Raw genomic sequence first — 72089 nt, 5'->3', positions numbered from 1 at the left:
TACACACAGGAATAACAATCACTGGGGTGAATTTTTTGCTTGCTAACACATTTTTAGCTATTGGCAGGCAACCAAGATTTACTTGATTGTTTAATTTTACACATGATGGGTGGGCAAGTTCTCCCAACAGCTAAAAAGTCAATGTTCTCTAGTATCTTCTTATTAAAGCTGATGTCCGGCCAGGGAAATCAAACTCGAATAAACACTTCTGAGATTCTCTCATCTTTGTTATTACGAATTTGTTCCTTTTGTTCTTGACAGTAATTAGAGGTGTTTCCCATTCAGAATTAAAATGTTTAAAGCTGTAACTGTTGATTACTGTACCAGCAATAGTCTTGCAGCAGTTGCATTTGCTGCCAGCCTCCAGTGGCCCTTTGTCTAAGTGATAATGGAGTACTGAGTTATGTGCTGCCCGAATGAGCGCTAGCAGGAGACATTCAGCAGTGATCACATCTTCCACCACTCTTCTCTCCCTGAGCTGCATCTGCTGCAGTAGAATCCCTCCGGCTATCCGGTTACGGGGTTTCTTGGCTGCGTAGGAGCGCCGTGAACAGGGAGTATCACAATACTGTAATATGGAAATTCATCTGTAAGGCAGATGCCGAGGGATTTTTCAATTACTCAATTCATTTAATAAATGTTGCTGTTTTACCTAAATTCTACAAGGGGAATAGATGAGAGGTAGGCGTGTTCTTTTGTAAGTGTGTAAAGAACATAATAATTCAGATGACTAAGACATAGGTGCGTATGTTGGTCTGACGCAGACTCCTTGTCAGCTCTTTTTCTTGAGGTCAGCTGATTCTTGTTTTGTTTTTTTCCTATGACAGGGGTGGCGTTAACCTGGTACCGGTTGTTAATCAGTACATAGTTGAGGTGAGCTACTGGATATGTTTGCTATTTGTCTTGCTATTTAGACTTATAAGTTGTAGCAAGAAACCCCTTCCCCCGCACTACATGTTAAGTTTTTCAATGCACTTTTCAGTGAGATGCAAGTCAAAATTTGGTATGTGGTCAGCACTTAAACTGCCTCAGAACTTGAAGAAAAACGGTGAAGGAGAGTGTATGTTATGATTGCATGACGATACATACAGTGGGGTAAATAAGTATTTAGTCAACCACTAATTGTGCAAGTTCTCCCTCTTGAAAATATTAGAGAGGCCTGTAATTGTCAACATGGGTAAACCTCAACCATGAGAGACAGAATGTGGGGGGGGGGGAAAAATCCCATTGTTTGATTTTCAAATAATTTATTTGCAAATCATGGTGGAAAATAAGTATTTGGTCAATACCAAAAGTTCATCTCAATACTTTGTTATGTACCCTTTGTTGGCAATAAAAGAGGCCAAACGTTTTCTATAACTCTTCACAAACTTTTCACACACTGTTGCTGGTATTTTGACCCATTCCTCCATGCAGATCTCCTCTAGAGCAGTGATGTTTTGGGGCTGTCGTTGGGCAACACGGACTTTCAACGCAAGGGGGCCGAATAATATTGCACGCCCCACTTTTCAGTTTTTTATTTGTTAAAAAAGTTTCAATTATCCAATAAATTTTGTTCCACTTCACGATTGTGTCCCACTTGATTCTTGACAAAAAATTAAAATTTTATATCTTTATGTTTGAAGCCTGAAATGTGGCGAAAGGTTGCAAGGTTCAAGGGGGCCGAATACTTTTGCAAGGCACTGTATATTATGGAGGTAAATACAGACAAGGCTGAAAAAGCCGTTTCTGTAAATAGATTACGGATATCTACCTCATAACTATTGCTTAATTGTATCCCCCTGATAATTTAGATGATAAATAATCGATCCAAACAAGGAACAATTGGGGGTGGGGGGGAATGTTTTAAAGGGTAAATAGTTGAAAAAGAAAATCTCGATTACTCCTTGATGTCTCTGTTTTCTGCATTGCGACCCTTGTTATATTACCGTGTTTCGCCCATAAAATCACCAAAAAGTCCGGCTGTGGCCATTCACTGCTGTGTCTTGACACTTGGTGAGACTTGCTACACTGAGTTTTTGGATCGAAACAAGATAAGTACGTTAATATCTCATTAAAATCATGGTGTTTTTAATCACGCTCTCTCATGCTCTCACCTCGAGCTAGGGTTTAGGGGTTTCAAAAAAATCTTTAAATGCCCTCCTGTTCACAGAAAATTGAGAGTTTAAGCTTTACAATGATGTACAGTAGCACACATGCATATAGGACAATTATATATATATATATATATATATATATATATATATATATATATATATATATATATATATATATATATGGCAGAAAAAGCAGACAAGGCTGAAAAAGCCGTTTCTGCTCTTGCACCCCTTTTTAAAATAAACTGCTGTATCTCAAGCTAAAATAACTGTTATGTTTGATAGAACAATATGTCAATATGCTGCCATAGCAGATTCATGGTGCAATAAGTGCCCCCGAACTATTTTAAATTTGTCTGTTTTAACCTGGAAACGCCCGTTTACAGACATCATGCAACCGCTTTTGTTTCAACCCAGCCATAAAAAGAAGGTAAGTAATTCTCTTTATTATTATAAATTAGGGGTGTCAAACGATTAAATTCAAACCATCTATAAAATATGCCATATTTTTCTTTAAATTATTGTTGGAATGGAAAGATGAGACACAAGATGGATATATACATTCAACATACTGTACATAAGTGCTTTGTTTATTATAACAATAAATCAACAAGATGGTATTACCATTATTAACATTCTGTTAAAGCAATCCATGGATAGAAAGACTTGTAGTTCTTAAAAGATAAATGTTAGTACACGTTATAGAAATTTTATATTAAAACCCCTCTTAATGTTTTTGTTTGAATAAAATTTGTAAAATTTTCAATCAAAAAATAGACTAGTAGCCTTCCATTGTTGATGCCAATAATTACTTACACAATGCTCATGGGTGCTGAAGCCTATAAAATCAGTCGCACCGAAAAGCACAACAAGTACACATTACACGGTGCAGTCATTTTAATGTTTGAGCGGGGCATGTGCATTAATTGCGTCAAATATTTTAACGTGATAAATTTTAAAAATTAATTACCGCCCGTTAAAGCGATAATTTTGACAGCCCTATTATAAATGTCTGTCATTTTTAGCTTTGAATCATTATTTGATGTCTAATATTTTGTTTTAAAAAAAAAAAAACGACTTTAAAAAATTATTCACTCAGATATTTTAAACTTTTAAAAAAATTACGTCACAATGAAAAAAATGGTGTCCGTAAAAAAGCCACGGATATCTACCTCATAACTATCGGTTAAGTTTTTTTTTTTTTTTTGTTACTGTTGCATTTTCTCCAATATTTTAGATGATAAATAATCGATCCAAAAAAGAAAAAATGGAAAAACAAAAAACATTTAAAAGGGTAAATATATATGAAAAAGAAAATCTAGACCACTCCTTGATGTCTGCAATTTCTGCATCGCGACCCTTGTTATATTACCATGTTTCACCCATAAAATCCCTAAAAATTCCAGCTCTGGCCATTCACATCTGTGTATTGACACTCGGTGATACATGCTACATGGAGTTTTTAGATCAAAAAGAGCGATAATATCTCGTTAAAATCGTGGCGTCTTTAATTCTGCTCACTCATGCTCTCACCTCCAGTTAGGGTTTTGCTGTTTAAATTTTTTGTTTTGGTTTTTAAATGCCCTCCTGTTAAAAATTTTTCATCCCCCCAAAAATTGATATTTTAAGCTTGTAAGCTTTTCCTATGATGTATCTCACTTGCATATAGGACAATTTTGGCCAAATTGGGGGTCTCAGAGCGGAACTTTAAGTCACCTGAGTGTTTTCCAACATATAGATATATATATAACTTAAAGGTGTATTGGAAATTTGTGTGTTGCTGCATGTGTTAGGAGAAGCCAAAAGTAAACTTTGAATTCAGTCGCATGTCAAAGACGCACGCAACAAAATCACAAAATTGGACATTTCAAACAGAAAAAAAAAAACATACAAGACGTGAAAAGAAATAAATTATGGCCGCAATACAACATTTGTTGCCACAAAATACTCACTTGTGGCCACAAAATAGGTATTGTATAAAGTACACAAGAGAAACTGATATGCATACAGGAAATAAGTATAACATGTGCATGAAATACTAATTTGTGGGCTTGTTGGAAGATGGCTGTCATATAAGGATGTGTGGAGGTGCTGTATGAACCCGTGACAGCTTCCATATTGGAATAAACGGAAGTACAAACTGGGCCTCTTTAGCACTAGGTCGGTTTAAAGGCTCGTGTTTCATGCGTCCGGTGGAGAAAAAAATTGAGCCAACAAGGGCCTACAGTTATCCCCGCTGATTTGTGGCCCCTGACACTTTAATTCAGTGGAAAACACCAGTCAAGGCCCGGGAGTTAAGTAAGTCCATTAACACTATGAAGAAGTAATGCTTTCCAGTGGCGTGCCAAAGCCTTGCCACCCAGTGCGATCATGCGGGTGAGCCCACGTTAGTCTGGTGGGTGGGTCAACGCTTTCCCAACATCTGCTTACAAGAGCATCTGAAATAAGCAACTAAAATAGGTGTCATTATTATTTAGCATGCTTTTTCCTCGCTTAACGGCAACATCAGTACAAAGATTAAAAGACAGCACTTCATACATTTGGCTTTGACGTCATTACGCAACTGGGGGCATGAATTCAAAACAGCTCATCCACATAGGAATTTTCAGAAAAAGGCAGAAAACAAAAGATTTATTTGTTTGTGTCATTTCACAGTTGATGAATAGGAAGGCATTCCATGACTATTTCATTACAGTACAAGCAATTAAACTGATTTTTAAGATGAAAGTTTCAATTACTAATTACTCCAAAGTGATATAAATGACAGGGAAGGAACAATACACACATTACATAGAATAAGCACAATTATCATCAGAAATGATAAACTACTCTAGTTACCGTTAATCTGTTATTGTAAATAAAATCCAAAAGAATGACGTAATCTTTCCTCGCACTCAAAAAAAAGACCAAGATGCATTTTATCAGATGTCATATTCGTTGAATCCATCATTGTCCCAAAAGGCTTCTCGTTTTAAAAAAATGAAACATTTCATTGTCCTCACATCCATTACATTGGGCATGATGTCAGTTTTAGTGTCAAATGAGCAAAGGGCTAAGGAATGGAACAAGGTGGATCCAACATTCAGGCAGAATGGGAAAAAAGATCAGTTGAAAAGCAGTTAAAACGATACGACAGGTTTGATGCACTCGGCAATGTGGAACAGAATTGTGAATTTGGCAAGCGGGTCAGTTGAATCCATCATACTGCTCTCCTAACAGCAGGACAGAAGACATTAGTGGCCTCCACTTGTGCAGCCAGTGAAGTTGATCTGTTGTTTTAACGCTTAAAATAGGTGGTCTTAATTGTTGGGAATTTTGCAGTGCCACCCCATGCACTCAGCACATGATCCAAAAAGTATCATTGCATGTAATTGACTTTCATATATATGATTTTAGAATTTTAAAAATTCCGGTAAAATATTGTTTATAAAAGTGAATGAAATGAACAAAAAAATTATAATGAGTCAAAAATTATTTTTCGAACTGATCATATGACTATTGTAATGATATGAGCAAATTGTATCTTCATGTTCGATTAATAATGTCTGCTCGTCACAGCACACGGAAGTCAGAGATACGCAGCGAGTTCAAGACAGCTGATAAAAAGCCCGCCAGTGAACAGTTAATGTTGACGCCTCTCTTCTGCTCTGTAACTAAAGATCTGTCAGTAAAAAACATCAACTTTTTCAGTAAGTTGTCTTATTCAAGAAACCCACAAATGCAAAGTAACACAACTAGCACCTTAGACGGTCGTTTGCTTTGCTTAGCCAAAACTACCTGAGGAACGAAGAGGCAAGATGGATATGGCGGAAAACACTCAAGTGACATGAAGTTCCGCTCTGAGACCCCCAATTTGGCCAACTTTCAAAATTGTCCGATATGCATGTGTGATACATCATCGGAAAGCTTAAAATCTCAATTTTCTGGGGGAAGAAAATTTTTGAAAAGGATGGCATTAAAAAAAAAAATTTTTAACAGCAAAACCCTATCTGGAGGTGAGAGCATGCGAGAGCAGAATTACAGACGTCATGACTTTAACGAGATATTATCGCATACTAACCTTGTTTCGATCCAAATACTCCATTTTGCATGATCACTGAGTGTCAAGACATCGCGATGCAGAAATCGCAGACATCAAGGAGTGGTCAAGATTTTCTTTTTCATATATTTAACCCTTTTAAACATTTTCTTTCAATTTTTCTTTTGTTTGGATCGATTATTTATCGTCTAACATTTCGGAGAAAATGCGACAGTAACAAATGAAAATACAATTAAGTGATAGTTATGAGGTAGATATCCGTGACTTTTTTACAGACACCATTATTTTCATTGTGACGTAATTTGTTTAAAAGTTTAAAATATGCGAGTGAATAATTTTTTAAAGTCGTTTTTTTTTTAAATATTAGACATCAATTAATGATTCAAAGCTAAAAATGACAGACATTTATAATAGGGCTGTCAAAATTATTGCGTTAACGGGCGGTAATTAATTTTTTTAAATTAATCACGTCAAAATATTTGATGCAATTAAAGCACATGCCCCGCTCAAACATTAAAATGACATCACAGTGTAATGTGTACTTGTTGTGTTTTTCGGTGCGACTGATTTCATAGGCTTCAGCACCCATGAGCATTGTGTAAGTAATTATTGGCATCAACAATGGCGGGCTACTAGTTCATTTTTTGATTGAAAATTTGACAAATTTTAGTCAAACCAAAACATTAAGAGGGGTTTTAATATAAAATTTCTATAACTTGTACTAACATTTATCTTTTAAGAACTACAAGTCTTTCTATCCATGGATCGCTTTAACAGAATGTTAATAATGGTAATGCCATCTTGTAATATTAGACATCAATTAATGATTCAAAGCTAAAAATGACAGACATTATGAATAATAGATATAATTAATTACCTTCGTTTTATGGCTGGGTTGAAACCAAAGCGGTTGCGCAACGTCTGTAAATTGGGGTTTCTGGGGTAAAACGGACACATTAAAAATAGTTTGGGGGCTTAATGCGCCATGAATCTGCTATGGCAGCATATAGACATATTGTTCTATCAAACACAACAATTCTTTTGGCATAAAATACTGCAGTTTCTTTTAAAGAGGAGTGCAAGAGTAGAAACTGCTTTTTAAGTATTGTCTGTGTTTTCCGCCATATATGTATTTTTTTCAAACCTAAGCTTTCAAAAGCGATAACAACTACTGAGCAAGAACCAAGGATTGAAAATGTGGACCATGAAAAACCAGAGAGCACCGCCAAAATGGTGAACGGAGTTTCAATTTGCCCCACTAGAGACGCTAGTTGTATAACAGAGCCACTACCGGTGTCATGTCAAATTTTGCACCCTTATAATATTTTGCTCCCAAAGCCGTTGTGGCAGTGAATAAGTCCTCTTTTACATTCAGCTGGACTCTTAATGCTGTTCACAGGTGCTAATTAAACAAGTAACATGTAAACATACATGTTAAACACTAATATGGCGTAAATTAATGCTTAACAGCGAGAGAGCGGCGTGCAGTTGTTGTGTGCAGCTAACATGGCAGGATGTGTCTGAGGAGATTTTTTCTACATGTCCGTCCATGATCAAACGTAATTAAATATTCCTTTATTTTTTTTAAAAAGTTTGTAGTGTTTACTTTGTAACCGCTGTATTCGCGTCCATTTTTAACACAAGTTGCAATTTCTGATGGGGTGGAAAATTTGACAGAATACCTGCGGGGGTACCATATTCAATGGATGACGATCTTGGCGAAAAAGTATAGCTGTCCTAAGCAGCATGATTTAGAATTCCTCTAAAAAATGATGGGAAAAAAACACTTATTTTCAACTAATTATTCTAAATATTCTTGTAAGTTCATTTTATTGCTGACACTGTGTTATGGGGTCATCAACATGTTGTGCCCCCCCCTGCCCTAAAAGTCAAACTCCGCCTATGGTAGGGACGGTATAACAACATAACCTGCATATACACTTTTTGCTGGGGGCGGGACATTAATAAGGCCAAACCGATTGAGTGATCGGGTGTAGGGGCTACATTTCTCACGAATTTGAACCTAATTAATTGATAGGCTAAATGATCAATGCAAAATAAATCTGTATTGACTTATACTAATTTTCATGTGTATTGCTCAGGTGATACATCGCTCGATTCAAACCTTTGTTTTCAAAAACTACAATAGAAATATTTTTGAAAACGTTCGGAATAAATGTCTGGATTGTTTTAGCAAATTTAAATTGCAGTATTTGAACATAAATTATATTAACATAGTTACCTACAAACTTTTTACCTTAAGTATGATCAGTGTATGATTATCTGGAAAAATGTCTGCTTAGGCTGCAAATAAAAATATTTCAAAATAAATAATGTAGAAAACAAAAAAATACATTTTAATTAAATGTAAGTAGTCAGCCAATCAAACATGTATTTCAGGGGGGAAAAAATGGACCTGCACATTCAGCAAGTGAAAAGAGGTATATGTACTGTAAGTCTGAACTAGGGCTGTCAAAATTATCGCGTTAACGGGCGGTTATTAACTTTTTTAATTAATCATGTAAAAATATTTAACGCATTTAGCGCATGCGCGGAACGACCCACTCACGCATTGCCGAAAACAGACTACAATGGTGCCGTTTTCTGTACATTGAGAGCTAAGAGGCAGAGACAAGCGAGTGGAGGGGATACAGGCATTCATTGGAGCCGCGCTATTATTGGTATAAGCTTTGGGATCTCTTCCACAAAAATTATAACTATTGTGGCGAGCGATGTGGGGAAGACTTAGAGGAGATTGTCTTTTTCTTAACACCCTGTATTGAACACAACGCAGAGAAGATATACCATTTGCAGCCACCACTGACAGTCATGGTTGCCCAACTTCCCATCATGCATTTGGGCAGTTAAGAACAGTTAAGTCGCTACAGTATCATTTAATGAAAGCACAACAAAAATAATATTCCTATCTCTCAAAAAAAATAATGTTCACAAAAAGAAAAGTGCTCAATGCAAAGGGAACTGGCATTCCCAGTCAAAATAGCTATGCAAAATAATACTCAGACGTTGGTCGAACTCTATTCAAATATTTCGTTCAGCTCAACAAATACACTAGATGGCAATATTTAGTCACAATATACAAACTATCAAACTTGTACTCACATTTATCTTTTAAGAATCACAAGTCTTGCTATCCGTGGATCCCTTTCACAGAAAGAATGTTTATAATGTTAATGCCGTCTTGTGAATTTATTGTTATAATAAACAAATACAGTACTCATGTACAGTATGTTGAATGTATACATCCGTCTTGTCTTATCTTTCCATTCCAACAATAATTTACAGAAAAATATGGCATATTTTAGAGATGGTTTGAATTGCGATTAATTTCGATTAATTAATTTTTAAGCTGTGATTAACTCGATTAAAATTTTTAATCGTTTGACAGCCCTAGTCTGAACATAATGAAAACAAATCACTTCATAATTGTAGGGTCAATTTTATCCTTACAACATTTGAACAGACAAAATAACACAAAATTACCTATATAACTGAACTTATTATCATATGCAAATAAGGTTGCTTAAAAGTTGGTGGGGACAATTTGAGCATCCTGAAAAGTTGCTAGTGTTATGTCCCTACCGTCCCTATGCAAACCTATGCCCTTGATTCTGTTTCAAGTGTCAAACTGTCGTTATTTTGACTTTCGCCTCTGTTTTTCTTTTTTTTTTTTTTTTTTTTTTTTTTTTTTGTCTATTTTTCTAAGTGTTATTTGTTCTGAGCATTTATTTTCTCCTGTTATGCTCAGTATTTTTACCTTCTTTTCGAGGGATTTTTTCCATTATTTTTTTTAATAAGGGGGAAGACTGCAATTTATCCTAAGTAGTCAATATTCACTTCAAGGATGTGTAAAACAGTTGAATAGTCACGAACTGCATGCAAGTACTGTATTTAACTTGCAGTCCTCCTGTTGTACGCAAGAGGGCAGTTTCCCCTTTCTCTCCATTTACAATTGGGTAAACTCTTTACGAGAGTTATACCTTATCAATAAATTGCCCTTTAAAGAGATAATAAAGGCTATATTAATAGTTATTTGTTTGATTATTTTTGCCGCAGAACTGAATTGAGTCTTTTTTTCCCTTCACAACCAGCCAGCGACCATGTTGAAGTCTTAGGCAAAATGTACATTGCAGTGCTTCAGTTGTGAACAGGATGGCATTTCTTTATGTAAATTTGCGTCTGTATTTTGCAAGAATGCCAACAGTAAATTGTAACTTTAATAAATGAAACGAATTAATGAATTTAATAGTACCTTCTGTGATTCAGTAGAAGAGTATTTGATTGTTCTACCTGTCATTGTACTGTATGTCTGGCAAAGATAGATGAGCAAAGATACATTACTTTTAGTAAATAGATAATAATGTGTGGCGATTATGTGGAATTGGTTCATTTCTCAGATAAAACGTTGATCTCTCAGAACAATAAAGTGCCATGACACACCTGATGGGAAGTGTTTGTTTGGACTTTTAGGTATTCAATTTTTATTATATATATATATATTAGGGCTGTCAAACGATTACAATTTTTAATCGAGTTAATTACAGCTTAAAAATTAATTAATCGTAATTAATCGCAATTCAAACATCTATAAAATATGCCATATTTTTCTGTAAATTATTGTTGGAATGGAAAGATAAGACACAAGACGGATATATACATTCAACATACGGTACATAAGTACTGTATTAGTTTATTACAACAATAAATCAACAAGATAGCATTGACATTATTAACATTCTCTTAAAGCGATCCATGGATAGAAAGACTTGTAGTTCTTAAAAGATAAATGTTAGTACAAGTTATAGAAATTTTATATTAAAACCCCTCTAAACGTTTTGGTTTTATTAAAATTTGAAAATTTTTCAGTCAAAAAATAAACTAGTAGCTCGCCATTGTTGATGTCAGTAATTACACCATGCACACTCATGGTGCTGAAAGCCATAAAATCAGTTGGACCCAAGCGCCAGCAGAGGGCGCCAAACACCAAAAAACAAGTAACAAGCGGACATTACACTCTGCTGTCATTTTAATCTGTTTGAGCGGGGCACGTGCGTTAATTGCGTCAAATATTTTAACATGATTAATTTAAAAAATTAATTACCGCCCGTTAACGCGATAATTTTGACAGCCCTACCTAACATATTTATATACAGTACTGTGCAAAAGTTTTAGGCAGGACACCTGTCTCAGACTTTTGCAAAGTACTGTATATATTTTTTTTCATTATTAAATTTATTAGGATCATGGAAGCTTCCACTTGGGGAAAATATATACATACAGTATATCCTGTATATACATAATATAATAAAAATATACAGTACTGTGCAATATATATATATATATATATATATATATATTTTTTTTTTTTTTTTAGATAATAATTCTTATCTTTAACAAACTGTTTTTACATCATTTTGAACCATAAGATAAGAAGTAGTAATTAGCATGTACAGTAAGCTAAGTCTATTTGAAATAATATTAATAGTGTCTATGTTTATTATGTGTCTTGTTTTATGTTTTGGTCTGACTCATCCAAAATATATAATTGTCAATGAATGGCCCTCAAGTATGTCAACTTAGCATAGACTTCACTATCAGTTGACGGGACACGGGGCCTGCGCTGATCCGTAGGGGACCTATTTTCAAAACCAAAACTACAACAGTAACCTCTTTTAGGCATATATGAGTCTCCATGAGCAGCGAAAATTCAGTCATTCCCTAATAAAATCCTAATTATCTTTTTATACAAGTATAACAAAACTTAAAATGGCTATAAAATGCACAAAAATCACCAAATGCAGAGATAATCCCCTATATTTTCAGGATCAATAGCAACATTTAACATATCATAGAAGTTTTTACCCAAAATAGCAACTTAATTTTTTTTATAATTTAGTGCAAGTTTACAACAGCTAATAAATCACTCAATTTTCACATCAGAAACTTAATACTTGAGGAAAGCATGCATAATCATCTTAATTTTAGTCAACAGAAGCCAAATTTGCATTTTTCTTTGTACAGTCACAACTTATTTAGGTTGAATTCCGCTATTGTGTATATTGTGTAGAGATAAAAAAATCCAACATGGCGGTTCGTCACAAAACAAAGAGCTTTTTAAGTTGAATATTCTTGTAAATAAATGCTTAAATCACGGAATTTCTACAAATATGAACGTAAAACAGTCAAGCCAAAGTTACACTAATTTTATCCATTGATTTTTTTCACAACATTCCAAAGTGCATCCATGGTGCTAATGATATAATAATTACCTTGAATCCTCGACCAAATCGCTCTTGAGACACTCCTGCCTGCTTGTATGCAGTTTAACCTTCGTCCTATTTCCACCCAAATCCGGCGTTAGAACGCAGCGTGTGTTGGAGTTTATCACGGTAAAACCCAACACAACGTTCTGCCTGGGTCGGCCCCCTACTGGAAGGCGTGGCGCAATGTCTGTGGGAGCTGTCTTGTCAACTGATGGTGAAGTCTATGAACTTAGTTACAATATTTCCACCAAACCTCCTGCCCCCTTTCACTCCTGTGCCAATCAAGGCCTGTGACTGCTGGCTGAACCGCGGGCACCTAAGATGAACGCTCATTTGGTGAAGATGCACACTCCGAAGGGTGACTCAAAAGTCACGCGGCAGAGTAAAGAATTCAAGCAGCCTCTCTTTGTGCTGCAATCAAAGCTGTCTTGTCCTCCCACCTAAGCCCTCACAGAGAAATGGTGTTCGTCAAAGTAATAAACCTGTCCCATAACCTCTGTAATATTCACATCCAAGCTTCCCGACCCCGAACACAGTTTGTGCCTCACAAGGCTGCTCGATAAGTGTTCGAGCGTCCTCTGTTCCCATGCAAGCTCAATCATAACAAGCACCTTGTCTACCTGGGTTACGAAGGGCCGAGCTAGTCCAGACTCCAGACGAGGCGCTCATGTAGAGCTCTCCTGCTCTGTTTACTGATGTCACCGGCTGAATGGAGCCCATAATAGGCAATGGCTCATCTCAACATTACGAGCTGTTTATAGAGGAGGTGAAAAATGACACTTTTATTGCACATTGCAGCGTCCCTCTGTCCTGCTGTGCCCCAGCAGACTGTCATATCTTTTCCCGTCATATCAGTTGAGCTGTGCTGGGAACAGATGTGTCAAGAAGAGCAAATGGCAAAAACAATGATGTGCAACTTCACTTGTTTAGCATACAAATCATGTTGGAGTGGAGGAGATGGGTGATTTGCACTTTGTGTGTGTTCAAGACCTTTAGGACTACCTAGAGAATTTATACTGCTCTTTTACCACAATAACAAGAAAGACACGGCTGGAGACGACCTCATTGTGACCAATGGGACTCTACGAAACAGGTGCTCTTTTTGTTCAGTTAGGTTTTTCAAGCGAATAACATGTGTTAGTCGCCTATTGAAAAAAGGATACGATTACTTGTTAATGTGGGTTGGAATTAATGCTGCAACAATTCATCAATTAACTCGAGTAATTTGATTAGAAAAAACCTTCTAATCAAATTTTGCTGCTTTGAGGATTTGTTTAAATAGAATGGCGTTGTAATGGTTTGTTTCCAAAGTGTTTGCATTTTTATTGATTTGTGTGGATACACTGCCCTCTAGTGGCAACAGTGAATGTGGCATAGCTCATTTAACATGGCTGAATCCAGCGCGCTATATTTTGTTTTTTGTTTATATTTCATATATAACAGTCATGTAGGCCTATTTTTCTAAAATATGGATGTTGAAAGAAATTAGCCATGTTTGGCATTGGTCTTTTTGTATAGTAAGCCTATTTATGCCAACAGGTAGGCTCCAGATTTAACAGCTTTATATTTTCTGTTGTAAAGAAACAACCTTAGTAAGGGGGACGCGTAAATAAATTAATAGAGTTAATATTTGTTATCAATGAAAAGATTAAAAGTGTTCGTTGGCTTTCACTGAGTAGCATTTGCAATCGCTACACAAAAATAGCAATATAAATTACCCCCAAAAAAGGTCAGAGACAACCAGAGGATAATATATATAAGAAAGACAGGGCATATGATGGTAAAGGATAGCTTGTTAAAATAGGAGAATGTCATTGTCAGTGGCGTAAGGCAGTGCACACAAGAAAAAGGTGTCGATAAAAAAGCTACCTCTGGATCAGGTCGGCTTTTTCATTTCTATCACTCAAGCCATCTCTTTACCTGAACATTTGTATGTTCTTCCACAACTTTACCGGTGAATTTTGCACCAGAGACATAATTTACGGGCAGAATTTGTAGGTTTAGCTGAGTAAACATCTCGTTCGTACACTATTTACATGCATCTATGATGAGGGACAAACGCGAGATTGACCCCCCCTAGCAACAGTTGCTAACATCATGAATATTAATGAGCAAAAATGACGTGTTGTGTGCGATAGATTCAATCGGCGTAAAATTTTAGGTCAACAAAAGACAAAAACATTGCAAATAATACCTCAGTGTTATCAACTGGTAAAATTGTACAGTTTGAGTTTTTTATTACTTTAATTTATGGATAGTTTATTCATTGCTTATGCAGTCCTGGGGATTTTTTTTTTTTTTTTTTTTTTTTCGTTTTTGTCAGCTGCATTCAGGATTAACATACATTACAGTACATCACTATGTCGTCCACAAGAGTGCAGCAGCTTCCAACATTTTTGCACTGCTGTGATGAGGCATTAGGGAAGAAGCTTCAGCTGCACCACAGAGTTGCACTGATGTGTCATCTCACCCAGTTTGAGTTATGGCTTTAAAAAAAAAAACAACAACAAAAAAAAACACTCATGTCTTCTTTCTGGTAATTAGGGAAAAACATGTAATCAAAAACAAACTTATTCCTCTCAACATGGTTTGTGGAATGTCATTTAGAGCTTTTCTGGAATGTATTCTTTATAATCTGTCGCTTTATTTTAATCTGGCACACACATTGGGGCTGAGACGCTATAAAAAATACATTGTTATAACACTGTAGCGGACTGGATTTTGTGTGTGCATGTGTTTGCCTGTTCCCACATTATAATACTTGCTTGTGTCTCTTTCTTCTGGTTTTCATTTCTTTTTCCCCAACAATATCTCATATCCTCACTAATGCTTAAATTGTGCAATGACTGTAGCGCATACAATTTTAATCATTAAATATGTTACATTGCAGCATGTAGCAGAGGTTAGTCCTGCCTTCCACTGTGGGGTTTGATTTTTTTTCCTTCATGTGCTCAAGCTTTCGCACACATTCCGAAACGTATGGCTGTTAGTTAAGTGTCTCCATTGTGGAAATAAAATTTATACAGCTCCTTGTTTAAATGCTTTTTGTGATATACATAAAGATTGAACATGTAAAAAGCATTTCTACCATTATTGGGATTTAACATGCAGAAGTTATGTGTGAAAAAATGTTAATAAAAAATCTTTTGATTTCTTTTAAATAAACAATTGAGACGATGAGGTTGCACACACTATCAGGAGAAGTGGCTGTGTTTAGAGTAAACCAAATTCAAATTCATGTTAAGTAGGAGTCACGTAAAGTTCACCTCTAGTAGGGTATTCCTAAAACCTTTGAAGTCCCATCTTGCAGGAGAGCGCTTCTATAATAACGAAAGACGTTATTGTTCAAATGTGTCAGTCAAGGCAACAAAAGAAAAGGGCATTATATTCATCATTGAACACAATGAGGACAGTTATCATCAAGTGGAGAAAATATTGCACAACGACAGTACCACTACTCTGGACGTCCCTTCAAAATTGCTGAAAAGAGTGAAATTGAGAATATTTGGGCAATCAGATTATGGGTCACGTTAAGGGTGGAAAAGTTTTAAATGATTTACCTCGGTTTATTTTATTTTTTTGTGTGTTCAATGTATTTATTCAGATTTAACATTGGAAAGATATATATACTGTATATATATATAAAACATTTTAATCGAGTTGATTAAAGTTAATTAATCGTAATTAATCGCAATTCAAACCATCTATAAGATATGCCATATTTTTCTGTAAATTGTTGTTGGAATGGAAAGATAAGACACAAGATGGATATATACATTCAACATATGGTACATAGGGACTGTATTGGTTTATTATAACAATAAATCAACAAGATGGCATTAACATTATTAACATTCTGTTAAAGCGATCCATGGATAGAAAGACTTGTAGTTCTTAAAAGATAAATGTTAGTACATGTTATAGAAATTTTATATTAAAACCCCTCTTAATGTTTTCGTTTTAATAAAATTTGTAAAAATTTCAATCAAAAAATAAACTAGTAGCCCGCCATTGTTGAGGTCAATAATTACTTACACAATGCTCATGGGTGCTGAAGCCTATAAAATCAGTCGCACCCAAGCGCCAGCAGAGGGCGGCAAAACTCCATAAAACACAATTAACATGTGGGCATTTCTCTGTACTGTCTTTTAAACCTGTCTGAGCGGGGCAAGTGCGTTAATTGCGGCAAATATTTTAACGTGATTAATTTAAAAAATTAATGACCGCCCGTTAACGCGATAATTTTGACAGCCCTAATATATATATATATATATATATATATATACTGTATATATAGATATAGATATAGATATAGATCAATATAGATAGATATATACTATGTATATACAGTGCCTTGCAAAAGTATTCGGCCCCCTTGAATCTTGCAACCTTTCGCCACATTTCAGGCTTCAAACATAAAGATATGAAATTTAATTTTTTTGTCAAGAATCAACAACAAGTGGGACACAATCGTGAAGTGGAACAACATTTATTGGATAATTTAAACTTTCTTAACAAATAAAAAACTGAAAAGTGGGGCGTGCAATATTATTCGGCCCCTTTACTTTCAGTGCAGCAAACTCACTCCAGAAGTTCAGTGAGGATCTCTGAATGATCCAATGTTGTCCTAAATGACCGATGATGATAAATAGAATCCACCTGTGTGTAATCAAGTCTCCGTATAAATGCACCTGCTCTGTGATAGTCTCAGGGTTCTGTTTAAAGTGCAGAGAGCATTATGAAAACCAAGGAACACACCAGGCAGGTCCGAGATACTGTTGTGGAGAAGTTTAAAGCCGGATTTGGATACAAAAAGATTTCCCAAGCTTTAAACATCTCAAGGAGCACTGTGCAAGCCATCATATTGAAATGGAAGGAGCATCAGAGCACTGCAAATCTACCAAGACCCGGCCGTCCTTCCAAACTTTCTTCTCAAACAAGGAGAAAACTGATCAGAGATGCAGCCAAGAGGCCCATGATCACTCTGGATGAACTGCAGAGATCTACAGCTGAGGTGGGAGAGTCTGTCCATAGGACAACAATCAGTCGTACACTGCACAAATCTGGCCTTTATGGAAGAGTGGCAAGAAGAAAGCCATTTCTCAAAGATATCCATAAAAAGTCTCGTATAAAGTTTGCCACAAGCCACCTGGGAGACACACCAAACATGTGGAAGAAGGTGCTCTGGTCAGATGAAACCAAAATTGAACTTTTTGGCCACAATGCAAAACGATATGTTTGGTGTAAAAGCAACACAGCTCATCACCCTGAACACACCATCCCCACTATCAAACATGGTGGTGGCAGCATCATGGTTTGGGCCTGCTTTTCTTCAGCAGGGACAGGGAAGATGGTTAAAATTGACGGGAAGATGGATGCAGCCAAATACAGGAACATTCTGGAAGAAAACCTGTTGTTATCTGCACAAGACCTGAGACTGAGACGGAGATTTATCTTCCAACAGGACAATGATCCAAAACATAAAGCCAAATCTACAATGGAATGGTTCAAAAATAAACGTATCCAGGTGTTATAATGGCCAAGTCAAAGTCCAGACCTGAATCCAATCGAGAATCTGTGGAAAGAGCTGAAGACTGCTGTTCACAAACACTCTCCATCCAACCTCACTGAGCTCGAGCTGTTTTGCAAGGAAGAATGGGCATGAATGTCAGTCTCTCGATGTGCAAAACTGATAGAAACATACCCCAAGCGACTTGCAGTTGTAATTGGAGCAAAAGGTGGTGCTACAAAGTATTAACGCAAGGGGGCCGAATAATATTGCACGCCCCACTTTTCAGTTTTTTATTTGTTAAAAAAGTTTAAAGTATCCAATAAATTTTGTTCCACTTCACGAATGTGTCCCACTTGTTGTTGATTCTTGACAAAAAATTAAAAGTTTATATCTTTATGTTTGAAGCCTGAAATGTGGCGAAAAGTTGCAAGGTTCAAGGGGGCCGAATACTTTTGCAAGGCACTGTATATATACTGTGTATGTACATACATATATATATATATATATATATATATATATATGTGTGTGTGTGTATGTATACAGTATATATGCAGTATATATACAGTATATATATATCTATATATCTATATATATATATATATATCTATATATATATATATATATATATATATATATATATATATATATATATATATATATATATATATATATATATATATATATAGATAGATATCTATATATATACTGGACTGTCTCAGGAAATTAGAATACACAATATTCTAATTTTTTGAGACAGTCCTGTGTATATATACAGGACTGTCTCAGGAAATTAGAATACACAATATTCTAATTTCCTGAGACAGTCAGGAAATTAGAATATTGTGTATTCTAATTTCTAATTTCCTGAGACAGTCAGGAAATTAGAATATTGTGTATTCTAATTTCCTGAGACAGTCCTGTATATATACACAGGACTGTCTCAAAAAATTAGAATATTGTGTATTCTAATTTTCTGAGACAGTCCAGTATATATATATATATATATACATATACACATATATGTGTGTATGTGTGTGTGTGTGTGTGTGTATATATATATATGTGTATATATATATATGTGTGTATATATATATATATATACACATATATATATATATATATATATATATACTGTATATATATATATATATACTATATATATATATGTTATACATGTTTTTTCACTTTCTTCCCAATATACTTTTGCCCAAAGTATAATTATAACAAAACTTTTATGTATCATATATATTTTAATAAATGGTTTATAAGCACTTCAAATGTAATAACTATGATGAGTTTTAAACATGTTACTGTCCCACCGATTTATTTTTAAACAGGAATAAAGCAGAAAAATGCTTGGCTTTATTAAATGCTTCATTGAGTGAGTGCACTGAAATCCAAAGCTGCTCACTTACACACAGTGAGTTGCCACAGCAACCGTTTAACAAGTTAAACGATGATTGACTCATGCGGCGCTTTAAAGCCTGGTTATCTGGCAACATCAAACATGAACGTCTGTCAATCATTGTTAACTTTAATAAGCAACTCCAGCGCACTCACTGCCTGACCAACAACGAGCAGGGAAAGAGAGGGAGAAAGGTAGGGACTAAGGGATTGAGGGAGAGTGAAACTATGCAATCGACTCGGCTTTTTTTTTTTTTTAATTGAAAAAAATCTGTGATATACCGAAGTGTGTTTTTTACATTATAAAAACATATACACTGTACAGTATGTCATGCAATTGACTTGTTTGGTGTAAATTTAGCCGGCATTCCAAAGTTTGGAATTGGCTCCAGCTTAGGCTAATGAGGACACATGTTATCTTACTGTCTTGTAGATAATTTTTTTTCAATCTGGACTGTACACTCTGACAAGGTGGATACAGTGGATAAATGCAATTAATTGTTTTTATCTTGAAACCATACAAAAAGGCTTAAGATTGATCAAAGCACACATAAAGACCTGTCATATCTGGAATTACACTAATGCTAACAATAAGACTAATAACTTGTCTAAATGTTCACCAACGATGACAAAAGATGACAGGGCCGTACCCTTTTTCGTTTGGGCGAACTTCCAAAGTTATCAGACTACAATGATGTAAGACTATAAAAATAGACGGGAAGATACAATTTGCACTCTATTGCGGGAAACTGATCAAATGTGTCTCATAAACTCACATTGAAATTGATTCTGAAGTTTTTCTGGCTTAAAAAATCAATATTTTGTTCATGGCAGAGTAAGAAAGACCATTTGAGGAAGCCTTTTTCATTTTCATCTAGTTTTAGTGAACGTTTACAAATATGTTTTTGTCTGTAAAATTTAAAAAATGTACTCCAAAAATGAATAAAGGTTTCCAACAATTTCAAATGAACATTGACAGATGAGCATATATTGTAGCGTCAACAAAGACAAAGACAACTTGATGATCATACACACTCAGCAAGAAAACAGTTCATTGTTTTCAATTAATTATACCCACGTAGAAGCCGCGAAAGGTATGGAAAAAAAAGTTGTCCGAGAGTTTAAGAGGATGCTCGCCGTCAGCATTAGCCTAATGCTAATGCAAACGTGAGTGCTATGCTAACGCTGGTTACATTTAGTGTGAGATGATCAGTTTTTTTTCCAGATTTGAGATAATTGATTAGCGTTGAACCATTGCTGCAACTTTTCTAGTTCGACATTTATTAGCTTAGTTAGACCTTTCAGGTCATTTCCTGAACAAAAGATTGGTGTCGTCCGCAAAAAGTACCTTTTTTAATAGTTCAGACACTTTATATATGTCATTTATGTATAAAATGAACAGTTTTAGTCCCAGGACGGAGCCTTGAGGCACGCCGCATGTGATTTCAAGTGTTGTTGATCTGTACCCATCAAATGTTACATATTGCGATCTATTATGTAAATAACTATGTACCCCGTTCAGCACAACACCTCGAATTCCAAATCTCTCTAGTTTGTCAAGTAAGATATTGTGGTTAACTGTGTCAAATGTTTTTTTTTTTTCAGATCCAGGAAAATTCCCACGGAGTATTGCTTTTGGTCAATAGCATCCGTGATGATTTCTATTGACTCTGTTAATGCCTGCGAGGTAGAGTGCATTTTCCTAAACCCATATTGGCTATCATGTAGCACGTGATGCTTTGTTATGAATTTGTCTAGTCTGTTATTGAAGAGTTTCTCGAGGATTTTGGATAATTGAGGCAGAATTGAAATGGGTCTGTAGTTATTGATTTCATGTGAGTTTCCTCCTTTGAAAATTGGGACAACTTTAGCAATTTTTATTTCGTCAGGGAAGACTCCTGTCACGAATGATTAATTAAAGATATGAGTTATGGGATGGAGAATTTCATTTTGAATGGTTTTAATGAGTTTCATATCAATGTCATTTGAATCAGTCGCGTCTTTGTCTACACACTGTGCAATTAGATTTCTAACCTCAACGACTTCTACTGGTTCCAAAAACATGGATTTCATATTTGCATTTATATAGTTCCGTCTCCATTTGAACAATGTCGCAATTGAAAACGATGTAGTATTCATGCCAGGCCCTAGGGGGCCCGGAAGACAACATACACGCCCACTCCAAACAATGGCATTTTTCTTTTGCTCCAAAAGGCACACATGGAAACATTAAACTTTTTTTAATTTTATTTTTTTTATTATAAAAACAGTAAATTAAAGCCGCCGTCAGCCACGTTTGCTGTTTTTAATGTTTAGTAGCAGCGCTGCACACACCCAGTGTGACGTGTGTGAGTGCTGACGTCATCGACGCGAGAGCTTTCCATTGATATATTTGCAAGCCCCCGCAATCAAATCTTTCCTTTTTGGAGCCCAGAATCAAAGGTTTGATTCTTCGACTTCCGTTTTCATCAACATAATATAAAGGCGAGGCCATTCTGCAACATAATCATTGCGTCTTGGTGTCACAGTGTTGCCATGTAAACTGCTTCTTAGTCTCCCAAAGCATGTTTTTAACTCGTCTCGTCATCGTCATGAAAAAAGTGTTAGTTGACGAAATATTTTCGTTGTCGTCATCTTTGACAAAAACAACACTGGAGGAAGCCTTTGAGGACCTTTCTTTGCTCACATAAAATAGGTTATGATCTTGGTTGAAGAATCATCAGTGTTGGGCACGTTACTTTAAAAAAGTAATTGGTTATAGTTACTCACTACTTCTTCCAAAAAGTAACTGAGTTAGTAACTGAATTACTCTATAATAAAAGTAACTAGTTACCAGGGAAAATAATTATTTATGTGACTTTAAAAAGAAGTTTTTGTATGTCAAAGAATTTGAAATTGAGCAGTATTCGGGTCAGCTGAATAGAGAAGAAAAGACAGGTAGTTGTGTTATAGAACCTTGTAATATTTATTGCACCTCACCAGCAACAGATTTATCCTACACTTGAAGTGCAACAAAAATAAACAGTAAACAATATAATAAAATAACAATCAGCAGTAAACAATATAAAGTGAGTTTAATCATTAAATCTAACTCTCACAACCTGAGACAACTGGTCAAGTAGATATAGCCTACTGTGCTTCAAGTATTTTGACTTGAAATAGTGTTTATATCTCCACCTCGTGAAGGACAATTTTTCCTCTGAATGCTCTGCCATCATATCGCTCTGCATCTGTTTTGTGTGTGTGTGTTTGCCGCACGCGCTGCTCCGGTTTGTGTGTGAAAACACCGGCTCTGATTGGCTTACCATGACACATCACTCTAACCCTCAGCCAATCACAATCACTTCCATCGCATCTATCCAGGTGGTGCATTCAGGTAGCCTCGTCCCCCTTACTCCTCCCGTCACCCTCAAAGCGTCTGCCATCCTTAAGATGGAAGCAGCATTCTTTCTGGCTGACAGTGAGGGATGGGAACAAGGCTAGCATTCAGGTGTAGCAAACACATAAAACGTTACCAAGCTTTGGAAAGCATTGTCTAATTGGATGAGCAGAGACGAACAGCCTGGAGTCATAAGAAGTACGTGCTGTAATATTCTGACACAGACTTATCCGAGGCACCCTAAAGTGCACACGGCGCCAATATTGTTTTGCTCACATGATGCGGGAGTGAGTTAGAGACACGGCCTGCCGAGAGCCGTATGTTTGTGTTAATGTTGAAGTTATATGTGCTATTAAAGGAACAGAGTGCCAGCACATCCTGTGTGGTATATCATTGCTAAGAAAAAGCACAGGACAAAACACGTGCGCTATTCTCCAACCTGAACGCACTCCAAGTCTTGGATGACAAATAAACAGAGCAGAGTAGACTCGCTACGGCTGGTAGTTTCTTCAATTTATTCAGAGTAAGTAACGCACCGCTTTTGACCGTCAGTAACAGTAACGGCGTTGTAACGGCGGAAAAAATAGTTAGATTACCCCGTTATTGAAAAAATAACTTACGGCGTTATTTATAACGGCGTTATTCCCAACACTGAGAATCATTACTGTATTTGAATTGCTGTTTGAATGCTGTTAGAAATTGATATTCAAATTAATTTTACATGGTGCCTAAAAGCACATAGTTACCCAAGATAATGGGTCCATTACCCAGTTTTGGGTCCACCAGAAGAGAATCACAGTGTTAGTCAACTTTATGAATCACTATCCTTTATGCAAATCTGTCAGGTGATACAAGCAGGGCAGCAAGAGATAAAAAGAGTAAGATGAGCAGATGAGAGAGAGTGAGACAGGCGGTCTTGGCCTATTTCACGCTGTGTAAAAAGATTACAGATGGCATGACACCATGGCAATGTCTTTGTAAATATGCAGGCATGACATATAGCGATGCTGACGACTAAGACAGAGCGAACCAATGCAGGATCAGAATGAGTTCAAACTGCAAGCTCCACACACAAGATCAAATCCACAACTGCTGAGTAGAAAGAAGGCTCGCTGTCGCACATTTGTGGTGCACCGAGGGCTTTGTTTTGAATATGAGTCACTACTGCACGACACGCAGAACACAACTCAGTGTGGTGACGCCAGACCATATGTCACGTAGACTCGCCGCGCTGCCATGTTTGGGATGAGGTAACATGAGGTTAAGTGCTTCTTGCTTTCTTGAGTGACTTTATCACGATGTTACACAGGTCTCATACTTGCATACAGCCTCTAATTTGCCTCGTGAATCATGGGTTAAATATCGTTATGCAGGTATGAACTAAATCTGACAGATGATTGAATGTAGTCTTAAATACAACTATTGCCTGACATCTGTGACCATAATGTGTTTTATTCCTAGATTATTGACCTTTAGTTATGTTTTTTGGGGGGCAGTTCAGCACAGTAATAGGATTGGCAAAAAAATACATTACCAGGAATGGAGTAGACCACTGCCAAGGCAGGATCAAATCCAACTTGGATTCACAACAAGCCAAGGCAGAAATCTAAGTGTAATTATTGACTCAGACCTGAACATCAATAACCACATGGAGTTTATCATTAAATCTGCCAATTAACAACTAAAAACAGCCAGAATTAAAGGACGTTTATCCGACAAAACTTGGAAAACCCTATCCGTGCCCTCAATTTTAGTAATTTGGATTATTGCTATGGTAGTGTGACAGGTTTTGACAAAAAATCAACCAGGATGCCACAGATAATCCTTAATGCTGCTGCCAGAATCCTTACAAATACAAGGAAACTTAACCGTATTACACCAGTCTCGTGAAATGGCATTGGCTTCTTCTGAGTCAAAGGATAGACTTACTGCTGGTTTACTAAACACTTGATGGTAGTGGACAAAAATTAATGCTTTATTTGCTTGAGCCAAGAAGAATTTAGACCCCTTAGGTCAGGGGTCGGCAACCCGTGCTTTGAGAGCCACATGCGGCTCTTTAGCACAGCCCTAGTGGCTCCCTGGAGCATTTTTTAAAATGTTTGAAAATGGAAAAAGATGGGGGAGTGAAATATATGTTTTGTTTTGATATGGTTTCTGTAGGAGAAAAATGACAAAAACATTCTTAACGTTTTCCAATGCTTTAAAAATGTGTAGAATAAATATTCAATTTTAACATTTCTGTCAACGAAGATTTGCGTCATAGCCTGCGACACACGTTTCTATCAGCAACGCGGGATGCCTGGCAGGTGGCTATTGTAAACAAACCAGTGGCTGTGTGATGAGCCATGGATCCGAAAGGGATAAAGAGAAAAATAACTGAGGAAAACAGGATTCAACGTTTCTTTGACTGAATCATTTGCATTCATTCCCAATGCGGAAGGATTGCCTGAATGTTTACTCTGTGGCGAAAAGTTGTCAAATAACAAAAAGTTTAACGTGGAAAGACATTTCCAGGGAAGGCATGCCACATTTGAAGCCGAGTACCCAGCAAAAATGGATTTTAGAAGTGGTTTGCATTGCCAAACTCCACTACTGCTGCAAGTTTTGTTGCAACGCCGGCGATAATAAAGCGTGGAAAACCGTTCACAGATGGTGATTACTTGAAGACATTCATCAACATATCAGAAAACCTATTTGCAGACTTCAAAAACAAAACCAAGACATGTTATGCACTTTCCATTTTGCTGTTTTTCAAAACCTCCAAATAAAAATGACACCAAAAATCGGATTTCTTTATTGCAATTCTTTAGTTTCCTTAAAGCAAATAAACAATTCATGAATATTGCAATGAAGTTAAACTTCTGGCATCATATAAAATAGTAGTCATGCTGTGCGTTAGATGCAATGAAGAGAAAATAAACATGAACTCATGAACCATTATGTATTTTTAGCCAACTTAGTCATTTTGACAGTAGGCTAATATAGCTAATACAGATACATACAGCATCTGTTGCCTTCATTATAAGCCTTATGTAAGGCCTTTAATTTTTTGCGGCTCGAGACAATTTCTTTTTTTTGTCAATCTGGCTCTTTCGACATTTTGGGTTGCCAACCCCTGCCTGAGGTATTCTGAAACTGGTTTTGTTGTGTGATCCAAGAACAAGAACCAGCAGGGTTAAGCACATTTAGTTATTATACTCCTCACCTGTGGAACAAATTACCTCAAGATCTGAGGTGTGCTCCATTCTTACACTGAGTTCCTTGAAATCAAAGCTAAATATGTTAATGTTTACTAGAACATATTCCTAGCTGCCCTTACTGCCCAAATAAACAATGTATGTACATTCATATTTTGTATGTGCTTTTCATATTTTAATTTGACCTTAATGTGTCTTTTTATTTATTTTAAATTCATCTTACTAAACTATTTTTTGTTTTATTTGTGTCTTGCTAATTCTATTTTGATGTAAAGCACTTGAATTACCGTAATTTTCGGACTATAAGCCACTACTTTTTTTCCTTCATTTTGAATCCTGCGGCTTAAAGTCCAGTGCGGTTAATTTGTTTATTTATTTATGTTAATAGGTAACACTTTTTTTGACAGTGGTGTCATAAGACCGTCATAATTATGACATGACACAATCATATCATGGGCATTACTGAATGCTTATAAAAGATGTCATTAAGTGTCACCCGGCAAATTATGTCACTAACTCCATTTACGTCCAGCTTGGATCTTGCTGGATAACGCTAAATGACATCTGTTACAAGCATTCATTAATGCTCATGATAGTGTCATGTCATAATTATGATTGTCTTACGGCAGTCTTATGGCACCACTGTAAAATAAAGTGTTAACAAATAGCATTACTAGCAATTAATGAAACGACAAGAACAGTAACTGAAAAAAATAATTAGCACAGAAAATGAATTTTGATTGTCATTTACATCAGTAGCGCTGCAATGCATGCTAAGAGGCATGTTGGACAACAACAGTGTTGACAGCAGGTGGCAGCAGAGGTTGACTGTCTCCCCCTAAGGAGCAGTGGTGGCCAAAGCTTTGCAGCCAATTGGTATAAATAAAGTGTTACCAGTTAACTCATTCACTCCCAGTCATTTTCACCGGTGCAACCCCCTTCGCTCCCAGCCGTTTTACTGGCCCACAGAAAAATTCTGTTCTATTGCTATATAAACATGGAACCCACCAAAAGAAAGATTAGACTATCTTCTTTCAGCAGGGAAAAAAAAGATAGTTTATATCTTTTTCCATTCTTTAGAAATCAGCATTAGAAAATAGCTTAGTTTGAGCAATTTTCCAATTTCTGATGAAAAAACTGTGAAATTGAGCTTTTTATGAAAGCATACATTTCAAACATAACTTTGACTCTTACACTGCTATTTTTTGCTTTAGTTACATCCCAAACATCTGAATAATGTTTTCCTTTTACAAAATAACATAAACAACAAGACAAATAGAGCTTCTGATAGCAAAGTAACAATTTATTTACACATAACTAACTGAGAGATGACGCTGTTGTGGCCGCGACAGCGGGGGTAAACTTTTCCTTCATCGCCGCCTGTCTCTGCTCGGCGAGTAGCACGGACTCAATGGCATCGTCCACTGCACTGGTGGTCCCGGTCGTTCTGCTCGGTCGTCCAGCACCTGGAATCCCGGGTGTCCTCCCGGTTGTTCTGCTCGGTCATCCGCCACCTGGCATCCTGGACGTCCATTCGGTCGTCTTCCGCCGGCACCCCGGCCGTGCGGCCAGCCGTTCGTTCCGTTGAATCGGGTTGGGGGTCTCACCAAATGTGCTACTGCCCTCCAGTGGCCAGTTTTATTGCTTTAAAATGGATTTTCAGCATTGTGCTTTGGAGCTAAGTTGCATCAGAACCTAGAGATGTCTCTTGGGAAAAAAAACGTAAAAGACGTATAAATATGTCTTTGGGACACTGAAACAATTAAAAATAGAATGTATTTATACGTTTTTGGGAGCAAATGAGGTAATATCTTTTAGTGTAAATATCCCATAATGCAGTGAGGACAGCTGCGGCTTATAGTCCAGTGTGGCTTATCTATAAACAAATGCTGTTTTCGTGTCAAATTTGTTGGGTGGCGGCTTACAGTCAGGTGCGCCTTATGCGAAAATTACTGTACTTTGTGTTGAATTGTGCTATACAAATAAACGTCATGCTTGTCTGCTGAAAGTAGGTGTGCCATTTGATTGTCAGGCAGAAAAATGTATGGTCAAAAAAAATAAAAATGTTAAAAAAAAACTACAAGGAGTATTAAAAAAAAATCTACATGGACAATAATACAGCACATTGTTGCTCTCTTCTTCTGCTCCAGATACATTTTTTTAACTACTGACCTCATTTTGCTTTAACGCCTCAAATCACACAAATGCGTGCGCACACGCTACCAGCGTTGGTTCAGGCTCAAACCTGAAGGGAATCACCAGGGGTACTTCTGTTGCATCATTTCACCAAACTGCTCACTAAACATGGGGAAAACATATTTATTCATTTTAAAACATTTGCTGCATAACAGTATGCTGATAAACAGGGTTATTCAATACTGCATTTACAGTATAATCTTGATTCTAACCTTGTCAAAACAATTCCAGTATGCCTATATTTTCCATTACGGCTGTGTTATGACAAACATAGCTTGTGATTCCTCATTAACAGATTATGACCTTTTAGCAGAGCATGCATCTATGTATACACTCGGCATACACATGCAATCCACATACAATAATTCCAAAGGCTTCATGAATAAGGCAGTGTGTCACAGCGTATTGACCGTGAGCTGTAGTGCAAAGTTGAGCCTATATTAGTGTCTCTGACTTTCCCAGACACGGAGGTTTCATATGTAGCGTCATGTAACTCAATACGACCATTAATTACCTCTGTTTCCTTGGTGACTTCACAAACAACAGCTGCACATTTATCTGTCTTCTAGGGGCACGTCCAAGTCAAGTGGAGCAGCGAGGCCAATTCTTTATTTTTGCAGCAGACTGTACACATTTGGGTATGATGTCAAAAGATGGATATGAGACGAGTGACCACCTCAATTTCACATTCTATCTCTAAGAATTTGTCTGGATCTGATACTCAACTCAAGATAACATTATTTCAATTGGAACGTCACTTTTAGGAGCGCATACAGAAAAAAAATCCCCTCAAAATTAAAATTTAAACCATTACATCAGCAAACTTTGACATCCTGCTTTCGCAAAATGCATCCTCAGTAGGGTATGAGTCTGGACAAAAAAGCTAAATCTAAAACTGAACTATCTTATGTATTCATATTAGGGCTGTCAAAAGTATCACATTAACTGGCGGTAATAAAATTTTTTCATTAATCACGTTAAAATATTTGACGCAATTAACGGTCAAATGCCCCTCTCAAACAGATTAAAATGACAGGACAGTAAAATGTGTACTTGTTGTGTTTTACGGAGTTTTGTCGCCCTCTGCTGGCGCTTGGGTGCGACTGATTTTATAGGCTTCAGCACCCATGAGCATTGTGTAAGTAATTATTGACATCAACAATGGCGGGCTACTAGTTTATTTTTGATTGAATATTTTACAAATTTTATTAAAACGAAAACAATAAGAGGGGTTTTAATATGAAATTTATATAACTTGTACTAACATTTACCTTTTATGAACTACAAATCTTTCTATCCATGGATCGCTTTAACAGAATGTTAATAATGGTAATGCCATCTTGTTGATTTATTGTTAAAATAAACAAATACAGTACTTATGTACCGTATGTTGAATGTATATATCCATCTTGTGTCATCTTTCCATTCCAACATTAGTTTACAGAAAAATAGGGCATATTTTATAGATGGTTTGAATTGCGATTAATTGTGATTAATTACGATTAATTTTTAAGCTGTAATTAACTCGATTAAAAAATTTAATCGTTTGACACCCCTAATTCATATAGATTATATTTTCAAACATTTTACTGACGTATTGAGCTGCAGTCTTTATACAGTTATATGATACTTTTTCCATGGTAACTGGAACCTCATTCAACAACCTGTCCTTGAATACATCGAATGATGTCTCTCTTCTTGCAGTCAATTTGACTCACTGGTCTTTATTCAAACATGTGCCCGCTTAATTCTTTATTTAGATGCGTGTGTGTCCATAAAATGAAACGTGCTTGTAAAAACAAAAAGCCCAGCAGATGTGACACAGAGAGGGAAAAAAACAGTTGGGTTCTTTCTGTTCTTGCCATAACAGTTTTGAACACAACAAAGAACAAATATAATCCATAGTGGAAAAATCTGTCGGTATAGCATACATTTGTGCTCATAAATCCTCATATTCAGTCATGATTTATACAATTTTAGAGAAATATTTTAAAAAGTACAACAACAAAAAAGAAATTTGATAGAATTACATGGCAGTTATGGATAGGGTTGGGCATCTAGCATTGATGGGATCCGGGACAAACGCTCTGGACCTCCTGGAACCGTTCAAATTTTTTTATTTCCATTCCAAGTTTTGATGCCCTGACCACCGACTGTAAAAAATAGCTGCAGATCACAACGAAGAAAAAGCTGCATGAAGTGTGTGTTCGTGCATTGCAACTTGATTTCACCCATCGACACGGTGCGGCGGCGCTCAAAAGTTTGGCTCAACTTCACAAAGAAAAATGACCAGTCAGCTCAGTGCAACAATTGCAACACAGCTATATCATGCAAAGGTGGCTGCACAACTAATATGATTAAACATCTCCGGCTTGGTGCCGTGTAGTGCAGGGGTCGCGTGAACCGAATATTTTCGTCGTTGACCGGTTTTTTAAAACGGTGACGGAAAAAACTGAAGTCCATCCGTCATTTTGACAGGTTGCAATTCACACCCCAGACCACAGGGTGGCGAGTGAGCATATTAATTAGCTATTGTCTCTCTTGATGCATGACGTCGTTGGCCTTACTCGGAAAAATGTCAATGCAACTGAGTGTTTGCCTGGCACGGCCAGACTGGCCCCCCCCTTTATTTTTCAAACACTGAGAGAAAAGTCTGGGACACAGCCTCTCGAGTAGGTACAAAATCAATTGACAAATCAGATTTGTTTATTTGCGTGACGTGTTCTTCACGAGCAACGTCACTATTGCGTGCCGAAAGTCGTCTCTACAACAACACGGATGGCGGGAGAGCCGAGAATATGTTCCAATCCGCGGTAAATTCAGTTTTAAATGAGCTAAAACACATCGACACGAGACATTGACAACAGTCTGTCTCGCGCTAGCCATGTTGAATAAACTCCGTTCTCCTCGTGCTTACTTCCGCGCGCAAGTCCCTCGTCCTGCCCTCGTCGCTTTGCTAACGGCACGTCTGCCCGTCGCTGATTGGTGCACTCCGCTGTCTGTTTGCCTCTTGTTAAGCTTGTTCAGACTGAATATTAATTAAAAATGAATGAAAACTAAATACTATTGAATATGTCATTATTATCATTTTAAAAATGTAAGTGACGGGTAAAAATAGATTATGACCGGATTTTTATGACACTGTCAGTCAAAATGACAGACAACGAAAAAGTCTAGCGCAACCTCTGGTGTAGTGTATAGCTGAGTGCCGCGTATTTGACGCGCCGTGCCGGTGTTGTGCCGAAAAATAGCCGCCCCACGTGAAATGTCCCCCCTGACGGGAACGCTTATTTATAACGCTTTATTGAGCGTTTATTTGATTTATTTGTTCATTGTTTTATTATTGAGCGCCCACGTCACTCGTACAGCTTTTTCCTACCAATCGATGGACATGGAATAAATGTCATACTTGTGTGATTGTCATTCAGATATGGTCGTGAAAACCTGTAGACCAATACATTTCTTTTCAAAGATGGGTTATGTGGCCCAGTCCACGATTTGTTACTAAAATAAAGTACTAGTATTTTGTCTCATTTATTTATTTAAAACTGATTTTACAGTCGTAAATCCATTGCTGCAATGCGTCCATGAAAATATTTGATGTTTCCACCTCAATAAAGCGTTATAAATGAGCGTTCCCGTCAGGGGGGACATTTCACGCGGGGCGGCTATTTTTCAGCACAACACCTGACCTCTGACCGGTCAGAACCAGGTAAGTAAAACAATGAATTACATCTATCTTCTGCTGCACCCGACCCCGGATTAAGCGGTAGATGATGGATGGAATAGTACGAGAATAATTCGCATTATTATGTCGGGCTAATGTAGCTATATAAGCAGCAACATACTTTACGTAGCGTGTTGCCGCCTCCGTTAAAATCAGTATTAAAAGATCATCAAATTATAATCAATAGAAGAATTTATACTAATGCTTCGTCGTAGCTCCCAGCTACGGTACATGTACGTAAAGTGTGTACTAGCTCACAGCTACCTTACCCCTATATAATATTTGCAACTTTCTCGTAGCAATAGTAGGACTAATTTTGTAGTCCTTTTTTTAAATGTATTAATTTGGCCCTAATACTCCCATGTATCAACTTGCATCATTAAGTTTTTTTTTCACGTGCTTCACTAGTGATACGTGACATTTATTTATCTACTCTGCTGTGAGCATCAGCCACCAGCTGTTATGCGTTCAAGCTTCATCTACACCCAGCAAACGTGTGTTCTCTACTGCAGGAGACACTATCTGTCCTGAACACTCACGTTTACTGCCTGAGAAGGCAGATAAGATCATTTTCCTCAAGAAAAACTGGTTATGATTTTATACTGTAGCCACTGCAAATCTGGACGGGGTTTTATGAGTTGTTTTTTGTTTGTTTGTTTGATATTCTGCACCAGGTTAGCCCATTAGTGGGAGCTCAATAACATGTAAAAAATGCCTGCAGCAAAAGACACTCTAAAACATAGGCAAAAGAATATGTGTAAATGTTTTCTCCGTGAGCTTTTGAAATATAAACATTTTTGTAAAAGTGCACTCCTGTGGAAAGAAACTTCATCATATTCAAGATCAAAGACTAATTTGTATACAAGTTAAAAATAGCCCTGTGAGAAAGTCAATGCAAACTTAATTGAAAGTTCATATAATTAAAAAAATAATCGAGAAGTTGAGAAATTAATATAAACTATGCATTTTTTTTTCAAACCTGCCTATTAAAAGTATCTGAATTAAGAATCATTTGGAACCGGAATCCAAACTTGGAATCGGAATCGGACCCGGAACCAATCAAATTCAAATGATGCCCAACACTAGTTATGGATTAAGTCGTTGTTAGTTTACCTGACGGTCACTTTTCAACATACAATGTGGCTGCTACAAAGGAGATACAAACTAAATATTCAATATAGTATTACAAAATGGCAATCTAATTGTCGGTGGTGGATGAAGTACTCACTTTTTTTTTTACTTAAGTAAAAGTACAGATACAGGTGCAAAAAACAAGTAAAAGTACAAGTATCTATGAAAACATTTACTCAAGCACATAAGTACTTTAAAATTTAGTTGTCGCACCACACTGAGCAGACCAGCAGGTGCCTACCCCGCGCCATGATAGGGACTGGGGATTGCAACTATTTCCCATATTTTACAAGTAAAAAAATAATATGCGTACACACATACAGCGATCTGAGTCAATATTCAAAGAAAGAACCATAAAATTCACGGACTGCTCAGTTTTATTTAGAACTGTGCAGAATGGAAAACAAAACAAGCAATATAATTGACTGCACTGTAAACAGACGCTTAACCAGCTCGAAAACTCCAAAAACTTAGCGTAATGGCGGCTTGCAAGCAACTATCAGGTGCATGCTGCCACCTACTGTGCAGCAACCATCTGAAAGTGCACTACTCTCACTGTCGGTTTTCATTGGTCAGTATCTTATTTACCTGCCTAATCTTGCTTCTACTTGCGTTGCTGCCTCTAGTGCTGAATTACGGTTTAGTTGCACGGGGCTTATCAACTGCACTGGAGGAATGAAAATGAAATTATCAATTCACATGAGAAAGACAGAAAAGAAAAAAAACTAGGGCTGTCAAACGATTAAAATTTTTAATCGAGTCAATCACAGCTTAAAAATATATTAATCGTAATATAAATATATACGTAAAATATGCCATATTTTTCTATAAATTATTGTTGGAATGGAAAGATAAGACACAAGACAGACATAAACATTCAACATACTGTACATAAGTACTGTATTTGTTTATTATAGCAATAAATCCACAAGATGGCATTAACATTATTAACATTGGACAAAGACTTGTAATTCTTAAAAGATAAATTTGAGTACAAGTTATAGTAATTTTATATTAAAACCCCTCTTATTGTTTTTGTTTTAATAAAATGTGTAAAATTTTCAATCAAAAAATAAACTAATAGCTCGCCATTGTTGACGTTGCCGAGTCATATGGGTTCCCTGCCGTTCTTCCACAGTGTCTTTAACTACGTAAGGTAGTGATTGACAAGGTGTCAGTGGCGAGTTTTAAATTAATTAGAGATCTTGCCAAGGCAAAGTCTGAGTAAGTTTTATGTGTATTTTGCATAGTTATTTTGATTGGGAATGCCAGTTCTCTTTGCACTGAGCTTTGTGAATATTATTTTTTGAGAGATAGGAATATTATTTTTGTTGTGCTTTCACTAAATGATACTGTAACGACTTAACTGTTCCACCCAAATGCATGATGGGAAGTTGAGCAACCATGACTGTCAGTGGTGGCTGCAAATGGTATATTCTGCATTGTGTTCAATTAAGCTGTTAAGAAAAATATTGTCTCCTGCTCCGCCCAAATGCATGATGGGAAATTGGGCAACCATGACTGTTAGTAGTGGCTGAAAATGGTATAGAATATGGTCTGCGTTGTGTTCAATTAAGCTTGTTAAGAAAAATATTGTCTCCTGCTCCGCCCAAATGCATAATGGGTAGTTGGGCAACCATAACTGTAACTAGTAGCTGCAAATGGTATACAGTATGTTCTGCGTTGTGTTCAATTAAGCGTGTCAAGAAAAAGATCGTCTCCTTTCATTCTTCCCCACATCGTTCGCCACAATACTTATATTTGTTGTGAAAGCTTAAGCCAATAAAAGGCGCGGTCCAAAGAACGCCTGTGTCCACTCTGCCTTTTCGCTCTCAATGTGCTAAAACAGCGTCATTGTAAACTGTTTGAGGCTACGCATGAACGGGTCATTCCATGCATGCGTTAAGTGCGTCAAATATTTTAACATGATTAATTTTAAAAAATTAATTACCGCCTGTTAACGCGTTAAATTTGACAGCCCTAAAGAAAAGTAATGTGTAACACATGCCACAATTTGAAAAGTAGTGGAGTAAAATGTACAGATACGTGCTGTAAAATGTAGTTAAGTAAAAAATGCCACTTCATATTTGAACTCAAGTAAAGTACAGATACACAAACATGTACTTAAGTACAGTAACGAAGTACTTTCACTTCGTTTCATTCCACCATTGCTGATTGTAGGCCTATAGGTCAGTACAGTAAACCGTACTGTATTGTGGCAGCTATCTTGAATACAGCCATTGTGGTAAAGTGCAAAGTGAAGCTGCAGCAGTATTTAGTGTGCGATGCCATGCGAGTGAGTCTTCCCGTGTGTGACAAGAGGGTCTGCTTTGATGATAACCGGTGCGGCCGTCCTCGGGCTCACACAGCTCCTCTGTTTCATTTCACCGCCTCCTCCGTTGTTGTGAGGTCATCCACATGCTGTGGGTTGTTTGTGCGTATATGTACGCAAAACTGTGCGCGTGTGTGTGCGTTTAGGAAAAGGTAGGCCCTCCTCTCAGGCCCATTTTGCCTAATACGTCCATGTGGGGCTCGGTGGAAAGATCAGTTCTATTCTGGTGCTGCCAACCTGCGCAGTGCTGATAGGGAAGGATTAATGAGGCGGGGCTCTCATCAACTCGTAATTAGAAACAACGCTAACCACTATTTTTGTGCCTGTTCCTATGCTGGGATCTTGACCCCCGCGCCCTCTTCCCGTCTGAATAAATATAGGCCCTGCAGCTACGTGACACATGTTCCAAAAAGAGTCAACTCTTGCTGTTAGACACTCACATTTCACGGGGATGATATAGCTTTCTCTTAAAATACATGCTGTCACATTTGTTTGTTGTTATTGAGGCTTACAACATTTGGGAATGTTTCACATCTTGGAAGAGGCCGTTACACATAGATGATAGATTCATGTCACTGGAGTTTAAAAATATGTTATGGCTAAGTAAGTACAATATGGGTTAAACACTCTATTTAGAGTGGAAATTATGAGTGGTGTCTTGCAAGAAATCACAAGCGGCCTCACAGGACCTCAGTTGAGTACTGTATTTTTTGGACTGAAGTCGCTCCAGAGTAAAATAAAATAAAATAACATAAAAATGAAGCATCATAATGAAGAAAAAAAAACAAATCGCAAAGAACTATGAGTCACATTTGGGGGGGAGGGGTTATATATATATATATATTTTTTTTTTTTTAAAAGATGCACCGATACTGATACTAGTATCGGCAGGGGGCACCGATCCGGCCCGAAATGATGGTATCGGTATCGGCGAGTACCAACAAAGACGGCGTCGATACCATTTACCGGTCCATTATTATAACATTTGACCACAGCCTTTTTCTCCTCCTGGCGCTCACTACACTCTGTCCCTGTGTTGTGTGATGACACGTGAACACCAAGCAGCTATCGCTATTGGCCTGCTCCAGACCAATGAGAGCGGGCCAATAGCCACTCCTGACCAATCAAAAGGGGGCTTTTTCATATGGACGAAAAACAAACCAGGAAATATGGCGGCGCCGCGACGGTCGGGAAATATTTCCAAATAGAAATCCCGTCGATTAAAATCAATGGCTGCATGCACGATTTGCGGCCTGAAAGTTTGGAGATGTGGAGTTAAATCGGCCAGTTTCAAAACCTCGAACTTGATAAAACATTTGAAGACGAAACGTGAACGAACACAACGAGTTTGAGCCTGCAAGAGCAGGACTGCTATCCAGAGGTAGAAGGCCGCTGGACCGGAGCAACAATCTCTGGTCAGTTCACTTTGTCTACTTTACTTTTATTGTCTTTTACTGAAAGAAATGCCGCAGTAATTTGGGAAGTGTTTCCAAAGTATTGTTGCCACCTTTCAGAAATAGAAATAAGGGACTCCCACCTCCCGAAAAAAAGGAGAGACGGGATGCTGTGGTCAATTATTATTACTTATAATTGTTAGCGTCCGCAAATGCGGAAACAAGGTTGAACCTCGAAGCAGACAACAAGCGGGGGATACATAAAAGGGTTTAATGATTGCAAACAAAAAATAACACGCGATCGCGGGACAGTAGAAATAACAAAAGGAGTCCGTGACAGCAGGTCGACGGACAAACTAAGACGATAGGCAGCGGTTACAAACGAGAGCAGCACACTAACAGAAAAACACAATGCAGGAGCATAACAAGCAAATGTAGTGAGATTATTGTGCCAGATGTCAAATAGCGATCAGCAAGGCAAATATCTCGGCAGCCTTCTCTGAGATCACCCGTGCTTAAATGCTGGGTTGATGAGCCTGCATTGGATTCAAGTGCCACGCCCCCACGCCCAGCAGCAAAACACAATCTAACAAGCAGCAGAATGTGACAATAATTTCATGAAAGTTGCACTGTTTGGACTTTGAGAGGTTTAAAAAAGTTTAGTCAGTTCATTCAGAGTTTATTATTACGAATTTATTTTTACTTTCTTACTGTTGGGCTAGTATTATACATGTTTTATTAATTTCAAATATTTTGCACTATTTTGGCCTTTGAGAGCGGAAGGTTTATTCAACTATTGTCTACTAGGGTTTAGTGTACTTTTTCCTATTTTGCAAAGGTAAGCAACAGCCTGACAAAGCCTTGATAGCAATGATTTCACATCCAATTATGCAGCTCTTTGGAAAAAAAAAAAAAAAAAAATTAAGAAAAAAAAAAAAATATATATATATATATATATAATCGGGGTGGTATCGGTATGGTATCGGTATCGGCCGATACTGCACAGCCAGGTATCGGTATCGGGGGCCAAAAAATGGTATCGGTGCAACACTAATTTTTTTTAAACAAAAACATGTTTCATATTTAAATGCAAGTTGTAATAACAACAACAGAGTAAAGAACAACAGCCTGAATAGGCTACAGTATGTTAACGTATCACATAAATGATTATCCAGCAACAAAACGTATTAACAACATATTAAAGTATGTAATGCCTGTCTGAAATTCAGTAAGAACTAAGAAATTATATATTTTGATATACATATAAGTCAAGCTGAGTGCCGAACCAGCAAAACTATTAAAAAACATGACTTAAAAGTCCAAAAAATACGCTCGAATCAGTTTGAATGACTCTTGACATCACTTGTCATCAGTAAATACGCTAACCACATCACTGTATTGCCCCATTTTTTTCATCATCAATTACAAATTGTAATAAATTATATGTACAGTCATGTGAGAAAATTAAGACACCCCATTGAATATTCAGTTCTTTATTAAGAAATGTTCACATATCAATGTCTGATTTTGTTTTTCTTTATCTCTGGATAAAAAAGTGATTTAATTGCAGGTAAACAACAAAAAATTAACATTGTTTTACTAATTAAACCACATAAATCAACAAAAATGCATATTCTAACTGAGGAAAAAGTTAGGACATCCTACCACCTACTAGCTGGTGTTACCCCATTTGGCTGAAATAACTTCAGTGAGACGCTTTTTGTGGCCATCTACCAGTCTTTGACATCGGTCTGAAGAAAGTTTGCCCCACTCCTCAATGCAGAATACTTTTAGCTCTGAGATATTTGAGGGGTTTCTAGCATGTACAGCCCGTTTCAAGCCACCCCACAGCATCTCAATGGGATTAAGATCTGGGCTTTGACTCGGTCATTCCAGGACTCTCCATTTCTTCATTTTCAGACAGTCCTTGGTGGATTTACTGGAATGTTTAGGGTCATTGTTGTGTTGTAGGGTCCAGTTTTGCTTCAGCTTGAATCTTTTCACAGATAATCTCACATGTTCCTCAAGCTCCCTCTGATACACGATAAAATTCATGGTGGATTCTACGATGGTGAGCTGGCCAGGTCCTGCTGTAGCATAGCATCCCCAAACCATGACTTCTCCACCTCTATGTTTCACAGTTGGTATGAAGTTCTTTACCTGGAATGCTGTATTGGGTTTACGCCAAACATGTCCTCTGTTCTGGTGTCCAAATAATTCAATTTTAGATTTATCTGTCCAAAGAACATTTTTCAAGAAGTCCTGGTCTTTGTCTACATTCACTCTGGTAAACTTCAGTCTGGCCTTCATGTTCTTCTTGGAGAGCAAAGGTTTCCACCTTACACACCTCCCATGAAGGTTAAACTTGTGAAGTCTTTTTCTGATTGTAGAGGCATGCACTTTCAAATCAACAGTAGCAAGAGCCTGGTGTAGGTCCCGTGATGACGTTTTAGGGTTTTTGGAGACTTCTTTTAACATCTTGCGGTCTACTCTCGGGGTGAACTTGCTTGGACGGCCAAACCTGGGTATGTTGGCAGTTGTTTTGAATGTCTTCCATTTATAGACTATTTTCCAGGCAGTGAAATGGCTGATTTTATATTCTTTTGAGATCTTCTGAAATCCCTTACCAGACTCATAAGCATCGACAATCTTCTTTCTGAAGGCCTCAGAAAGCTCCTATGATCTCAGCAGTGTTGTTAATAACGGCGTTAGAGTATCACGGCGTTACTAACGGCGTTTTTTTTTTTTTTTGCGATAAAAGTCAGAGACATGGACTCACGGAGACGAGAGAGCAGAGCGGGAGTGGGGAGGAGGGAAGGAAGTCGTGATGCCATTGCAAACGTGATGCTAGGTGGCTCCAATAATACCTGACTGTAGCCGATAGCCTACAAAATAGGCCCACGTGATGCTACAGTAGATATCACATGTACTGTATATAAAACTAGATGCGAAATGACAGACACGGCGGCATTAGCACATGTATGAGAACTAGATGTGAAATAATAGACTCGCGTTAGAAAACAGCAGCCATCTTAAAGCAGTAGACTTCTCTGGAAGGCTCTGTTGTAGAGAACTTTCCTAGGGAACCTAAGAAACTTTTTATCTAAAATACTAAATCGGCAAAATCTTTACTTGAATCAATCTTTAAATGATGAAACAGTTTTAAAACTTTCACATGTCAAAAGTGGACAGAAGGGAACTAATGTAATAACAAGAGCAATTTTAACAACTTTAACGGTTGATTCACAACATTAAATGACTTCCAAACATAGCAAAGGTTACTATGTTTTTTGGGGGGAATGAAAAAAAAACGTGAACGGTAACACCAGTTTCTTTGCCAAGTAATTAATTACTCTTACATTTAGGTAACTGAGTTACTAACTCAATTACTTTTTGGGAGAAGTAATTTGTAACTGTAATTAATTACTTTTTTAAAGTAAGATTAATAACACTGGATCTCACCATGGTGTTTTCTCTCACTTCAACAGTCAGGGACACACCAAACTAATTGTGAGGCCTTCAAAACACGTTTTAATGATGTTCTAATCATGTGCACCTGATGTGTTACACCTGTGTGTGATTTTAGCCATTTTAAGTGGGATTGAATGTGGAGGGTGTCCTAATTTATTCCTCAACAGAAATTGCGTTTTTTTTTTTTGTTTTTTTTTAAAGAAAGAAAGAAAGAAATTGCGTTTATTTAAAATTACATTTTACAGAAAGTTTTTTTTAAATCATTTTTTCAGTTTTAATTGTTTAGTTCCATTACTTGAATCTCTCAAGATTGTTAAAATTGATATTAAATATCCATATGACCAAATATGTTAGAAGCCAACAGGCTTCCATAGGTTGTCCTAATTTTTTTTACATGACTGTACGTCCACCGGTGCCCTTCAGTGGATTGTTGGTAATTCTCGACTTAAAAATTTATAGGAGTTCAGTGAAGGCGCTTTGTATTTTACAGCTGCACAAAAAGTCCACAAATTAATGCTCCTTAGCTCCCATAAAATTCACAATGTGTTTGGACCACTGAGTTTGTCACCTAGTGTCCTAAAGTTTTTAATTATTTGAAAAAAAAAAAAAAAAAGAAACCAGAATCGAAGCCTCCCTGTTTATTTTCAAAGCTCACAAGTAGAGATTACAAAATTACAGTGCTTCAGTGGTAACTGTTCAAGGGGTAGCCGTAGAAGAGGGTTGTCGGACAAGTTAAAGAATTTAGAGCAAGTCATGCAAAAAGGTGAGGGAGAAGGCCTCCGTTATAATAGCACCCTTTGTGGAGAAAAATAAATCCATTTGTCCATAGGTCAGTGCAAAAATAGTCATAATATAATGTATGCATACAAAGAAAATATATATCATATTCACATGGTACCGTATATACTTGACAGTTGATATAAGAGACACAAAGAAAAAATATACTGTATAGAATTATATATCATTCTAATGGAGCCTCTGAGCCCAAAGCAGAGACTCTGTCTTATTTTGTTATAATTCAGGAAAATGAAACAGCTCAAGCTAAGGACACTAGCTTTTTTTTCTTAAAAAAAAAAAACAACAACAACAAAACAAAAAACAGCAACTAAAAAGCATTGCGGGAAAAAGACAGCACCAGATGGACTGCAAGAGTCCTTCACGCACCAGGAGCGAATGGCATGCTTCATTTCCTCAAGCAAAGAGCAATACACTACACTACACTGTTTACATTGTCTTCAACTGTAGACCAGTGCATCCAAAAAACGCATGTGTAGCCAAAAAAAAAAAAAAAAAAAAAAAAAAAAAGAAAGAAAATCACATTGGCTCAGGTGGCAAGCCCATTTTTGTTTTGTTTTTGTTTTTTTGCTCGAGGCTAATCGCTGAATGTAAATGCAAAAGCTACAAACGTGCTAAATGGTTACAAGTTACACAGCACCAGTTGACACAGACACATTGATACACGTGAGTACGTCAGCAAACTTGAATTTAAAAAAAAAAAAAAAAACTACACCCACACACTGATTGCAAACTCCCATTCATGCTCCAAAAAGTTGCAGAAACATCCCCAAAAAATAATGATGAGTTTGTAGAAACAACCTGCAACATTTTCATTTGCATAGCATGAATTTTTACCAGGGAAATACGGAATTTAAAGTGACTCTTCATCACATCATCTCACTGAATTTTGCACCTGATGTATATTTCTCGCCCGAAATGAACAGTGATTTCTTTTATGCTTGATACACAATTATAGAGAAAACGCAAATGATTTTAAAGCTACTTTGTAAATGATATTTTATCATTACACAACATTTGAAAAATTTTATTACTGACCACTAAGGGAGAACAATTTCGGGTACAATTAAGTGAATTCCATTTAAACGTTCTCATCTTCAAAATAGCCAAGTGAAATGGAAAGAATCCACATAAAATCAGATGATGTTATGTTACCATTGGTCTAATACATTTGTTAAAGCACTGTACACCCATGTGCTTTATTTTTGCATCGGTTTTCATGCAAATTAAATTACACAGAGTGGGGAAGGATGAGAACAGAAGAAAAAAAAACATTTGAGAGGATAGTCAGTGTGTTCTGTAGTTTTACTTTACCAATCTTAACCTTTAAACAAGCAGGAAGTAAGTAAAAGATTATGCACAATGAGTCAACGAGTGTGAAATTTTACTAGACGTAGGCAGAGGGTAAACTTTGTATGTGGGCATTTTTACAGCATCTTTTAAACTATTTAGCATATTGTTGCATTTATAGGTTATCTTTTTTTAATCTCAGTGACTCACAATAGCTCCAAATGATTCATACCTTGGCCACTTGTGATTTAGGGAATTAAAGCCTAAGAAGTTGTGTTAAATACTCATTCATCCTCTTCATCATATCCAGTAGTATAACTAATTTGCCATCATTTCCATGTATTTTGTTCTTAAATCCCAGCATATTAACAATAGAATACAGAAATGAAATTGCCCTTGCAAGGCTGTCTGCAAAACTCTGCAGCGTGACATACCAAAGCCATGGCAGACAGCTGCCAAAAGTGTCATTTTACCGCAAAACCTATCCCTATAATTTGCAGTAAAAGTGGTTCAGTTTCGTTTTCATACTTTAAAAATAAAGTGTGTTCAAGTAACTGTCAAAATATCCCTTCTCTACCAATTAAACAGCACTCCCTTTTGTATAAAATCAGATTCTCACCAGGCTCTGTTTCAATGTTGTTTTCTTAACCTGCATAGCAATACATGATTTATGCTTATACATATCATTTTCCGTGTCACAGACAGCAAGCCAGCGGGGTGCTTTTAATCAAGGCCCTGGTACGACTTCACAGCTTTGCATTTGTCTGCGGGTGATGTTGGCGCGCGCAGGCCCGGTGGTGAGGCGAGAGTTAAGGCATTGAACGAGGCACTAGAAACAGCACGGGAAAGCGACACTGCCTACACGAAGCAGAAATGCTCACTTGGCTGTACTTAGTGTCAAGAGTTGAAAGGTCACACAAAACTCGATGGGGAAGAGAGCCTTCATTTGAGGTGTGCAACTTTGCTACCATGTATTACCAGAGCTAATCATGAAAGGGATTACTAGACATATAAGGCTACATAGCCACACACTTCTTAGGATTTGTTACAATATAGCATGCACAGAGGAAGAGGAACGGAAAAAAAAAAGAAAAAGGCAGTGAAATTCATCTGTACTGTTACATTATAATATCACCAGTAGCCCTGTTTTGTGTTGTTGCTGTTCAGTGTTTTTTTTTTTTTTTGTTTGTTTGTTTGTTTGTTTGTTTTTTATCTCAAAGGGATCCACGGATAGAAAGACTTGTAGTTCTTAAAAGATAAACGTTAGTATGAGTTAAAATAATTTGATATTGAAACCCCTCTTGATGTTTTTGTTTTTATACATTTTGTAAATTTCGTTTAAAAAGTAGGTCGCCATTGTTGTTGTCAAAAGGTTACGCGAGAGTATGAATCTAGCGACAAACATGTTATCTGTTCAGCCCTTTCAATTTGAACCCAAGAGGAATATGATGAGCATGACAGCGCTGTCGATATTTCACAAAATGACCAGCAAAACCAAAATGAACAGGAAAGACAGGACGAGATAAGAGTAGGGAAAAAACACTGGTGTTCTGCCAAAATGACACCCAAAGTACTACCGTGCGCATTCAGCTTGTTTTGTTTAGATGCATACAGACAGACCATACTAAAGATTAACAATCTGCTTTAAAGCTACCACAAGAAAACACAATGCTTAAAAGTATGAGAGGGAAACACATGCAAAAAGTATTTTGAGGCAATGAAAAGTTAATAAAAGACTCAATAAAAACACAAATGTTAGTACTCGCCGCTTTCAACCAATAAGCGCATGTGTTGGACGTCTCGCCGTGTTGAAGGAATTGCAGTAACCCGGTAGTATTCGGCGAGTGACAGTGACAATTAGTGCTGCAACGATCAATTAACTCGGTAATTCGATTAGATAAAAGATTCGAGTTAAATTTTGAGTATTAGTTTAATTAAAGTGGCATTGTAATGGTTTGTTTTTAAAGTGTTTGCATTTAGTTTTATTGATTTGGGTGGATACACTGCCCTTTAGTGGAAACAGTGAATATGACATAACTCATTTCACATGGCTGAATCTAGCTGCTCACTTTTAAGTTTTTGTTTGAGCTAATGTTTTTTCATGCATTAGTAATTTAGTTTATTGGTATATTTAGCCATTTTTTTTTTTTTTTTGTGGGAATATGTGTTTGAATCATTTGTGAAGAGCACTCTAAAAAGAAAAAATTTTTTAAAAAGGTTAGAATATTATAGCATTTAAGCTAGCGGACGTTTGTTATGCAAGTTAGCCAATTGTTCTTTTGTTGTACTTTGATCCTCATTTATTTTTTTATTTTTTTTCCGTTTGAGGCTCAGTTCAGGTATTTTAGTTTTTTATGTTCCATATCCGATTAATCGATTTTTCGAACTAACTAGTTCATCGATTAATCGACTACTAAAATAATCGATAGCTTCAGCCCTAGTGAAAATCTACTTCATCACCCCGGGCGTCCATTGCGCGCTTAAAACATCGCGCCCTCCGTAGGTCAAACCATGTACTAAATATTATAGATTTTTAAATCAGTGGCAATATTTCATGTGTTTCTAATAAAATATTTTATTAAAAGAGAACAATTGTGGCTTATTAGTCCCTAGAAGTCTTTTAGTCCGAGGTTCCCTTTAAGTATGCGTGTGATTTGGTTGATATTGGCAAAAATGGTAATGTGAATAGCAATTGATAGGTCAGAACCCAAAAGTTGGTGGTTCACAGACAGTAAAAAATTACACGAATAATTATGTAGAGTGGTATCTTGACTTAAAAGCTTAAAACGTTCCATTACTATGTTTGCATGTTCATTTAAACATGTCAGTCCAGTTTTTTAAAAAAATAACAAATGTGGGGTTTTTTTTCAAAAAATAATCGACATTTGCAGCATTACTATAAACAGAATGTTTTTTTGTTTTTTTTTTTGTATTTGTGATTATCCACCTTGCACCACCAAATAAGCTACCTTGGACAGATATTACAGCTGCACACATTTTTCAAATAATATTCACACAAAATTTGAATATTAAACAATTTTCTATCTCAGATTGGAAGACAAACGATGCCACTGCTATATTATCATTTGTCAACAGCGTGTCTAAATTTATACTAGTCAGATTAAAAAAAAAAAAAAAAAAAAAACTCGAATGAGGCTTGTAATTAAAAAAAAAAAAAAAAAAAATCCCCCTTTTACGCCATGGTAGTGGGTACCACCGCCTTAGCCTTTTTCTGTACGGTAAAGAGGCATACCGCATCTCCACACAGAGCATACTAGGTTAGGGAATGGACGTGTGCCTGCATTCTTAGCCACACGTTTACTCAGTAAAAAAAAAACCTCTGGCTAGCTGACAATGTTATGCTTTTGGTGGTAGGTCAAACACCTCAAGAGCCATTTAAATATTCAAAATACACAAAGTAAAGCAGCTTTATAGAGGGTTTTTCTAAATAGCACGTCCTTTTAGATTCTTAAATTCTCTAAAAGTGAGTTGCCACTTTGGAACAATACAGGTCACGGGATGACAAAAGTTGAAAGCTACTGCTCTTAACGTACTGTATGTTCCTGCTACTATTAGGGATGGACGATTGGGCATAATAATGAATTGCTGTTTTGAATCATTTGATGACAAATGAATGGCACTGGCGATACTGTCAATTCTGACATTGAAACAACTTTCAGGTATTCTACGGTCCAACTAAAAACATTTGTTAAAACGATGATTTCCCCATAGTTGAGAAAATGTACAGCCCATCTCCAATAAGTATTGTACCCGAAACATATGCACTGCACACAAAATTAATTATATTACACCAGTATTCGGCAAAGAGCTGGAAATGTTTTCCATATATACACATAAGCTCAATGTTGCATTCCATTCAGAAATTATTGCACAGTAAGCCATTGCGGGCTTGTAAATGACACCCCTGTATAAAAATAGAACATTAACACACCAGACATGTCTTCAACTGTTTATTTTCTTGTTTTTTTTTTTTTTTCGGACTGGTACCACCATTCCCCACCCCCGTCAACATGTGTCACAGTGTGAAGTATGAACTTCTTCTGTCTCACACTTGCTCCTCTGCAGTCCCACATGGAACTCTTCCAAGTGAGCACATTCTCTCTCCCTCTGTCTCAACATCTCAACTCGTGCTCTCCTCCGGGATGTCGGCCAGGTCCAAACAGCAGGGATATTTTGGCATTTCTCATCAGTTCTGACCCACAGCTTTGCTGACCCACAGCTTTGGCACTCCGCAGAGTCAACGAGGAGCACAGGCGTGGAGATTCAAGAAATAAAAAAAGAGTGGCTTACTCACATTCCAAACTCAATACCAAGCGGGTTATGCGAGCGGTTTAGACAATAGTCTCCACACCCATGAGCTTTGGCGTGAGGATCCGTGGCGTGATTCCGTTGTTGAGGTCTTCCTCAAATTCCAGCAGCTGGCCCATGAAATTGAGGTTCGGGGAGATGATGGGCCTTCTGGTTTTGACAAACTTGTAGGCATCCGTCATGGTCATCCAGGTGTGCTTCATCAAGTACGCGATGACGATGGTGGCTGAGCGAGAGACGCCAGCCTGGCAGTGGATCAGAAGGCCCATACCAGCTTGGTGTGCTTCCTCTGTAATACAGCAGGATAAAAATCAGTGTCAGTACAGAAACAGCCGGTTTTCCATCACATCCATTTTTTATAGCACTTTTCCTGCTCATGGTTGCAGAAAACTGGAGCCAATCCCAGCTGATTTAGAGTGAAAGGCAGGCTACGCCATGGATTGATCACCAATCAGTCATATGCCAAAGATGGACAAAATTCACACTGAACTAAGAACTGAAACCAGACTGCTGTGCCAAACCGTGGCCAAGAAAGTATACAACACTGCTAGTGACTTACAACAATGGTAAAAGTTTGACTTTTCAACTGAATCTGAAATGGAGGTTGGCCAGTCGTCTTACTAATTATGTGACTAGTCCAATGTATCGTCTTGGTTGTCAGCAAATAGTGGGATCAAGTTTCCCCATTGTAAATTCTACTCATAATTAGGGGGAGTACTGGCACCTAGTAGAACATCCAGTGATTGTGGGGCACATATGCTAACCACTAATCCACCGTGTTGCTGCAGTAGACAATTCGAAGTACGTACTGCATTTTTCGGACAATAAAACACACCTGATTATGTCATATCAGGCAAAAAAATGCACAAAGAAGAATAACATATGAGTCGCACTGGTGTATAAGGCATATTTTTGATGGGAATTTTTATCAGACACCGAGAAAAAACATACATTATTGGGATGTTCCACCATGCTCACACCATTATTTTAGAGCATCAGAATTGGGTGGAGGAAAAAAATCAGGTTTTAATTTTAAAAAATGTATTTTTGTTTGTCTGCTTCATGCTCGTACAGCCTCTCACCCTTCCTCCTGCTGCTTTTCTTGCTCACCAATTCAGCCAGCGTTAAGTACTCAAAGTTAACGATGATTGACAGGTTTGTAGCTTTAATCTGACGAGAGAAAGGCTCGGGAGTTCTATAATCAAAGGCACAAATGTGTTAATCATCGTTTAGTTAATCTTGTCGAGTGGCTGTTCTCGGCAGTGTGAGCATCAAAGCATGAGTCCATTTCAGTGGACTCAATGAAGCGTTTAATAAAGACAAGCATTTTGCTATATGTGCCCTGCGACTGGCTGGCAACCTGTTCGGGGTGTACTCCGCCTTCCACCTGGAATTAGCTGGGATAGGCTCCAGCACACGGTCAAACAGTCCAGTGCCAGAGGTAGCAAAGCAACCCCAAAACATCAGGGAACCTCCACCATGTTTGACTGTGGGGACCGTGTTCTTTTCTTTGAAGGCCTCTCAACTTTGTCTCATCTGACCAGAGAACATTCTTCCAAAACGTTTTTGGCTTTCTTGGGTAAGTTTTGGCAAGCTCCAGCCTGACTATTTTATGTCTCTTGGTCAGAAGTGGGGTCTTCCTGGGTATCCTACCATAGAGTCCCTTTTCATTTAGACACCGACAGATAGTACAGGTTGACACTGTTGTACGCTCCAACTGCAGGGCAGGTTGAATTTGTTTAGATGTTAGTCGAGGTTCTTTATCTACCATCCGCACAATCTTTTGTTGAAATCTCTCGTCAATGTTTCTTTTCCGTCCACATCTAGGGAGGTTAGCTACAGTGCCATGGGCTTTACACTTATTGATGACACTGCGCACAGTAGACACAGAAACATTCAGGTCTTCAGAGATGGACTTGTAGCCTTGAGATTGCCCATGCTTCCTCTCAATTTTGCTTCTCAAGTCCCCAGACAGTTCTTTGGTCTTTTCCTTTCTCCGTACTCAATGTGGTACACACAAGGACACAGGACAGAGGTTAAGTCAACTTTAATCCATTTTAACTGGCTGCAAATGTAATTTAAGTTATTGCCACCATCTGTTATGTGTCACAGGTGCTGTTACACAAATTATGGAAGCATCACATGATTTTTCAAAGGGTGCCAATACATATGTCTGGACGTTTTTGGAGTTTTGTGTAAAATGATAATGATTTCATTTACTTATCCATTCTCTTTTGTGTTTTTTCATTGAAAGCAAAATAAATGAAGATATTACTACCAAAGCATTTGTAATTGCAATCATTTTCTGGGAGAAATTGAGCAATATCTGACAGAAGTGCAGGGGTGCCAATACTTTTGGCCAGCAGTGTATCGTTATATAAGTCGCACCTGAGTCACCAAAACTATGAAAAAAAGCGCAACTAATAGAACGGAAAATAGAGTAACTATTTGAGCATTGTGCTGTTCAGCAAAACTAAACCACGACCATATTTAACTGTACAGTCGTAGTGCAGACCTCCCTCCAAATGACAGGTGGATTGAGCTCCAGTTGACCAGCTACCCTAATTAGGACAAGCACTACAGGAAACGAATGGATGGATGGATACTAAGCTTTGTGGCATCCTACTCATTTGTAGATAAACATAAATGTTTTCCTACCTATAAATTCAAATGCCTCCTCAAAGTACTGGCGAAGGTTCTGCTTGTTGCTGTCGGTGGCGGGCAGACGCTTGTAGATGAACAGGCCCGTGTCGTAATGAAAAAGTGGTAAGTGGGTGGTCACATTTAGGATGTAGCCGACGTTCAAGTGTTGCAGCAAATTGATGTCCTGAGCGTCGCGCTCGTTGCCCAGGTAAAGGAAGGGCAGAACGGGCGTCACGTCCGCATTCTCGATGTCCGGAGTGGAGGGCAGGGTGTGAGGTAGCGCCCCCGAGAGGCCGGCAGCTGCGCCCGATTCCAGACTTTCGTGAAGATGCAGCGAGTGTTCGCACAGGTTCTCGTGGCTCTGCCTGAAACAGTTAAGGCCTCCTGTAAAAAAAATAAATAAAAACATTCAGATATGAACTTCTCCATCCTAGACATACATTCAGTATGGTGACACACATTTATCCATCTTCTCTATTGCATATTCTATTCAGTGTTATAGGTAGCTAGGACCTGCCGAGGCACATATACAGTGACTGACCAATTACATGCACATTCATGCTGTCACTTTGTGGGAATTAAACCCAAGCTGCCAGCACCAAAGTAATTTGAGTGCACTACCACACAATTAGTGGTGTTTATATTATTTGTAATACATAATAGCAACAAATATTAAATCATTTTTTGTTAAGAAAATACAGTTATTAATTTTCATATTACATATTATTATTTTATTTTACCTGATTAAATGTCAAGTCACATTTATTTATATACTGTAGCTCTTAATCACAACAGTCTCAAAAGGCTTTCCAGGCTCACAAAAAAGACAAGATCCCCTGATCTAAGCCTCCCAAACGGGCATGTATAAACTCAATAAAATCAGTTTTCTTCATGGAAATTATTTGTAGTGGTGGTAAAGCTTCCCAGAAAAGCAACACATCTTTTTAAAAACAGAAAATTATCACCATAATTCACCAGAATCTATCTCTCTGTGTCTGTGGAGAAAATGTGTGTAGCTAGTTGACCTCCTAATCAAACTTAAGGTCAAAGTATGTGTCATTACTGTGTTTAAAACCATTATCATAGGCAAATATAATGACTTATATTTATTTAGAGTAGCATCAATTATTCGTGGGAATGTGCTTCCCCCTCAAATAGCAGACATCCATTGTTGTTACGTAACTTTTTTTCTTTTTTTTTTTTCTAATAAATAATTTATGCCTTATAAATAAATGATTTAAATCAATGAATTGTGACACCCCACCCCACCCCACCACCTGGTGGCTCAGCCTTGGTGGTCACAACCAGTCGGTATTAAAGATACAGACATACTTCACATGGATTACATGATATAAAACCGAACAATATCTCAACTAAGCTCAACTCAATTCTATTTATATAGCACTTTTAAAAGAACAACAGTCACTATATCTCAAAAATAGGTTCTTGAATGGGAACAGCAAGTAAAACAATTATAGTTAAATACTAGGGCTGTCAAATGATTAAAATTTTTAATCGAGTTAATAACAGCTTAAAAATTAATTAATTGCAATTCATCGCAATTCAAACCATCTATAAAATATGCCATATTTTTCTGTAAATTTTTGTTGGAATGGAAAGATAAGACACAAGACGGATATATTCATTCAACATACGGTACACAAGTACTGTATTTGTTTATTATAACAATAAATCAACAAGATGGCATTCACATTATTAACATTCTGTTAAAGCGATCCATGGATAGAAAGACTTGTAGTTCTTAAAAGATAAATGTTAGTACAAGTTATAGAAATTTTATATTAAAACCCCTCTTAATGTTTTTGTTTTAATAACATTTGTAAAATTTTCAATCAGAAAATAAACTAGTGGCTCGCCATTGTTGATGTCAATAATTACAAAATGCTCATGTTGCTGAAACCCATAAAATCAGTCGCACCCAAGCGCCAGCAGAGGGCAACAAAAAACACAAGTAACAAGTGGACATTACACTGTGCTGTCATTTTAATCTGTTTGAGTGGGGCATGTGCGTTAAATGCGTCAAATATTTTAACGTGATTAATTTGAAAAATTAATTACCGCCCATTAACGCGATAAGTTTGACAGCCCTAATAAATACATATTATAGAGCTTTTTAATGTGTCTTTGTGTAACTTGAGATTTTTGCCTTTTAGTGAAGTTTGTGTACTTCCTGTAATCTTCCCTGAGTTGGTTTCTGTGTTGAATGAGTTCTAAGTAAGTACTTTAAGACAGTACTTCTCAAATAGTGCCGTACGAGAATAAAGTGTACTTGCATACCCACTCAATAGGTGGAAGTGGCGCTCTCATTTTCAGAGTGTGCGCAGTAATTTTAAACGGAATAAGAGCACGGAGAACATAATACAGTAGGAGACGAGGAAAGACCAGTCTGTTTACCGTGTCTAAAAATGTTTGCAGCGGACAGCGGGAAGCCAAATCAATTAAGACGTCACTTAAAGACATTGGACCCCGATCACATTGATAAGCGGCTTGATTGTTTTTCAGAGAAAACGTGCCGAATATTACCAGCAATCGTGTGCATGCACTGTTAGCATGCTCAGTGCAAAATAACCCCAACCAGAGCAAAGGAGCTGATACTGCCTGCAGCAAAAACAAAACCTGTCCCTCTGTACAAAGACACTGTCGTTTAATTTGAATTTGTTATTATTGATTGATTTATTCAGTTTTATTTTTCAGTATCAAATGGTCAAAAACTGTACCTTGAGTGTATTTTTACAGTTTGGATGTGACTTTTTATTCAGGCAAATTGATGCGCCTTAACTCATTTCTATTACAGACAAAACAATGTTAATAAAGTTGTACTTTATTCTAAATCGATTTATATTACTTTTTTTCTTTAATATGAAAAAGGACAATGTTATGCAGAGGTGTATTTATAATAATATTTTTAGAGACAAATGGTACTATTTACAGTGGCGGCAGAGAGTTGCGGGGGGCGCGAAACTTTTACGTCTCCGTGGAGGAGGCTGTGACAAAAAATAATTGGGAAACACTGCTTTAAGTCAAAAATCGAGCATTATCCACACTACCTGTTCATCAAAACATACCCATAATTGCCTTGGCATGAGTATGTAGGCTTCGTGTTGCAAGAAAACTTTAACACAATAGCTATGAAACAATACCCAGACTTGATTTTTATTAGGCCTCTCACTGAACTTTTGCCCCCATATAACTGGTTTGCACCTGTCACTTGTAATGCTGTTGAGTTGGGTGGAAACACATACACACAAACACACATACACATTGTCAGTGCACATATTGTTCACAGTGCAAAAGTTGATGCATGATTCAATGTGAGGTCATTGCACAGCCTTGCAGCTTCCCCTTTTGGTGCCTGGGCAGGTGGGGAGTTGCTTTATGGTTGTCATACATGTCACTCATTCACTCACCACTCACATAGTCACGGACTTTAGTACAAGAATTCTGTTTCTTACAAACAAAAAATCCTGCAGTCAGTCTTCACTGTATGCTGTACAGTTTTGTCTTTATGTTAACGCTAACTTACAACGTATGGAATATAATGTAACGTGATAAAATACAGTACATTTTCATTGGTCACCAAGTGCAGTAATGACAAAATGTAGAGGAAAATACTCAGACTCTTATTCTAGTCAAACATCAATAGTGTCATAAAATCTCTATTAAGTCTTTCAACGTGTAGAAGAAAGCCATACGATACGTTGCTATATCGATGTATTTTCTCCTCCGTAATAAATAATTCAAAGCAGCTACACCACTAAAATTTAAATCATAATGATTATCTAGTGTGTAAATGTAGACCAATTCGACAATTAAGAAGAAATAATGTAATCGTGTTTATCGACGCCAAATGGAAAACAGTACAGATGATAAAATGCTAAAACTAACTGTAACAATGTCATTTTAATTGCACGGACACATATACAGTGATATGAAAAAGTGTTTGAACCTTTTGGAATTTGTCACATTTCTGCATAAAATCACAATCAAATGTGATCTGATCTTTGTCAAAATCACACAGATGTAAAAACAGTGTCTGCTTTAACTAAAACCACCCAAACATTTATAGGTTTACATATTGTAATGAAAATAGCATGCAAACAATGACATAGATGGGAAATTTAAGTAATTGAACCCTCTGCCTAAGGAGACTTAAAGAGAAATTGAAACCAATTTTTACCAAACAAATTAATTCAGGTGTGTGCCCAAACACTGATGAGTGGCCTAAAGCTGCCCTGCCCACTATAAATCAAACACCTGGTAAGAATTGTCTTAATGAGAAGCATTGTCTGATGTGCATCATGGCTCGGACTAAAGAGCTGTCTGAAGACCTGCAATAAAGGATTGGTGATTTGTGTAAAGCTGGGAAAGGATACAAAACTATCTCTAAAAGTCTGGATGTTCATCAATTGACAGTCAGAGAAGTTGTCTACAAATGGAGAGAGTTTGGCACTGTTGCTTCTCTTCCAAGGAGTTGCCGTTCACCAAAGATGACGCCAAGAGTTCAGCGCAGGATACTCAGAGGTAAAAAAAGAACCCTAGAGTGTCTGCTAAAGACTTACAGAAATCACTGGCACAGTCCAATATTCTGTGCACACATCAACTATATGTAAAACTATGGCCAAGAATGGCGTTCATGGGAGGACTCCACGGATGAAGCCACTGCTGTCTGAAAAAACATTGTTCCTCGTTTAATGTTCACAAAAAGGCACTTGGACACTCCACAGAAGTTTTGGCAGAATATTTTGTGGACTGATGAAACCAAAGCTGAATTGTTTTGGAAGTAACACACAACGTCATGTGTGGAGGAAAAATGGAACAGCTCACCAACATCAACACCTCATCCGCACCGTGAAGCATGGTGGAGGGAGCATCATGATTTGGGGCTGATTAGCTACCTCTGGGCCTGGACAACTTGCAATCATTAATGGAAGAATGAATTCAAAAGTTTATTAGGATGTTTTGCAGGAAAACCTGAGGCCGTCTGTCAGACAGTTGAAGCTAAAAAAGAGGATGGATGCTGCAACAAGACAATGATCCAAAACACAGAAGTAAATCAACTTCAGAGTGGTCTCAGAAGAACAAAATACACGTTCTGGGGTGGCCAAGTCAAAGTCCAGACTTGAACCCCATTGAGACGCTGTGACATGACCCAAAGACATCGATTCATGCTAGACATAACAGGAATCAGACTGAACTAAGGCAGTTTTGTAGAGAAGAATGGGCCAAGATTAGTCCTGATCGATGTGCCAGACTGATCTGCAGCTACAGGAAGTGTCTGGTTGAAGTCATTGCGGTCAAAGGGGTGGGGGGCACAAAATATTAAATGTGATGGTTCATTTACTTATTTTTCTCTCCTTCTGTCATTGTTTGCATACTATCCTCATTAAAATATGAAACCTATAAATGTCTGAGTGGTTTTAGTTAAAGCAGACACTTTTTTTTATCTGTGTGATTTTGACAAAGATCAGATCACATTTAATGGTGATTTTAGGCAGGAATGTGAGAAATTAAAAAAGTTTCAGACACTTTTTCGTACCAATGTAAATATATTTGCATTCTTTTCACACTAGTTTGCATTCCTACCATCTTTGTCACATGGTTTTTGAAGACTTAAGTCATCTGTTGTTTGCTTTCTTTAGACAACAGATTAGCATTAAATTGAAGGTCAAAACTGAATCCCCTTTTATAACTGGATTGGGAGAGCACACAGGCTTGATATATTTCATTTTTGAAGGGAGGGTAATGCATCAATCCACAGCAAATATTTTAAGGGCGCATTTAAAAAACTGAGTGTTCATGTTTAATTTTAGCTTCGTGTGAACCTCATTCCTGCAATTTGGACAGCGAATGACGAACGGAGCTCTTTAGCCTTAGAGAAAAGTCTAAAACGGAGGCAGCCAAGTGTCCTATGTTCCATGTCGGTCGGGTCTTTGATAGAATAGTTGATTAGTTGAAGGCTAGGTCAGAAATCGGTCAACCAGGATGTAATTTGGTTGCCTCTAGTATAGCCAGTGAAAGCAGTGTCAGTGTGGCTGTACAAGATATTTGCATTCCCGTGAAAAAATAATGAGTTCATGAGAAAAAAATGTACATCAAGGCAAACATTCTTACATTTATGTAACACAAGACAGACAATCAACTGATGGCATTATTCGTTTTGCTGCTAGGGGAAGATTGTGTACATTGGAAGCCACATGGCGTGACAGACTCACATTTGAAGCAATAATGCACACATGTGACCTTGTGCGTCCACTTTTTTTTTCCACTTGTGCGACAATTTTAACAAGAATGTAAAAGTGAGAGGCAGTATGGTGGTTGACTGGTTAGTACATCTGTCTCACAGTTCTTTGAGTACCCTGGTTTTCTCCCACATTTGCAAAACATGCATGCAAAAGTTAACTGAATTATCCATGAGGCCTGAATGTGAATGGTCTTTCTCAATGTGACCTAGAATTGGCTGGTGACCCATCCAGGACTCGTCTCTCGTCTAAACTGAGCTGGGATAGGCACCAGCAAATTCGTGAATGTAATGTATTGAAAATGTATGGCTGGACCAGCAAATTGTCCAAACATTGTTTTTAGAACAATTATTGAGTCATTGGGAGCATGAATTTATCATGAATTTATATTGACGGGCAAAATGGCAGGCTTCAACCTTAACTGGTCGCCAGTTATAGAGCTTATTTGACCATTCATATGTCGCTGAATGGGAACTCTACTGTCAATATATGCATCAAAATTAAGCTATGGATATATACATTCCAGTAATGTGCTAAAATTACCGTAATTTTTGGACTATAAGGAAAACCAAATTTCACGAGAAAGCTGTATTTGTTCAATCAAATACATAAACATATATACATACGTACAAGGGTGTAGGTTTGGTCTCAACATTGGTAGGGACGATTTAACAGCATTACCTGCATGTACACTTTTTGCTTAGGAGGGGACATTATTAAAACCAAACAGATTGGGTGAACGGGGGTCAGGGCGACATTTCTCATGAATATGAACCTAATTAATTGATAGGCTAAATGATCAATGCAAGATAAATATGTATTGACTTATACTAACTTTCATGTGCATTGGTTCAGGTGATACACCGTTTGATTCAGAGCTTTGTTTTCAAAAACTACAAAAGAAACATTTTTAAAAACTTCCAGAATTAATTTCCGGATTTTATTAGAAAATTCAAATTGCAGTTCTTGAACATAAATTACATTAACATACACAATAAATACAAATGTTTTAATAATCTCTTAACTGTACAGGAATGCAAAAGAATAAATAAACATTTGTCTTTCGACCACTCAACACTGCCTGTCTAAATTAATGAATTAAATATAACTGAAAAAAACTTCATCACGTTAACAGTACAAAACCCATACAGGAGGACATTCCTCTTCAAGCAGCTTCCTACTCGGGTTTTGCAGGTTGTCCAGTTCACACAATTTAATGTTATGCTAACTCTGATGCAGGTCGGAATTTCAGTAACAAAATTAGTGATGTGTTTCCCACCTCCAAAACATTGACTTCTTTTACATTACTTACACTAGCTGCTGCGGGCCGAAAAAAAAACTTCTAATATCCCTCCTCCTTGAGGGGGTTGAGGAGGCGGCATGTTGTCGACATGTTGTATTTTTGTTACACAACCACGCACGGGTGTGCGTGGGTGTGTAATGTCACGTCATCAGCCAATCAAACGTCAGTTTGAGGTAAAAAATGAAAATGAAGGAAAAAAAAAAAAAAAAAATGAACCGGCACATTCAGCAAGTGAAAAGGGGTAAATGTAAGTCCGGCCATAATGTAAATAATTTACTTAATAATAGTAGGGTCAATTCTTTCCTTGCAACATAAAGGAAGACAATCTAAATTACCTATATAACTGAACTCATTATATAATACAAATAAAGTTGCTTAAAAGTTGGTGGGGACAATTTGAGCATCCTGAAAAGTTGGTAGTGTTATGTCCCTACCGTCCCTATGAAAACCTACGCCCTTGCATACATACATACACATATACTGTATATATACAGATACCTAAATATTAGGGATGTCTCAATCGCATATTTTTGCACCAGAGTCCACGTCACCTGATTTTGTGAATCTGCCGATACCTAGTCCCAATCCGATACCGGAAAAAAAAGGGGTTCCAAACATGTAACAGTATAATTTTTACAGTACTTCCTCTTCGCCTTTTTTCAGGAGTGTGGCGGAGGATAAAACATTTTTGTATCTTTTGGCAATGCCATTGTAGATTCTTATATTTTTCACATTCTAGAATATTTTGTTACTTTTGAGCCAATAAAAAGTAAAAAAATATACATAAATTAGGCTTCAATGATATTGGAAAAACAATGAAAAACATTGTGATTTAAATTGCCAAGGCTCCACACTTAATTTTTGCGTTGGTTGCACTGGTGCGCTTAACTTTTTTCTTAATATGCACCAGCACAAAATGTAGGCGTACGCGCACCCATATCTTTCATTGCATCACCTTTAACGGCATACTTTTAATCACTCTTCATAACATTCGTATAATTCATATGAGTAGTCCACTCAAATTCACTCACGCTGAACAGCCTCTAGACAACGAAGATTGACTAAACGATGATTAACACATTTGTGCATAGAGCTACAGCGCCTTCACTCGCCAGATCAAAGCAACACACCTGTCAATCATCGTTAACTTTAAGTAGCAAACTCCAGCTGCCTGCTGACCAAGAAAAGCAGCAGGAGGGAGAGTGAGAGGCAGTACTAGCATTAAGCAGAAAAACGTTTTTTTTTTTTTTTTTTTTTTTTTAAATTAGAATCCCAATCCCTTTTAAATGGCGCAATCGGCCCGATATCGATCGGGATATTCCTGATATATGCACACCCATATATATATATATATATATACATATGGCGTAAATACAGACAATACTTAAAAAGCAGTTTCTGCTCTTGCAACCCTCTTTAAAATAAATTGCTGTATTTTAAGCCGAGAGAACTGTTTGATAGAACAATATGTCTATATGCTGCCATAGCAGATTCATGGCGCATTAAGCCCACGAACTATTTTTAATTTAAATTTTAATTCAAATGTAATTATTTTGTTACTGTCGCATTTTCCCCCATATGTTAGAATGATAAATAATCGATCCGAATACAGAAAAATTGGGAAAAAAAAAAAAAAAACGTTTAAAAGAGTAAATATATGAAAAAGAACATCTCAACCACTCCTTGATGTCTGCGATTTCTGCATCGCGACCCTTGTTATATTACCATGTTTCATCCATAAAATCCCCCCAAAAATCCGGCTGTGGCCATTCTCATATGTGTTTTGACACTACAGTATATGCTACATGGAGTTTTCGGATCGAAACAAGGGAAGTACGTGATAATATCTCGTTAAAATCATGGCGTCTTTAATTATGCTCTCTCATGCTCTCACCTCCAGTTAGGGTTTCGCTGTTTAAAAATGTATTTTTTTTTAAATGCCCTCCTGTTCAAAATTTTTCTTCCCTCAGAAAATTGAGATTATAAGCTTTCCAATGATGTATCACGCTTGCATATCGGTCAGTTTTGAAATTTGGCCAAATTGGGGGTCTCAGAGCGGAACTTCAAGTCACCTGAGTGTTTTCCGCCATATGACTGAAAAAGCAGTTTCTGCTCTTGTACCCCTCTTTAAAAGAAACTGCTGTATTTTAAGATAAAACGACTGTTGTATTTGATAGAACAATATGTCTATATGCTGCCATAGCAGATTCATGGCACATGTAGCCCCCAAACTATTTTTAATTTGTCCATTTTACCCTGAAAACCCCCGTTTACAGACGTCGCGCAACTGCTTTTGTTTCAACCCTGCCGAAGGTAATTAATTATATTTATTATTTAAAATGCTTGTCGTTTTTAGCTTAGAATCATTAATTGATGTCATATTTCATTAAAAAAAAAAAAAAAAAACGACTTAAAAAAAATTATACACTCACATATTTTAAACTTTTAACGCCGCTTTTATTTCAACTCAGCCATAAAACAAAGGTATTATATTTATTTATTATTATATAAAATATTATATTATACAGTGCCTTGCAAAAGTATTCGGCCCCCTTGAACCTTGCAGGCTTCAAACATAAAGATGTAAAATTTTAATTTTTTGTCAAGAATCAACAACAAGTGGGACACAATCGTGAAGTGGAACAAAATTTATTCGATAATTTAAACTTTTTTAACAAATAAAAAACTGAAAAGTGGGGCGTGCAACATTATTCGGCCCCCTTGCGTTAATACTTTGTAGCGCCACCTTTTGCTCCAATTACAGCTGCAAGTCGCTTGGGGTATGTTTCTATCAGTTTTGCACATCGAGAGACTGACATTCTTGCCCATTCTTCCTTGCAAAACAGCTCGAGCTCAGTGAGGTTGGATGGAGAGTGTTTGTGAACAGCAGTCTTCAGGCCAGATTTGTGCATTGTACGACTGATTGTTGTTCTATGGACAGACTCTCCCACCTCAGCTGTAGATCTCTGCAGTTCATCCAGAGTGATCATGGGCCTCTTGGCTGCATCTCTGATCAGTTTTCTCCTTCTTTGAGAAGAAAGTTTGGAAGGACGGCCGGGTCTTGGTAGATTTGCAGTGGTCTGATGCTCCTTCCATTTCAATATGATGGCTTGCACAGTGCTCCTTGAGATGTTTAAAGCTTGGGAAATCTTTTTGTATCCAAATCCGGCTTTAAACTTCTCCACAACAGTATCTCGGACCTGCCTGGTGCGTTCCTTGGTTTTCATAATGCTCTCTGCACTTTAAACAGAACCCTGAGACTATCACAGAGCAGGTGCATTTATACGGAGACTTGATTACACACAGGTGGATTCTATTTATCATCATCGGTCATTTAGGACAACATTGGATCATTCAGAGATCCTCACTGAACTTCTCGAGTGAGTTTGCTGCACTGAAAGTAAAGGGGCCGAATAATATTGCACGCCCCACTTTTCAGTTTTTTATTTGTTAAAAAAGTTTAAATTATCCAATAAATGTTGTTCCACTTCACGATTGTGTCCCACTTGTTGTTGATTCTTGACAAAAAAATTACATTTCATATCTTTATGTTTGAAGCCTGAAATGTGGCGAAAGGTTGCAAGATTCAAGGGGGCCGAATACTTTTGCAAGGCACTGTATATACTGTGTGTGTATATATATATATATATATATTATATATAATGTATTTAATAATATTATTATATATAATTATATTTATTATTCCAAATGTCTGTAGTTTTTAGCTTAGAATCATTCCTTGATGTCTCATATTTAAAAAAAAAAAAAAAAACACTTTAAAAAAATTATTCACTCACATATTTTAAACTTTTAAACAAATTATGTCACAATAAAAAAAAAAAAAAAAGGCGTCTGTAAAAAAGTCATGGTTATCTACCTCATAACTATCGCTTAATTTTATTTTTTTGTTACTGTCGCATTTTCCCCAATATGTTAGATGATAAATAATTGATCCAAACAAAAAAAAAAGTTGGAAAAAAAACGTTTAAAAGGGTAAATATATGAAAAAGAAAATCTCGACCACTCCTTAATGTCTGCAATTTCTGCATCGCGACCCTTGTTATATGACCACGTTTCACCCATAAAATCCCAAAAATATCTGGCTGCGGCCATTCACATCTGTGTCTTGGAGATAATGGAGATTTTAAGCTTTCCAATGATGTATCACACATGCATATCGGACAATTGTGAAAGTTGGCTAAATTGGGGGTCTCAGAGCGGAACTTCAAGTCACCTGAGTGTTTTCCGCCATATACAGTATATATATATATATATATATATATATATATATATATATATATATATATATATATATATATATATATGGCTGACACTGGACTAAATGTGCTGGACTAAAAGTGAAGACACGAGTGATGTTAAAGCTTTTGTACAATAATGATCAACCATGATTTCACACATAAGGAAATAGATATTAATGCAGTATACAACACGTAATTTCTCTATATCTCTGTAAATGTTTACATTCCTAGAAAATCACAATGACCCATCAGAGATTAGCTGTTTTTAGAACAGGCCCCCAGGCGACTCATGCGTTCCTTGTTGGTGACACCGGCTACTGTATATGTAAAAATAATTAAGGTCAACAGCCTCAGACTCAATACAAATATTCAAAGCTTAGGATTTATATACTGTACACTCACAGCTTGGCCCCCAACACACACACACGTACAGACATGCACCAATGGTGAAAAACATGGCAGCCACTCAAAATACTGCCTTGACTAACAGCTGCTTCTCCCGTCCTACGTAGTACTATTTATTTATGTCAACACAAGATAAAAGGTAATATCATACAGTACGTGGTGGTACATTAAAGTCGTTTCGTGCTGCGCTGCTTCACACGATTGAACAAGCAATTTGCCGACAGGCCAGGTCAGCTGATCACAACAATAAAGGTCAAAGTTTAACAGGCTTTACACAAACACTGCACACTATTATGCAACCACTCACAGCTTCATATCAGTTTATATTGGCGCTAAAGCCCCTAGAGCTGCTAAACCGCTCATTGCTCTCAGACGTCTAGAATGATTTAGTGCCTCCAGAGTCAAACTAAAGCCCATGAAATTGCACTTTCTATCCCTTAATATGCTGGAAAGCCCCCTTTCCATTTCCAGCCCATCATGCGTTTGTATTTGGCGCGCCTTGACAAATTCACTCACCTTTGAGAATGATGGGGTCTTTGCCCTCCCTCCTCAGAGACTCCAGAACCACGTTGAGAGGCTGCGAGGGCGCCAGCCTGTTGGGGTCCGCCGTGGTGTCATCGTAGACCACAATTTCTTTGGAGAAGATGCCCTTAAATGAGTCCTTGCCCTCCCGGCAAGAGATGAGGTCCAGCACAGTGATCTTTCCCTGCTGCAGCCTCCGCCGACTGATCTTGTCAGAGCAGTTGATGTGCACAGCCCCCCGGATGTGGCTTTTGTTGTACTCCGTGAAGGCCCGGCAGTCGATGATGACCGGCACGGGCCCAATGGGGTGACCCATGGGGCAGCAGGTCATCCGCTTTGCCAACTCATTGGGGTGAATGATTCTCACAGTGGTGGACGGGTGCGCCTTAGGTACGCCCTGGGCGAGGCTGGAGGCGCTTAATGTATCGTGGTTGCTGAACATAGAGGGTCCGGCATAGCTGAGGTTGGGGCTACTGGCGCTCACCTGACTCTGGTTCAGGCTAGGGCTGTCCTTCTCATAGGTGGTGACAGAACAGCAGCTTGCACTGCTACATCCACACGACAAGGATCGCGTGGAACCCTTGGATGAGGGCATATACGTCACAAGATTGGCCGTCGCCCGAATCTTCACCACGGTGGCGCTGATGACCGTCTCGTCGCTGCTGGTGGAGGCGATGGAGTCCAGGTAGCTGGTGTCCAGTCGCAGTTGGAGTTCCTGAGGTCGGATCGGCCTTGGCAGCGCCACCACAATTCTGTCGTCAAGGGGAGATGGAGGCATGGGGAGGCCGAGGGCTGGACGTCTACGGAGAACTCAACACGCCGCTCTGACACTGGAAGGGAAAGATTTTCAAGCCCTCGCTCTCAACAAATTGTACAATTGCAGTGTGAGATCAAGACTGAATCAACACGCGTCTGTTTAATTAGTAGCTGAAGCTGAAGCCAAATATTAGACGTGGCAACACCCACACTAATCACAATTTTAAAAAACAACAGAATCTTAAAAGTGAGTCACTTCAAGGTTAATTCTATGTGAATCATACTCTTGGTTAATGTAACAATTTTGAATGTATCCAATTATGTTCTCTTATCCAAAGCTTTTACTTGGAGAGATAACACCAGAAAAGACTGCAACACTGCAGTTTAATCTCTCGCCCAAATGAAGAGATGGACGGCATATTCGTTCCAAATGCAAGCATTTTAAAAGCATGTCATCCCAGAATGTTATGTAAGGACCACCGCCATGCATGCATGCTTGCACTCTGCCTGCCGTGGTCATCCTCTAACACAGCAAAGGGAAATCATTCATGGGCAATTTCATTCAAGAAACTCGGCATAAGGACGTGCTGTGAATATAACCTGGGTTCACAGTGTGACGAGCACGTAAGCCTCGTCCACTATATTAAATCAAAATAATCAAATCAATGTCCGCAGTGATTGCTTTGGAAACTTCATCAAAAAAGCAGCATGTTAAGATCATAAAATTATTTCAAGAAAGACGCACGAGGATGTGTCATTAATTAAATAAAGAGACATGAAATCCCCACAGTAGTGTGTTAATTCCATCAACTTGTAATTGTAAAACTTGCGTTGAATTTTTGCTTACCGGTGCGTGTGTTGCTGTCTTTTGGCCCAGTAATTCACGATCTCCGCACGATGACAGGGCTGCCTCCATTCAGCCAGTCCCCGCGCAGTAGCTGGGCAACATTTTGGGGCTACTTTTACCCAGTTACCCAGAAATAATGTTGAAGGAAGTCCGCCAGCCTCCTGAAGTCGCGCAGCGGGACTGACGCGAGTTGGAGCCAATTCGCTACTTCATTAATATTAAATGTGTCTTTTGGGTACAGTGAGGTCCCGCCCTGCAATGGGAGGGATTTTGGTCGGGACGTCTGGTTCAGAGCCAGAAGGGAGGAGGGAGAAACGTGGAAAGGAGCCTGTCGCTTTAAAACCGCAGCTTCAAACTGCCTTCAGCCGCATGTAGAGAAGCAATGATGTCACGGGAAGCCAATCAGCGATCACATTGAGAATCCAGGAAGAAGGGGCGGTGCATTCAGGTACTGCTCGTCAAAGTGAAGATTACAGTACTGTATATTAAAAAAAATACTCGTTTCCATTGGGCTTTAAAAGTATTTGCACAGCATTGGTCCATTGTGTGGAAGTGAATATGTTCTTTTTTTCCTCAGTTAAACGCTAGTTGGTTGATTAATAGTTGAAGCGTTTCTAACTAAATCCAAACTGAAATGTGGTTATGTAGTCATTAAAAATTACTGTAGTTCCCTTTGGTGGAATACGAGTGCAGCAAATTCTAATATCCAATCAAACTATATGGCGGAACACACAGACAAGACTGAAAAAACATTTTCTGCCGTTGCACTCCTCTTTAAAAGAAACTGCTGTATTTTAAGCCAAAACAACTAATGTGTTTGATAGAACAATATGTCTGTATGCTGCCATACCAGATTTATGGCACATTAAGCCCCCGAGCTATTTTTAATTTGTCCTTTTTACCCTGAAAACCCCCGTTTACAGACGTCGCGCAACCGCTTTTGTTTCAACCCTGCCATAATACGAAGGTAATTAATTATATTTATTATTTTAAATGCTTGTTGTTTTTCGCTTAGAATCATTAATTGATGTGTCATCTTTCATTTAAAAAAATAATAATAACTTAAAAAAATATTCACTCACATATTTTAAACTTTTAAAACAAATTATGTCACACTGAAAAAATGGCGTCTGTAAAAAAGTAACGGATATCTACCTCATAACTATCGCTTAATTGTAATTTTTTTGTTACTGTCGCATTTTCTCCAATATGTTAGATGATAAATAATCGATCCAAACAAAGAAAAATTGAAAAAAAGTTATGAAAAAGAAAATCTCGACCACTCCTTGATGTCTGCGATTTTTGCATCGCGACCCTTGTTATATTACCATGTTTCACCCATAAAATCCCAACAATATCCGGCTGTGGCCATTCACATCTGTGTCTTGACACTCGATGATACATGTTACATGGAGTTTTTGGATCGAAACAAGGTAAGTACGCGATAATATCTTGTTAAAGTCATGGCGTCTGTAATTCTGCTCTCGCATGCTCTCACCTCCGGATAGGGTTTTGCTGTTAATTTATGTATTTTTTTTTTTTAAATGCCCTCCTGTTCAAAATTTTTCTTCCCCAGAAAATTGAGATTTTAAGCTTTCCAATGATGTATCACCCATGCATATCGGACAATTTTGAAAGTTGGCCAAATTGGGGGTCTCACAGCGGAACTTCAAGTTACCTGAGTGTTTTCCGCCATATACTGTATTTCAGTAAATCAGTTCAAATGGGGAATTTCAATGGTAATACATCCATCCATAGCTTGCATTTGTGATTTTTTTTTTTCTTCACTGATCTTTTCCCCCCAAGCTGTGACATATACTCACCAAAGTATTGGAAATAAAATAACTTTTTTCATTGAACCACAGTAATAAGGGAATCTTTTCAATTTTAATTAATGAAAAATCGTAATTTAGAAGGCCTGGCAAACCGCAACATTATGTTAACTTTGAAAAGTAATGTGTTTGTCACTTAATTCGTAGTCTCTAGCAGTTCTGGGGTGGCATGGCTCAGTGGTGGAGTACCGTATTTTTCGGACTATAAGTCGCAGTTTTTTTTATAGTTTGGCTGGGGGTACGACTTACTCTGGAGTGACTTATGTGTGAAATTATAAACAAATTATTATATCAATTTAGATGTTATTTTGGTGTTTTGGAGTGACATTGATGGTTTGGTAAACTTGTTAGCATGTTCTTTATGCCACAGTTATCTGAATACGTCTTAATAGCTATGGTAGGTTAACATACCGGCCATGTTCGCATTTCGTTGTTCATGCATCATGTAACATTATCATACTGTACACTTATTCAGCATGTTGTTCTCTATTGTATTTTTATTTTGAATTGCCTTTGAAGATGACAAATCTGTTCTATGTGTTGGATTTTATCAAGTAAATTTCCCCCAGAAATGCGACTTATACTCCATTGCGACTTATATATGTTTTTTTCCTCTTCGTTGGGCATTTTATGGCTGGTGCGACTTATAGTCCGAAAAATATGGTAGTTGTCTGACAACCTGGTGACCATGTCAAAGTGTCCTTTAGCTAGATACGAAACTAACACATTGCTCTGATTCCTACTGTCTCATCAGTAGGTACCGTAATTTTCGGACTATAAGCCGCAACCTTTTTCCTTAATTTTGAATCCTACGATTTATAGTCCAGTGCGGCTTATTTGTTGATTTGTATGGGTTAATAGGTCACACTTTATTTGACAGCGGAGTTATAAGACTGTCATAAGACCGTCATAATTATGACATGACACTATCATGGGCATTATTGAATGCTTATGACAGATGTCATTAAGTGTCATCGGAAATTTATGTCACTAACTCCATTTATGTCCATCTTGGATCTTTTGCATCCATTCAAAACTGAGATAAATTGCCGGATAACACTAAATGACATCTGTTTTAAGCATTCATTAATGATCTTGACAGTGTCATGTCATAATTATGATTGTCTAAAGACAGTATTATGGTGCCACTGTCAAATAAAGTGTTACCAAATACAATGACTAATAATTAATATAGCAACTGGAACAGTGACTGAAGAATTAATTAGCACAGAACATGCATTTTGATTGTTATTTACATCTGCAGTGCTGCAATGCATGCTAGGAGGCATGTTGGACAATAACAGTGTTGACAGCAGGTGGCAGCAGAAGTTGGCTGTTTCCCCCAAGGGAGCAGTGATAGCGAAATTGAGCTTCTTGAAGCAATGAAGCGTTGCAGCCAATTGGTTAAAAGCTTTATGGTAATTAATTTGGTTTTATGACAGTAATATGATGCCGCTGTCAAATGAAGTGTTACTGGTTAGTTTCTTTTGCTGTAAATAACCCATAATACAGTGAGGACAGCTGCGGCTTATAGTCAAGTGCGGCTTATCAATGAACAAATGGTGGAAATGGTGGGTGGTAGCTTATAGTCAGGTGTGCCTTATAGTGCGAAAATTACGGTAAACTGTTTTAGTCTTGGGGTTTTGATGACCTCCAAACTAACCATTTAATTCCACATGAGGTATGCTATGATAAAATAATTATGTTTGCCAAGATCTCTTACATTTTTTGTTATTGTCCTGATATGTAAGTGTACATTATCTCAGCTAAAAAGGAAAAAAAAACATCTGGATCATTAAAGAATGTCTATTACTTCCTACATCTACATCGTTTTTCAGTAGTACTGTAGTCTCATAGGAGGTAATATGAAATCTTAATTCATATTTTCCATTATCATTTGATACCTTCATGGTTTGGAGTACTTTTCAAACCTATATTCATGTGAAAGGAATGTGGATTGAGAGAATAAACATTATATGCTTCTATTTTAGGAAAGCCCGGTATTGTTTCTTCTTCTTTTGATGTCGCTGTCATTTCAGAGATATGAAATGTCCTACTTTTTTCAAACAAGTCTTTCTTTGGCATATTTTCCAGCAGAAGAAAAGTAGTCACAGTGGAAAGAATATTAGGTTGTACGTCAATACCATTCAAGAAGCTCTTTATGGTTAGATGGAATTCACATTATGTGACTTAAAGGACTAAAAAGAGACTTCAAGTGATAATAAAGCAACATTAGTGTAACAATGTTACTAATTTGATAGTGGGATTTTTAGCAAAAATGCAGGCAGGAGGCCGTTTGCCAGACTATATTGTCATATACAAAAGGCCACGTGGGTCTTTCTCGCTTTTAGCACTAAATATACACTGAGTTCTCTTTTTATCCTCAGCTGCAACCCGATAAAATGCAGGGCATTCATTATCGCTGCTATTATTAGACCACTTATTTATAAATGGAAACAAGACTATTTGGGTTGGATTGCCAGCGCCTCTTGTTTCACTTTGTGATGAGGTGTGTGTGTGTATGACCCCCTCTTGGGCAACAAATGTTTGGCATTTCTTTTATAGAGCCAGACGGATGATGATATACTGTAGAAATGAACGGTGTCAGAAAATATACAGTATTTTACCCAACATGAAGTTTTCCTCTTCATTGTGATCAGCCACTGTGATGTCAGTTCTCTACAACTATTCAACTATTTTCTTGCATTAAAAATCCTGTTTCAAGTAAAAAAATAAATAAATAAAATGCAAAAAACTAAATTGTATTGTATCAGTGAATGAAAGTGGCAATGATATCAAGTAGATTAAACTTTCTATATAGAGTAAATTATTATTTTACTTGTCTGGAATAAATCCAAATGCATGATTGAACAACTGCATTGTAGCAAGGCTCTCCCTGAGAGTTTTAGTTTCCAACAGACCACTTCAATTATGTAAGGCGACCTTTTCCCAAAAGTGAAATGCTTTACGCAATGGTATTGATCATCAAACAAGAATGGCTTTCCTAGACAAATGACATATTATTGTTTATATACTGTAGTTGGATGTTGTAATGAAATGTCTGGGTTTGTACATTTTAGCTACATGTTGTACACACGCCAACTACTCCAAGGAGGGCTGAGCAGTTAATTCTACCTGCTCTGCTTGTACAACTGGTTTTGTTTGGCTTACGTTAACCAGAAACATAAAACTGTTACTATTGTATTCACCAAGTAACTTGTAAGTGTCGGCGAAAGGCCTACAAAAGTGCCGAGTTACAGAAGATATATGTACAACACAGTTACTACGAGTATTATAATAGAAGTGTGTAATTTTCTAAGAAGCTAAATATTGTATCTTGTCGTTTAAGGAACAATAAAGCACAAGTCTGTTTTACCGTAATCAGTTACATGTAACTTAAACTGCTTCCTGGAAGCATTCATGATTCAACATGTAAAAACTGTTATGTGAGTGTCGATTGAGTACAGACAGTGTAACAATTGTCTTCTATTGTGAACTGTTTTATGTTTCTAATTGCATTGACGCTCCTTTATGTAACTTTAGAACATGTTCAAAAATCTTGCCAGTATTGTGTTCCGTAGTTAAATCTTCTGAAAAGATCCGTTGGGAAAAAAACGTAGATTATTAGAACTTAGTTTAATGTGAAACAACTGGACAATGAATGGTGGTGACAATAAATGGTAAAAAGTCAGATTTTGCAAGTCATTCATGATTCATATTAGTGAGATTTTGAGTCGCCTTTAACTTTTGGAAGAGCTTAAACCACAGTGAACTCACAGAAATGTCATCCAGTGGAAACCATGAGTGAATGTGTCTTTCTATATCAGTTCATTTCACACCATTATGAGATCATGACAAATAAAGTAAAATACTGTCAAGTGGTTAGGTTTGCTTTTTTCAAAGTGTGGAAAATGTGACTGATGCAGATGTGTTATATGCTGGCCCAGAAGACACAAACCACTTCCTGCCTTTGACAAGGTGCAGACTGAATGTCACATTCAAAGCTGCATTATGTGACATTAGATAAGCATGGGAACTACTTATTTTACATAGATTTCAGTAAATGCCATCGAGAATGGTGCCATACGAAATAGGATTGAATTACCAATGAATGCCCGTAGACTTCATAATATATTCACGGGACGCGGGCCGATTTAAGGGGCCCGCATTGTTGGTGTGGCCATCAAAGCTGACCGAGTGGAATCACAAAGAGCTTTTTCCGTTGAAAATTCTTGTGAATAAATGCTTAAATCCCGAAATTCTTTATAGATATGGACGTAAAATAGTGCCGATTCTTGGTTAAAAGCAAAAAAAAAAACGTGCAGTTAGCATTTATTTTACTTAATTATTGCGGACTATGATGCTAGTCAGTAAGCAAATGTAGCGGCCGCCTTATGAAAACAAAGAGCTTTTATCATTGAAAATTCTTTTGAATAAATGTTTAAATCCCTTAATTCTTTATAGATATGGGTGTAAAACAGTCTCGATTCTTGGTTAAAAGCAAAAAGAAAAAAACGTGCATTTACCACTTATTTTACGTAAATATTGCGAACTATGACGCCAATGCCGTAGCGGCTAATTTCTCCCATTGAATGTTTCAAAATGCATGCATGGTACGAAAAATATAATAATTACCTTGAATCCTCGAACAAAATCACTCCTGAGACAATCCTTCCTCTTTGTATGCGGTACAGCTTTCGTACTTTTTCAACCTAAAACCGGCATTAGATCGCTGCATGCGTGTGTTTGAAAATAATTCCTCTTGATGCTGGGTGTGGGCAGGCCCCCTACTTGAAGGCATGGCACAGTTTTGATGGTTGTGATCCGTCAATATAATTATAAAGTCTACTGAATACCTTTACTATTTTGGTTTTTCGTCTTAAATGTGTATTTGACGATATTAACTGGCCCCTGCATCAATGCATGAGATTATGAGAGACATATGAGGCACAGATGGGCCTACTGAAATTGCAACAGCCTGAAAAGCAACATGTTCACCAAAAGCAAGGCCAGGATACTGCCAAGGATTCTGCAGCCTGTCACTGTATGCTGTCTTAGATTGTCTCCATTTGGCGTCACAGGTGGCCGAGCCTGTGAAACTTGTCTTGGGACTTGAAAGTCTATTGACATTTGAAAACTAGACCATTCATAAGATCTCCTCTAGCTAGAAAACCTTTTTTAGTTACATTCCTTGACATGAAAACAATCTTTGACAAGAAAACAATAAGACCTAGAGAACAAATAATTCCTAATAAGCCAGGTCAAACAACTCATTGGCCACACAATGTTAATCTGAACGAAGGACCATTGACATATATCTCCACACGCAATACATCAGCATCTGTTGGGTGAAGAAGAAAAGGGTAATGGGAATGTAACGAACAAATTTTAAGCTCAATGAAGGAAGAAAGTTCTAGTTTGTTTTTGGCGAGGTAATATGTGTTAATATGGGTAATGTTGACTCATCTTGGCAGCTAGTTTCCCTCCCCACTTACACATACATATTTAACAATCATTTTAAACATCGAAATTAAGTGAGGTTACACATTTTACAGCCTTAACATTTTAACGAATATGGCAGACCGGTTAATTTGTTTTTACACTAATAGAAAACATCAACTTTCATGAAGTTTTAAGGCAGTAGTTTGACCCTCTCCTCTAAATCCATACTAAGCAAAGTATTGTGTTCCACTGTAACAAAAAAGCTTCACTACATTTGTAATTAACCTTTAAAATACATATTTCTTTGTCAGAATAATTGCATAAAAATTCCACAGGCGGAGTTTGACTTTTGTGTGGGTGTGGGTGTGTGTGTGGGGGGGGGGGGGGGGGGGGGGCAAAACATGTTGATGACATCGAAACGCAGTGACAGCCAACAATGACAATGACAAACAGAATGTGGAGGAAAAAAAACTGAAAATCACATTGTTTGATTTTTAAAGAATTTATTTCCATATTAGAGTGGAAAATATGTATTTGGTCACCTACAAACAAGCATGATTTCTGGCTGTCAAAGAGGTCTAACTTCTTCTAACGAGGTCTAACGAGGCTCCACTTGTTACATGTATTAATGGCACCTGTTTTAACTCATTATTGGTATAAAAGACACGTATCCACAATCTCAGTCACACTCCAAACTCCACTATGGCCAAGACCAAAGAGCTGTTGAAGGACACCAGAGACAAAATTGTAGTCCTGCACCAGGCTGGGAAGACTGAATCTGCAATAGGTAAAACGCTTGGTGTAAAGAAATCAACTGTGGGAGCATTCATTCATTTGCGCTTAATTATTAGAAAATGGAAGACATACAAGACCACTGATAATGTTCCTCGATCTGGGGCTCTATGCAAGATCTCACCCCGTGGTGTCCAAATGATAACAAGAACGGTGAGCAAAAATCCCAGAACCACACGGGGGGACCTAGTGAATGACCTACAGAGAACTGGGACCACAGTAACAAAGGCTACTATCAGTAACACAATGTGCCGCCAGGGACACAAATCCTGCACTGCCAGACGTGCCCCCCTGCTGAAGCCAGTACACATCCAGGCCCATCTGCAGTTCGCCAGAGAACATTTGGATGATCCAGAAGAGGACTGGGAGAATGTGTTATGGTCAGATGAAACCAAAATAGAACTTTTTGGTAGAAACACAGGTTCTCATGTTTGGAGGAGAAAGAATACTGAATT

At 37.5% G+C, this 72089-nt stretch overlaps 1 protein-coding gene across 1 annotated transcript; it reads right to left on the bottom strand.

Annotated features, from left to right (window-relative positions):
• Positions 1 to 40782: 40782 nt before the first annotated feature.
• dusp10 (dual specificity phosphatase 10) lies at positions 40783 to 63885 on the bottom strand. Its single transcript, XM_057823356.1, has 4 exons — positions 63569 to 63885; positions 61960 to 62795; positions 49232 to 49600; positions 40783 to 46862 (listed from the first exon to the last, which is right to left on the bottom strand). Exons 2-4 carry the CDS (start codon positions 62741 to 62743, stop codon positions 46597 to 46599), a joined length of 1419 nt encoding a protein of 472 aa, XP_057679339.1. The 5' UTR covers positions 62744 to 62795; positions 63569 to 63885; the 3' UTR covers positions 40783 to 46596.
• Positions 63886 to 72089: the final 8204 nt, after the last annotated feature.

This window comes from Corythoichthys intestinalis, chromosome 19, assembly GCF_030265065.1.
Source record: "Corythoichthys intestinalis isolate RoL2023-P3 chromosome 19, ASM3026506v1, whole genome shotgun sequence".
Classification (NCBI taxonomy): domain Eukaryota; kingdom Metazoa; phylum Chordata; class Actinopteri; order Syngnathiformes; family Syngnathidae; genus Corythoichthys; species Corythoichthys intestinalis.
Note: the sequence above shows the minus strand (reverse complement) of the source record. Positions and strands in the feature narration are given on the sequence as shown.

What these genes read in the sequence shown, in the direction of transcription:
- dusp10 (XM_057823356.1), bottom strand. Translation starts at nt 62,743, where the DNA reads ATGCCTCCATCTCCCCTTGACGACAGAATTGTGGTGGCGCTGCCAAGG. An exon ending in AGACCCCATCATTCTCAAAG is followed by an intron (nt 49,601 to 61,959) that starts GTGAGTGAATTT and finishes TTTTTTTTACAG; the next exon opens with GAGGCCTTAACTGTTTCAGG. An exon ending in GGAGGCATTTGAATTTATAG is followed by an intron (nt 46,863 to 49,231) that starts GTAGGAAAACAT and finishes GCTGTATTACAG; the next exon opens with AGGAAGCACACCAAGCTGGT.